The sequence below is a fragment of the Anarrhichthys ocellatus genome, unplaced genomic scaffold (genome assembly GCF_004355925.1).
Source record: "Anarrhichthys ocellatus isolate YVR2014 unplaced genomic scaffold, GSC_Weel_1.0 scaffold5, whole genome shotgun sequence".
Lineage (NCBI taxonomy): Eukaryota > Metazoa > Chordata > Actinopteri > Perciformes > Anarhichadidae > Anarrhichthys > Anarrhichthys ocellatus.
Window position 1 is genome coordinate 6985996 of NW_022280035.1, and position 66824 is coordinate 7052819.

The 66824-nt window shown below is 40.7% G+C and overlaps 5 protein-coding genes across 5 annotated transcripts; 3 read left to right on the plus strand and 2 right to left on the minus strand.

Annotated features, from left to right (window-relative positions):
- Positions 1–32281: 32281 nt before the first annotated feature.
- Positions 32282–36972, minus strand: LOC116382500 (trypsin). Its single transcript, XM_031845598.1, has 5 exons — positions 36918–36972; positions 34557–34716; positions 33801–33942; positions 33446–33712; positions 32282–32452 (listed from the first exon to the last, which is right to left on the minus strand). Exons 1-5 carry the CDS (start codon positions 36970–36972, stop codon positions 32282–32284), a joined length of 795 nt encoding a protein of 264 aa, XP_031701458.1.
- Positions 36973–39441: 2469 nt separating this feature from the next.
- On the plus strand, positions 39442–42013 carry LOC116382465 (trypsin). The gene is made up of 5 exons (XM_031845543.1): positions 39442–39511; positions 39819–39972; positions 40098–40236; positions 40372–40629; positions 41861–42013. The coding sequence occupies exons 1-5, from the start codon at positions 39442–39444 to the stop codon at positions 42011–42013; spliced, it is 774 nt and encodes a 257-aa protein (XP_031701403.1).
- Positions 42014–43300: 1287 nt separating this feature from the next.
- pink1 (PTEN induced kinase 1) lies at positions 43301–47539 on the plus strand. Its single transcript, XM_031844646.1, has 8 exons — positions 43301–43748; positions 44293–44559; positions 44682–44785; positions 44890–45072; positions 45276–45439; positions 45545–45672; positions 46005–46235; positions 46475–47539. Exons 1-8 carry the CDS (start codon positions 43398–43400, stop codon positions 46757–46759), a joined length of 1713 nt encoding a protein of 570 aa, XP_031700506.1. The 5' UTR covers positions 43301–43397; the 3' UTR covers positions 46760–47539.
- An 826-nt stretch (positions 47540–48365) lies between these two features.
- LOC116382008 (tubulin alpha chain) lies at positions 48366–51127 on the minus strand. The gene is made up of 4 exons (XM_031844647.1): positions 51025–51127; positions 49867–50089; positions 49626–49774; positions 48366–49513 (listed from the first exon to the last, which is right to left on the minus strand). The coding sequence occupies exons 1-4, from the start codon at positions 51025–51027 to the stop codon at positions 48533–48535; spliced, it is 1356 nt and encodes a 451-aa protein (XP_031700507.1). The 5' UTR covers positions 51028–51127; the 3' UTR covers positions 48366–48532.
- A 1706-nt stretch (positions 51128–52833) lies between these two features.
- agmat (agmatinase (putative)) lies at positions 52834–58526 on the plus strand. Its single transcript, XM_031844648.1, has 7 exons — positions 52834–53167; positions 54930–55132; positions 55317–55365; positions 56023–56218; positions 57260–57439; positions 57662–57746; positions 57825–58526. The coding sequence occupies exons 1-7, from the start codon at positions 52878–52880 to the stop codon at positions 57896–57898; spliced, it is 1077 nt and encodes a 358-aa protein (XP_031700508.1). The 5' UTR covers positions 52834–52877; the 3' UTR covers positions 57899–58526.
- The last annotated feature ends 8298 nt before the right edge of the window (positions 58527–66824 follow it).

Sequence of the window (66824 nt, forward strand, 5' to 3'; positions counted from 1 at the left end):
TGTGGTTTGAGAAATGTCTGCAGGCCTTGTACTGGCTTCTCAGCCTTTTTACTCTGAGGGGAGCGATTAATCAGCGAATTGAATTGTTCAGGAAATGAACATAAAGCACCTGGCTCGGCAGGACTGCTGTCAGGCTCTGACGGACGCGAGTGATCCAAATCGGGGACCAGGAAGTTGACTCACCCATCAACCATTTTACTGCAAACGTCAGCCATTTCAGTGATGACGGAGTCTTTAACATCTTTTCACAAACATCGGCGAGTGACGACAATGACACATTTAGAACCGAAGCATGTTTGAACTCTGGTGTTTTACAATTGGCATCCCTGTCTTTTAAAAACAATGTATTTGTTTAATATATTCCACCTTATGTCATCACAATATTACATTGTAATGCAATACATATAGTAATAATACCCTGTGAAATTATTGAAAATAATTATTGTTCATAAATTCAGTTTAATTATCTTACATAACAACATCGAAAGCTGTTTGATTTGACAGTGGAGAGTTCTCATTAAGAATTCTTCTTTTGAAGAGGAATAGGTGGCGTTCTGTTGATGCATCAGAAAAAAACACAATCATTTTAAATCGGTGGATTTAAAATGATTCTGATGGATTGTTCTGAAGGGATACTTTCAGCTGGATCAATATTTTTTTTTTCTGGGACTAAGCCACCTCTGAAAAACAACAGGCTGTAATGTCAGAAGATAGATAATAAAGGATTCCCGTGTCCTTGCAACAAATCATCTTGTAGCAAGGATAACTACACATTGTGTATATTAAGGGAAACCATTTTTTTATTGCCATACTTTTTATTTTCCCTCCATTTTAATCAGTTCGACAGGCTCCTGTTCTGCTTATATAAAGTCACACGCACGCACACACACACACACACACACACACACACACACACACACACACACACAAACACAGTATACAAGGTGATAAAGTCAGTCATGTATGCTCACTGACATTCATGCAGGAATGTTTTGTGTCCGATATGCTGCCAATGTTAACAAGTATTGGTTAGCAGAGGAACCATGGTGCTTTTGTGTTAACACAACTCTTGTCAGGCAAGCAGAATTGGAGGGAGCAGATGGCAGCAGCAAGGTGCACGCTGGGTTTTATCACAGCCATCTTCCAAAATAATAAGGACTCAAGCTCAGATCCAAAGCTTGTTGCTGTTTTGTCACTTCATTCAGCCTCAGGAGATGCTCTTACAGAACACAAAATCGAATCAAACGTGGCACGCACTGGCCTGTCAAATATCACATATAATCGTGCCATTTTACAGCAGGGTGTCTTCGGAGAGCCAACGCGCTGCTTGTGCCTTGCACACAGCTGTTCAAAAGCTTCCTCATCCCAATGCAGCGTCTGTGAAGCAAACATAGGGAGAGTGACAGCGCCAGGGGGCCGGCTCGTCTCCCATCACGACAGGGAGGAGCGGAGGAACACAATGTTGTGCCCGAGAGCAGCTGGCAGCAGGTGGCAGTCCGTTTTGTTCCAGTGATAATTGTAAAAAAAAAAAAAGGTGTTGAGCAGCTTCTGTGTGAGGATGGCAGAGAGGATGGACATTCTGCATTTCTGCAGACTTTGCCCAAGGAAATTACCCACAATTCATAGCAATGTGACATTAAACACAGGGTTATCAATGGAAGCATGGACATGTAAAAAAAAAATGCAAACGAACAGGACAGCACATCTGTTTTCATCTACTCAGAAACATTAAGGATTAAAGATGGAACATAAAAACACATGAAATCAGAGGAATGGAAGCAGAGAATATATTACACTGATTTATTCATCAAACATTTAATTTTGTCATTGAAGCTGTTTTGAGAAAAAATTAGTAAATATTTGAAATGACCGCTTATCTTGTGAGGAAAGAGCCTGGAAGACCATCAAATCAATCAGGGAGTAAAAAGTTAAAATAAATACCCACAATTGTACATATTGTTTGACCTTGTTATGGTAACGTGCTGCCGCAAAGTGCTGTCCCATTCATATTTACACCATTTCAAGCCCTTACAGTCTCTCACACTCAACCATTAAGGTGACATCGAGTCCCTGAGGGTTCAGGGTTTGAGGGGGACATTGGGATTGTGCCGAGCCCATTGGCCTTTTTTCACAGCAGCCATTTTGACATGTCATTGGAAGGTAAACATGTGTAATTAATAACATTAATTATGGCCCTGTTCCATGTACGTGGGCCCGGGCACTAATATTGTGCATGCTGGCTCACTGGAATGTCTGTGACACACTCAATAGAACGGGAACATAATTCATTTCATCAAATACACCCACACAAGCCACAGCCGTTCCTGTTGAGTGTAAAGAATCCCGCAGGAAGATTCTTGAGTGCTAGAGAGTATAACTATACAGCTAACTAATTCATGAGAATCAGGGATTCGTTACTGCAATAAAACCTTTATGGTTTCATACCATAAAAACATAAGCAACACCAAAATTGTCAGGGAGAAATTCTGCAATGAAAAATGATGCCTAAGGAAATGCATTTTGCTTAATAATGGTGTCCAGGAAAGTGAATGATATCTCCGTCGTCTCTTTTCTACAACAGTGTGTGTCAGTCGGCTTCCCTGCTCATCCCTGCACTCATGTTTGCTGCTGAGTTTATTGAAAATGAGCCACAGTAGATGTCCCCTTTCCACCGTGATTTCACTCTTACACCTGTTTAAATAATAATACGCAAATGAGAGCAGATTCTTTTATTAAACCTATAATGTAATAACCCTGGCACACACCACCTGATGTCTTTCTACCACAGGCTACAGAACGGGATGATTGCAGGAAGGTTGCAGATATCTTTCGTCCCCTGACACCATTAAACAGACTGATTATGAAATCATCAATAACCTGAGAGCACAGCATAGTGTGTTCTTTTATGGCACCCAATTGGAGACGGTGCAGCTTGTGTCCTCGCGGGGTCCGCTTTAATTGTTTTTGTTTGTTGTGCGTCAGCCGCATCGCTGGTTGTAATGGTGGGGTCTGGTTTCACGCTGCATCAACCTTGTGCGACACGATGACCGCTGTAACTACATACTGACATCAGCAGCGCTCACAGAAAAACACAGCTTTGGATAGAAAAAGCTAAATATAGAGACATTTTTCTGCATGTGATTTTGAAGGAATACTTTTTGAGAAAAATTAGCTAATCTACTTCCATGACTCCCCAGATGTAGACTAGACATGGGCAATCATAAAATCAATAATCACAAGCTACTCATTATTCGATTAAAAAAATCATAGAGATATGTTTATAGAAACGTGGGTGGCTGCATCACTTCCGGAACATTTTCTCTACTTTTGTACTTTTGTTTTTGCCAAAACGGCTCTGACATATTTACTTGACCCGTCACATGACTGTTGACAAACTTAGAGTGCTGGGCAGCGTCAAAAGTCCCAAAACACGCTGTGGTCAAAAGGTAGGCTGGCAGATTAATAGGCAGGGGAAACTGTTCAGCACAAAGGCTGATGAGAGAGACTGATAGGGGGGGGGGATGAGGGACAGGTGGGCAGGCAGATGAAGTGCAGGTAGTGACTTAAGAGATGGGGGTCATAAAACATGGTAGACTCAGCCTTAACGGTTTGAGTGCTGAGTATCTGCTCTGAGTTCAACCATTAAGTGACCTATGTATACCTACAAGTAGGTATTTCTGGTGTTATTTCTGTGGAGATATCAATGTTTAAAGTCAAGAAAACTGCCTTGCCCACAAATTTGAGGGCATATTAAGGAGTATAGCAAAAGAAGGCTATACGCTGTAGGTGGGTGATTTCAACATATTGACCCCAGGAAACATACATTGAACATTTGACTCAGAGATAAAACTTTGCTGAGAGCGTAAAATCCTTTGAAAGGTCTTGTTGATGTGCCATTTAAGAAGATATTAAACTTGGGAACATAGGACCCTATATGCTCCGGCAAGATTTAGCGTGAGGTTTTGTGAGCTCTAGAGGTGTGCGTAGGCTTTTTTTTGTTTTTTAACCTAAGTTTCCTGGCTGTAGCTTCATACTTAACAGACTAATATGAGAGTGGTATCAATCTTATCATCTCATTTTCAGCAAATACGGGTATTTAATGAAGTGTCAGTATCAATTCCTTCAAAAAATGTGAGACACAAGTGCAATGAAATCAGTCCCAGAATGGATCAAGTATTTCAAATATGGCACATAATAAACTATCTTAGATTAATAACATCCACTGAGTTGCAAAAAAGATGATGTACCCTTTAGATGTCTTCTTTGTCTTTCTTTCAAACTCACTGCTGCAGATGGAGAGAGGCATTATTACAGTCACGAAACACCAAGGGGCCAGGGGAGTAATTGGCTGCAATTATCACCACATTTGCCGCTATTTGCAGTAACAGTGGAGGTGTTGTCATTATACCTGTAGGTCTCTGGGCTCAGTCTGATGCAGCATTGTCAGCTCTTCCATGTCTTAGTAAAAGGCACAACTAATATCATGGTGAAAGTGTTGTGAAGTAGAAGAAAACAAGGCTCCACAAAAGAGAAAAATATTCCTATTTACCCCTCAAGCATTTTGTCGGACAGCATAGAGGCAATCATTCCAGCATCCGTTTGTCTCCAAGTTTCCTATTACCTGAGGAGCAGTGAAACAAGGTACTGGAGAGCAATCACTTAGACACACACACACACACACACACACGCACACACGCACACACACACACAAACAAACAAAAAGAAACTGGGCCAGGACACATAAACATGCACACGCAAAGCTGGGGGCATTTAATTTAGGTAGACCGTTTTCGAGAATAAGATAATGCTTTTTTCCTGCTTTTGATGAGCTGAGAGAGAGTGGCGGGTGGATAAAGTGGGCAGTGGAGTGGGTGTACTTGGCCGGCATGTGAGTGGGTTGGTACATGCCACAGAGGAGGCCGTGTGTGGACATGAGCCATGGCCACCTGAATAAACAAGGATGCACCAAAACAAACAGGATGGACCTCAGCAGCCTATTAGAGAGGATTTGAAGCTGCCGTAGCTTCATTTTCACATCACTTTATGCACTGCTGACCATCAGTGTCAGTGACTGATGGCTGATTTAAACTTCCCCTAAAGTGAATTTTTCTTTTGTTGTTTGTTATTCTCTCCTTTTATTCAATTTAAATAAAACAGTATTAAAAGACAGCAACAACAACAACAGATAAATAAATATATAAACAATTGCAGACTTTACATATGTATATTGCCAGCCTTATCATGCATTTCAATGCCAGAACAGATCATTTTGGATTCAACCCTTATTTAGGGTGTAGGGGTATATTGCGATTCAAGGATCAAGATGAATAAATTGTAGGGACACACAGAAAGATATTAAAATGTCTGTTAATGACAATATAGCAATCAAGTTGCTGGAAAGAACAAGCAGATTATATTATATGTTTTACTTGATCCACTTAACCTTCAAGTTGAAGGCACATCATATCCTTTTTAATCCACTGACTTCCTACTTTTGAGGATTACTTGTTTCTATGCTTTGCAAATATTGTCACAATATTGTGACATCGAGGACAGCTGGCAGCAGAATTGGATTTTTTCGTCCCAATATCTCGATGACTGAATGCAATCAATGGCGAGATCCCAGGTGGTGTCAGGGATAATCATATTACGGTTGTTGTTTTTCCCCGATGCAAGTTTAGTTGTTGCTGTTGTTGGAAGATTGCTGTGTTGAATAATGTCTTGTCATATACAACCTAAATGAAAAGTTAAGAGATCGTCGGACGTTATTGCAATTCATCCATATTTGTTGAGACATTTTACCCAAATCACAAATGTCATCTCATGGTGGCGCTAGAGGAAAAGCCAGGCGATCGCTAAAGTCAGTAGGCTTCATCTACTGCATGGGCATCACCAATTACTGGACAAATATTTCATAGAGATCTGTCAAACAGTCGCTGAGATATTTTAGTGTGGCCCGACGAAGATGACCACCAACTCTCGAGCAACGCTGCTAGCTCTACCAAAACGCAAATTAAGGGTTAATCATAATTTTGGATTGCCAAAGTACATTTTGCCTTTTTTTTTCCTAAATCTTTCTTAATTTAATCTAACTTGTGCAAAATAATACAAATTCATGATAGAATTTATTTAATTTTCTATTTTTCTTGGGTTATTTAATCAGTCTAATGTTTCCCTATCCGGAGGTATTGCGTTCCACTTGCCCATTTGGCGATTTACATGCATGACAAATCCTTCTCGCTCTCTCAGACAGTGTCCGCGTTCATTTGGAATCAGCGGGAAGTCCTTATGAAACATGCCAATCTCAGGGTGCATCCATGAAGCTGAGGTTATCATCCGAGGCGTGTTTTAATAAAAGATTACCTAGATTACAGATGCAACACGCTACATCACATGGAGGCTTATTTCAGGCTGAAAAAGATGTATGACATTAGTTTATTTTTAACAGCATTGCATGACGCATGCAACTGCTTGAACATTCAAGCATCTGTAATTGTCTGCATTTATTCACTGCCAAGTTCTTTTGCCCTTTTTTGTCCATTTTGTCCGTTATCTCGCCACCACTGCATGACACGCCAACTCCTAAAATGTTGACAAGAGCTCGAGGCGAATATTGATCTGGTCCCTTAAAACATAACACACACACACACACACACACACACACACACACACACACACACACACTGTAATGCTAATTAATTTTCAAACTCATCATCTCCTGTCTGAGTTAAGAAAACAAACAGCCATCATCACAGATCATTCAAATAATGTTCCCTGAATATCCTCCTGCCTCCTGCTCACGCTGCGCTTGATTTCTTTCATCAAGAGTCTTCATTACCTTTCACAGGTAGAGACTGAACGTGTGCTGTTAGCTTGATAAGTATCCAACTTAAAGTTCAACTGAAATTCAAACTCCCCTCACTTCTTGTGAACTATTGTTTTGATGACAACGAAGCATAGTTGTTGAGCATATTTTTTTTCCATTTTTGCAAAAGAGGCTTTAATTTTTTTGGGGCACAATTTTGTGTTCAGACAGAACGCTGCACACAGAGTCAATGGAAAGAGGCGATTAGATGTGAATTGGCCCAGGGCGGCGCGAATCGCTGTGAAGACGCATCCTTGCAAGTTCACAATGTTTTAACTTTTTCAAAATGTGTCCCGGGGCTTAATGGATCTATAAATGTACAAAGATGAGTAGAAGAAGGAGAGAGCCTGGATGGAAATAACTGAACTGAAGAACTTTATTTTCGGAGTTCAGTCAGTGAGTTTGAGCTTACACAAATACGCACAGTCGGTATATGTCCACTGCTAACTAGCTTACAGCTAACACCAATATGCGGTATTTGCCTCTGATTGGCTTTACCTGATATCTTACTCTAACCCTACCCAATCTCCCTCCTCATGCCTAAATATAACCAATGACAACAGTGAGTACTAGCCAATCAGAGGCAGAGTATGGCAGGTTATGACTCCTAGGAAAAGGAATTGGCCAACTATACAGTGGGTATATTGGCTGGCTATATAATAGATGGCAGTGAGGGACACGTGGATGTAATTTAAGAGACTTGGAATGAAGTACATATCTGAACACACCTTGAGATTCAAGTCTCTGAGCATGTTAGCCTGCAGCCTACGAACGTGACACGAGACACCTTTTCCATGTTTTTTAACAGTTTCACATTTGTGTACAAATACAGAGGCAGATACTCCCTGTATTTGCGGATTTTGTGTGAAACAGCACCATAAAATAGTCTATATATATATATAAAAGTTGTAAATTAGAGGCGCAGATTTAGATAAAGATTTACAGATACAACTCACTCTGTATTTATTGTTTTTGTGCATTCTGTCATATGAGTTATGTAACTTGACATTTGTCTATGAATACTTATGAGACAGTTTCAACAGCATAGGACACGCTCAAAGACTGAAAAAAAGCTGTTATCCCTGCTGTGGTGAAGTCCCTGAGATGTATGAATGGAGAAATGTAGCTGTCATTTTGTGAGAAGACTGCATAAGTGGAGCCTCCAAATGACCTCGGTGAAGTCGTTTCATCTTCTTATTAATGGGTAAAGTAGGATGCATAGAAATAACAACTCAAAAGGCCGGGCTCAAGGTTTGCTTTGAAAAATGATAAATGTAGGGAATGAAAATGTCTTCTTGACAACTCAGATCTGCTTCTCACATTTTAAACACAGTTAGGGGTCAAATTAATATCTTGGTTATTTCGCCAGGTGGGAAAAATACTATTCTTCTACAATTAACGTCATGAAATAGCAATGTTCTTTTGGGGTTCCCCTGCACAATAGCAGCCTACAGTCTTCTTGTTTACCACAGCTCTGACTCACATTGTTTGTCCCATGAATTTTTGCGGTTTTCTCAAGGTAAATATCCTGTTGATGTGGCTTTTGCAGAATTTATCATCAACTGACAAACAGTAAAAGTAAATCATGGTTTGCAATTTATAGTTTGTCATCTTCCAAGCTTCTCAATTTTACTTTGGGCTTCTTAGTTCTTCTGTGCTTGGTCAGGCGGCAGCTTATTCATTTGAGCACACATTCATTTTCGTAACTCATTTAAATTACATTTCTGTTTAATTCAATGCCCACTCGGTTCTCCCCAGACGTCAGAGTCGGTCCTCAGGCTATGCTTTCTCTCTAGCACACTGGTTCTGGCCTTTGATCCACGAATACTAAGCTACTGTACATGCACACTGTCACATGGCTCTGCCCTGCTGTATACCAGCTCTGTCCCCGCACCCTGGCTGTATGGTGAATAGATTGATGAAGGGGATTTTATGATGATTTCACAGCTAATCATATCAAAAGAAATAGCCAGGTCACTTACGTAACATTCATCAGTAGCAAGAGTTAAGATGCTGCTCATGTGGAGTGTGTGAATGTCTGTGTTATGCACAAGAACTACACTTAAATGCAGCTGAACAAGAAGAGCATCTTGTATGGAATTGTATTTGTGTTATATATACTACATTTGAGTGAGAAAAAAAATCAGTTCCGCACTCAAGAAATAACATACTTTTTTTTGCAGCTCAACTCCCCTTTTTTGGTTTTCCATTTGCAAAAGTTTTGGACAGTACCTGGTACTTTTATAGTCATTTCTGCCTACTTCTCTCTGATATTTCAGAACTATTATTTCAGAAGTTTGCCATAATTTCCTTTGGAATGTCTATCACTGATACTGTTGAAAACGCCATGTTGACATGTCATGTGCAAAGCTTGACCGGTACAGCAACAGTACAAGTGGATGGTTTGAACAAACCTTCAACCAGGAGACCGTTGTTCATGTCGAGTTGTTAATGAGAATGTGTTGCCAGCAGTTAGAGAGCAACATTAACATTCAGTGAATGTAAATATCTACTCTCCGTTTAGCTCTGTTGTGGTGTCCATAACTCCTCAAGGTAGTTTCAATAATAATTTAAGGTGCATGAAGTCAATGATCAAAATATTGATGACGTGCTCTATCTTGATAGAGACTGCCACAGTCCTACTTGCAGCTTCCCAGTGGATACAGATGAGATGGATAGATGGGTAGATGAATGGATGGATGGATGGATGGATGGATGGATGGATGGATGGATGGATGGATGGATGGATGCTTTCTTTATCCCAAAGGAAATTTGGCATCAAGTGGCTTATAACCCACATACAAAACACCAATACACACAGGAATTAAATATTTTTTAAAACAGTGGTGAAGTGATAATTTAGCCACCAGAACTACTACAGAGAGCTGCCTGTCACTATGTTCTAATTGAGCTAAATGCAGTTGTAAGGTGATTAAGAATAGTAAATAGTAAGAACAGTGAAATAATAATGACTTAAATACAAATTGAAGATATGAACAGGTACAAATGCAGATTGTGCAATACGCTAACATAGCCAGTAACTTACAGATGGAATACCATCTGTAGATTTGACGCCAGCAGGAAACCTTGTCGGCCAGGCAGATTTGTGAGGATGTTTAGCACGGCCAAGGATCATCTCCGTTTAGCCATGAACCTCGCTTTGCTCTGCATGATCCTTTTTAGCTTCCCAGGGACTCCTCAGACCGTGACAGCTGCCGCTCTGCACTCAGCGGCCAAAGAGCTGTGACCCTGAGCACCACAACAGAGCCCACCACCTCACGGCCTGAAAGACAGAAATATCATTATTTTGAAGGACAGGACACATTGAGAGTCTCACTTGAAGGGAAAGTTAGATTTACATTACTCAACCATGAAGAACAGATAGACTACAGCCATGCTGGGAGCTCTGTGAGACTTAGAACAGTGGTGCATATTCACAATGCTAACATGCTGATATTTAGCAGGTGTAAGAGTGAAAAAAAGTGGTTTCGAAAGTGCTGACTGACTTCCATCCTCGTTATCAGTGGAAGTAAGATGTGGTGAGATTTGGGTATCAATTCAGATTTTCCTCCAGGCAGAACTCTGCTGAATATGGCATGAACAGATTCTACTACGAACCGTTTTCTTGCAAATGAGAACTTTAGGTTTTTGCAGATTGAGGTCACTGGGGGGTTCCAAGAAAACTGTTTGCATAACAACTCTATTTTCTACATATTCAGAGTCAGACTAGATTTAAATCTATGTTAAATAGTACTAAAAATGGATGTCTATGCGGTCAAGCAGGACCTTCTGTCAGAAGTAGGAAGTTTTCCAAAACAACCCTACTAATTGTCTGGAATAACAAATGTGACAGAGAGAGATAGGCTGAGACGCCGTTTCCTCCACTGTCGTGCTGCTGGGGTTTTCTGGCAGTCCTTTGCTTTTTGGGACTATTTCAATGATGCATACCGAAGACAATTACCTCCAATCATGCATGGGAGAGAGAGAGAGAGAGAGAGAGAGAGAGAGAGAGAGTAATAGGATGGGCTGCTAACAAGGTATTTAACAGCAAAAAATGAATGCTGCAGTGCGCACAGCAAGCCACCTCGAGTCTTCAGATTAATTCGATGTCAGTGAAGCAGCTGTAGGATTTGAGTTTTTGTTGTATCACCGAGGCAGGCAACTTTTCATGTTCAAAAACCACAAATCCTTACCCGCAGGAAAAGTCCAAAATCCACATAAACAACAATCAGAAACACAATACACTGTAAATTACACTGTATTCTTTTCACAAGCTTCAGTTGGATTTGACTTTAAATTGTTCTGCTTTCAATATTTTGCTTTTGTCCCTACTAATGAAAACATTAAGGCTTACTCATCAGGCAGACGACGTGGCTCTGAGCCTCCATGCCATATGCTGAGCTCTCTAAACATATGCTGTGACATTTTGGGGACTCCTGTAGTTAAAGTTTGTGCAATTAGTTTCTAATCTCAGTCAGAGGAATCGGCAGCTAAGGCAGTCCTGATCGGTTTTAAAATATGTAAAGAGAAGCCAGAGGGAGCCGCACATATCAAATCAAGAAACTGCCTCAGCTATTTTCATTAGTCTCAACACTAATGTTAGTTCAGGGAATAGACATAGAAACATAGAGAGGGCCACACACTATAATACTACACATGGAAACTTACAAACTAAAACTGATCATTTAAACTGAGACACATGCTATACAAAAGACTAAAGTACAAATGTGATGTACTTTTTGGTATCACCATTTTTGGTACTTTATATTTCTACTCCACTACATTTCAGCAGTGAAATACAACACAAATATTAATGCAGCAGCAATAATTAATTAATCCAAAAACCCCATATATAATAGTTAAACACTCAGGATTTTTCTGCACAATAAGTGCTTTCACTTTTTTGCTGATAATACTTTGACCTAAGTAAGGTTTTGAATGCAGGACTTTTTACCTCGTGAAACGTAGTGAAATCTTTGACAATGTGAAGTTAATACTTCTACTTAAGTAAAGGATCAGAATACTTCTTCCAATACAGTTTTAAAACACACTAGAAGATGTGATCTGGTGCTCCAGTGAAGATGTGATAAATTAATGAACTCTCCAAATAATGAACATGATGATCAGTTTACATTATATAATTTGATCAGCAATACTTTTCCCTTGTCAGTTCATGTAGTCAGTGGATTGTGTGTTCTAGTCTGAGGTTGTACGTCCTGGAAAGCTGTGTTAGTTGGTATGGAGGCTCGGTGTCAGCCCACTCCAAAATAAATTGGATCCGAAGGATTTACGGCATACCTGATCGCAGCAACTTGAGAACCTTTTAAAATGAGATTGCTTTTGGGTGGGGGCATCGCTGAAAGGCCTTGACCTCTGCCCCCGTCCCCCCACACAGCTCTAACAACACTGCAGACATTTTACTGCTCCTGCTCTTCAGCTGGAATAAGCACACCTGTCTGTCAGGGCCACTCAGAGAGCCAGACCCAGACCCGACTTCCATTCAGCAAGCCTGCTGTAAATTCGGCAGCAGTCATATCAGCGGCTGGCAGCGGCTGTGGCTCAGCTAATCTCTTGAAGCTTTAAACAATGTGGCTGTCAGAGGCAGGGCCCGCCAAGCCCCTCAGCTAAGCTGAGTCTCAGAGTGGCAAATGATCCCCGGCAATACTCGTCTCTCTGCTCTGCTGTGCTGCAGCCAGATGTGGAGTGCAGAAGTGTGCATCGGAGTGCTTGAAGCAAGTCCACTGCTGCAAAGGAACCTCATTCTTTCATCTTTTAGCCACGCTAGCTGTGTGGCTCGAGGAACGGCCGTCGGACGGTTCATTGCTTTGGTCCAGATTGATTTGGTCCTGACTTATTTCAACAACTATTGATGAATTGCAATTGAAGTTTCTTCAGATGGTTCCCAGGGGATGTGTCCTTATGACTTTGTTGATCCCCTGATTTTTTCTTTTGCACCACTATGAACTTGACATTTATGGTTTTGAGTGAAATGTTTCCATACATATTGAGTAGCCATGACATTTAGTACAGTTATTTATGTTCCCCTGTGGAGGAATCCTGAATAACTCCATTGGCTTTTAATCTAATATTATCATCAGGTCAAAGTTGTCACTTATGTAGTGATATATACAAACAGTTGCCAGAAAGATTGGCACAACATTTAGTGGAAACATTCATGGTTCCAAGATGATGTATTCTAAAGATTTTAATAATGTTGTTCTCTGGTGTTACGAGCAGGTTGATATTTGGGTTTTGAGAGAAACATCTTAACATCTATTGGATGTATCGCCATGAAATTTGGTTCAGACATTCATGTTTTTCTCAGGGTGAATTGCAAAAACTTTGGTGATCCTTTTCGTGTAGTGCCATCAATGTGCCAAAATTTCCAATATTTTGGTTTATGATCACAAGAATAATGTCATTCAGCCTCTGCTGTACTGTGGATTTTGTGCTAAATAGCAAATGTAATGCTGACACTAAACTAAGATGGTGCCATGCATCAGCATGTTAGCATCATCATTGTGAGCTTGTGATGTTAGCATTTAGCTCAAAGCATTGGTGTGCTTAAGAGCAGCCTCACAGAGCTGCTAGTACGGCTGTAAACTCTTGTTTCAATACACTTATTTATCAGGCCACATTGTAATTCATGTAATTTGTCTCCTTGACTATGAAGCATATGTTTGTTTCCCCCCTCCTTCTTCCTCTATTTTCTATTAACAAAGTGAAGGGCATCAAGGAGGCAGGCTGCAGATGAGATACCAAAGCCATTAGATAAATCACATGGGCAGGATCAGTAGAGAGGAAGGGTACGGTGTAAATGTCCCAGTGTGTGAAAGCATTGCCTCCCACACTTGACACAGTTAATCAGGAAGCTCTCAGTGACGTCCATAAATAGCCCTACATTAGTCAGCTCACACCGCCCCAGTGTTCTGCGGGAGACGCGTGGATGATACTGCTGTGACTCCATAATAAAGCGTAGGAGTGGTAACGTCCGCACACTGAGTCCATGCACTGGTAAATTCTATTTCACTGAAGCAATCAGACTTGTGCTATTTACGAATGCTGTTGTAGAGGGCCGCCTACATCCTCTGTGAAGGAAATGAAAACTGGCTCATGTGATGAAAGTTAGGCTCTGAATAGTGTTGGGGAGACTAGCGGTGGAAAATATTTGGAGCTGATTGAGATCTTGACTCTGTTTTTTTTTGTTCAACAATATCTGTCTTCCACTCACAGTGAGGTGTGGACCAGTGTGTGAGTTATCTTGTCCTCATAACAGTGGTGTCAGAGGTTATTTCTGGTTTCCTTATATGCATTGGTTGGCCATGTGACACACAATAAATAGCCAACATAACGTTATAATCATCTTTTTATGATATTACTAAAAAAACAGCAACAAAATACCATATTTACTCCTACTGGATACAGACATTCACAGATTAATTTGAATGAGCAGAAATACAAAACACAATATTAAAACAAACTTTAAAAAGAAATCTTGAGCTAAATGTTACACCCATCAATCAGTAAAGGTTGAACGTATGAACCCTTTGAAAACAGCACCATTCGCTGCAGCGAAACCTTCATATTTCATCCTTTATCTGTTTGGAAAACGTGCTGTATCACTGTTGAATAATCTGTCTGAAATATTATAATGTCAGCGAGTTTACACAGGGCATTAAAGGTGATTCACATCTTGGTGCTGAGGTACAGTATGCATCGGAGATAGGACGGACGGCGGCTGTGCAAATGTCAATTAGATGTTGCCTGTCAGAGCTGAGAATGAAAATTCTCCTTACAGACGAGTTCTCATGGGGCAGTCTAGAAAATAATAAGTAAGCAAAGCTCTAATTGTTTCATACAAAGTCAGGTTTTATGAACCTTTCCTACCTCCGAGACACTCAAACCCCAAAATGCGCTGTTCATTAAAAATCAGCCTTTACAAAATGCATCTTCTGTCTGAGTCGAGAGCAGACACACCACTTCAGTCCAGGCAAGGATGCGATGTTTCACGTCCACCGAGAACACCAAGGCTTTGAATAATATATGGCAGAATGTTTCTTGACTTGATGTACTTTCATAAAGCTTAGTACACTTGACAACTTCAACCTTAATATACAGCATCTGCAGTACTTTAATACATTTTCTGTATTGGTTTTGTCTAATTTCCCTGATTTGAGGGTGTTACACTTATATAACACTTTAATCCATTTTAAATGTAGATAATGTTACGGCTAGCTGGCTTGCTTAGACCCCCTGTGCTCACTTTGACTTACTTGTTCTCTGTTTCGTCCTCATTGGCCAATGCTGGAAATACGGAAACTCGCAAGTGGGAACTACGCGGAACATTTTTTGTGATTGCTGTGATTGAAACGTTGTGTCCTTATTCACTGGACCATCACTGAGGCTGCAAAACTTGACATACTCAAGAACAGAATACTGAAACACACTGGATGTTTCATGAAACGAAACACGTTCACACTAAAACTGATTTACGCAAACAAACTCTAATTCTTCTCTGTGTGAAACTCACTTTACTTCTCAGAGTCTTGGCAGCAAATCTGGTAGAGAAAGAGCCTTACAGTCTGAAGGTTGTGTGTTCAAACCCTTCTGGTTTTGTTTGTCTTTTTCCTGTTACACCTCAGAGGGCTGTTTGATGTCTCTTACTGTGAAAAGATGAAGTGACTCATATCTCAGCTGAAATGTATCGGAGCTGCAGAGCAGTTTTTAACCTGTCAGCAACTGCTGATGGAGCTCACACTGATGACATTAACTTGTTGGACAAGTTGGACAAAAAGCTAATATAATTTATTCATTCTTAAACTTAGCTTTGTGGTGACATCCTCAAGACACAGGTTACCTCACAGCCCTGATGGCTCAGAAAGAGATTTGAGGTTGTGAGTTAAAATCCCTTGTGGACTGTTTATGTTTTATTTCTATAAAACGCGAAAGGACTATTTCTTAAAGGTCCCTTTAAGGTATTTGTATTCCTTAAAAACCTTTTAAACATGCAGATAATCCATTAAAATACAGTTGATAAGAAATGTAGGATCGGCTCAAATTAAAAGCCAGAAAACAAAAGTTAATGAGGGTTTAAAAAAACCTTCAATGGAAGAGATAACTAATTAAAACCCTTTAATATTTTGTTTTTATTCATCGTGTGATGGCCCAAAAACAGCTGCTCTTCTGGGTCATCAGAGCAACTGGCTGCATCTGAGAGGAGGGAGTGGCTTGAGGTACAAAAAGGACTGCTCTCCCAGGCTGTGCTCTCTATTGCTGGGCAGCAACTATCAACCAAATGTGGTGTGCCGTACTGTTCCTATCCCCGATATCATGACTGTGGGTTTCATGACTATTAAAAAGCCTGAAGTCTTTCATTACATTTTCATTTTAGGGGAAATGTTTAATTTTTGCCGTGTAGTAACCGTCTGGCTCATGGTGAAAGTCTCCCTGAAAATGACAGAATGAACTGAGTTAACTCAGTACATCTCTCTGCGGAAAAAACTCAGCTGACTTGACTTTTTCTTTAATAAAGAATGGCAATTTAAACCAGCAAATATTTACACAACTACCGAGATGCATGAATCACAGATCTCTGCAGAGAGGCTCCCCTGATGGAAAAGCAAATAATGAAAGACTGGAAAAGCATTTGGATAAGCTTTCTTTCCCTCTATATTTTTTTGACTGAATGGGGTCTAAATCTTACTGATGGTATAAAGGAAACAATAATAGCACACATCTGCAGAATAATGGCAGCAAAGGAAAGGACACGAGGAGACAGACAAAGCAAGAGCAGATTAGGAAAAGGGGCTTTAACAGCCACAGTGTGACAGAGAAAGCAAACAGGTCGGGAAAAGCAGAATGAGTATTGGGAGTCCCTCCTCTGAGCATGCATACAGAAATATCAAAAAGAAGATACCCAGAGCAGAATTATGAATTTATGAACCTCGTGGTTGTTTTGAGGAAACAGAGCAGTGCAAGTGACTGAAATATATTCTGCATATAACTTACACCACATTCACAGGTACTAACTGTGAGTGAGAACACAGCCAGAAGCAGAGAGCACACCTTTAATTGCATTAAATATTCAAATGTAGTTTTCAGCTTTCTTCAGCCAAACGACGACAGAAAGTATTTGGTACTTGATTTTTTTTACTGGGCGTTCTGCAGCCCCAAAAATGTACCCGTCTTATTGGCGATAAATTCAGTAATCTTGTTATATTGCTATGATTTAAAGTATTGCTTTGCATCCTGCATCCTATGTGGATGTGCTGTGAATGTAAAATGACACCCTTGAAGTTGGTTTGAGAAAGTGCCCCCCTTTCTTTTGTGCTTGCACTGCAAACTGTTGAAGTGCTCTCCGTCAGTGGGAAGAAGAAAGAGCAAATTTACATTTCAATTTAGCAGCTGGTAATTAAGCTACACAGGAAAGCTCCCCCGTAAAGTCTGACTCATGTTAATTGTATAGTCGGAATGAAAGCGGTAATGGACCCCAATACTCCCCTCATTTGAGTCCTTATGCCAAAAAACGGAAAAGTTGATGATCAAATATTGATGCCAGCAGTGATTTTGCATTCAGAAAGCATCATCCTCTGCTTTTGTTTTCACAGTTCAGCTGCTGCGACCCTGAAGTCAAGAAACAACATGATGAGGGCAAGTTTGAGAAAGTGAATACTGGCAGTTCGTTACTGTGATGAACCCTGTAGATCCAATCATTTCTCTTGATGAATACTGCGCTTCATGCTGCTTGATGATTTATTTATTTATATGGCTCATAATGGGAAAGTGATGGCTTATTATACTAATGTTCTTAATCATTTGTCCTCTAAACACAGTGTGACATGCAGTGGTGTACTCAGGCTGTCTGAAGGGCAGGGGTGAAAGAAAGGAACGGCACCAGCGCGTAGAAAGTTTTCTAGAAAGTAGGGCAGCTTATATGGCATCGTTTTTCTCCAGTGGAAGGGCACACTAGGGCACTTTATCATGTCTTAAATCATAAGTGCATCCAGGGGGGCACTTTTGCTGTCGCCAGCAAATCTCCTTCATCGGTCAGTGTTCTTCACCACTGAACCATCTCTGACACCGATCAACACGAAGAACCAGAAATTCCATCTTCATCCACCTGCAGAGAAAAGTTTATTGGTGGGAACATGTTTCAGTGTGAAGTCCGTAATCTTTGTTCTTCATTCTCTCTCTGGTCTTTGTGTTGATCGGCACAGGACAATGGCCCTGTGGATGTCTCCTCCGTTTAAGTTTTCTTTCATTAAACCCTTAAAAAAGGGTTGTTTGTGGGGCTTTTAACTTGAGCCAAATCCTCCCTTTCTTATAAAAGGTATTTTCATTGATCACCTGCATGGTTTAAGGGTTTTATGAGGGTTAAAAATCACTTAAAGGAACCTTTACGAAAAAGTGCTCTGATGGTTTACAGAGTGAAAACATAAACTGACACCTAGTGTCCTGCACCGTTTTCAGACTACCAACCCTGCCTTTAAACAATTTTATTTGATATAAACTTTATATGATATAGATGGTTTAATAACACAACAGTGTGTACAAAAAGTACTTTATGTACGTCACACTCTTTCACTTTCATGATGTACAAGCCCAAATGGAGTACTGATACTGTTGTTAAATGACCCTCTCTTGGATATCCACCAATTGTCCAGTTTCACAGGATAGATTTCCCATTAAAAAGCAGGAGCTGGAAAATGAGCAATCTGAGGGAGGGAGCCCAAGTGAGACATTAATGTGGAGGGTGGAGAAGAGAAATGGCTCGCAATTTACTTCTCCCACCGAAGACATGCACACATGCACACACACTAGCAAACACACACACACACACACACACACACACACACACACACACACTACACTCTCTCCGTAGATAAGCCCATAACTGGTGTTTCACTCTACAGCAGTTGAACCATAGAGATGCCACATAAATACAACAACTATTACGAAGATATTCAGCTTCCAGCGGGGGCAAGAGAAAGCTACTTCACAAACTTCCGGCCATGTTGGTTTTATTTGTTATATCGCAGAACATAAGTCAGACATATCAACACTGTTGAAGAGGAAGAAGAAGAACATGTATCAGAACATAGAGCTTCAAAACAGCTGTTATCTGGAATGGATAAGGTACAATGTTTGTATTAGCTAATGCTGACTCATCACGGGCAAAATTATAATTTTATCATTCCTGTCACTCCAGGAACATTCTCTATTCCACAGGCCCCTTCATTGCCATTTCCCATCCATCTGCCAGGTACCCTCAGACTTTACTTCCCTTCCCCATCACCTGACTGCCCCACCCATCTACACACCTGTTCCTACCTTCCTCCTCAGGCCTGCAGTTACATAACCTTCTGTCCACCTGCATCTCATTCCCTCATCAGCCTTCATCTACCGGCCCGCTTCCATTAATTCCCTGCCATCAACAATAAAGCACTGAAGTCATCCTGCTGCCTCGACTGTCTGTGGGGTTCTTCCCTTGTTGCCACTTTCCCTCACACTCGGGACAGTTCTCTTAACATAAATTGCAAGAATATACACCCTATATACAATGCAAAGGTTAATAACAAACAGTGGATGCTCTAAAGCAACTGCATGAACACCTTAGACAACTAAAAATAACTTTAACTATTGAAGTCACAGTTTGATTGACATCTGACAATGCAAGTATTTTATCATTTTACAATTTTACAAAACAGTTACGTATGTTGATTTATTGTATGCTAACTATAAAATAGTATACTACAAAGATGACAATATAGTTCAGTATAATGTCAGTATACACAGTATACAGTCAGTATTGGGACACAGCTCGTATTTATTCTTAGAAGAAAGGGACACATTTGTCATCCTGACAATGATCTAATCAACAACAGTGTAAGTGCGCAACAAAGTTAAAAAGAAAGAAACCAGTTTAACATTGTGCCTTTGTAATAGCCTTAAGGTTACCCTGGTGATATATCTTCTCTCTGACCCAAATAATGAAGGATAATTATAATGGAGAATGGGAACATGGCCAGGCGAGACTACTGGCTCATTCTTTCTTTGGGTAATATTTCTGTGGATTTGTCTGAAGAGCGAGGAAGGTCGTGCAGACAAAAATAAAAACTTTGAAAAGAATGAAGGAGAGAGAGAGAGAGAGAGAGAGAGAGAGAGAGAGAGAGAGAGAGAGGAGGTTAGTGGGAAACTAACCATCTTCGGTGCTGAGGACATGGACTGCTGTTACAGCCAAAAAAACATCCATTTGATGAAATGAAACACATCGATCTGGGAGGTTTGGACAGCAGGTTCAAGCTCATTTTGAGGCTCAACAGACCTTATTTTCATGAATGGAAATCAGTGTAAATGTCCAGGTAGTGTGTACTCTGTGTAGAAACCAAGTGTCTGTGGGAGATCTGCTGCCAAAAGGAATCACAGTCTATCTCACTAAAGACGATACATTCTGAAACAGCAAGCGTTTTATTTAATTTACACTCGATCCATACCCTTTGTTCTGTTTCAGCACATTTATCCCACAGCAGATTAAGAGAGTATCAAGGCTTTCAAGCTTATTCAGGGGGGACTTTAAGCTGAACCAGCAATATTCCACCAACATCATATATCAGCACCGTGTGCGACATTTAAAAAGCCCACTCTGGCCTATCGGACAGCATTTCAAAATAAAAAGACTGAGATCAGCGTGAGTTGGTTTGCTTGGGGCTTGGATAAATTAAGTTGTCACTGGCCACCGCGTGTGATTCATAGGTTTACAGGCCGTTTGTTTGTAGTAACAGATGCTGCTTCTCTCTCAGGGCTCTCACGACACACATGACATGAGAAGAAAGGCCTTATAGTAAACACAGCATCTTCACATGTGCTACCACGGGGCATGGTGAAAGGATATGATGGATTCGTGGATGCTTCCCGAGGGGGCCACAGTTTTCCACTTAATGATGGTATTATAGCAGCTGGTGGTAGAGCCTTGGCATGAATTACAGCATATAGACAGCAGATAAAACCAAGCCCACGTTGTACCCAGAGTCGCACTGAGTCCATGTTGCACTGACATGTTATCATGTTTTTGGGGAATTTAATTTATTTGCTCATAGAAATCCTATTAAATAACATTTAAATTATAATAATACAATTGAATAAAAAAAAAAAGTCAAGGCAATACTTCCAACATGTAACTCCTCGTTAAACCACAATTCTTTGTGTATACATTTCATTAAACAAATGAGCTGTAATATGTTAATTAGTTCGCTTTAGAGTTGGTGGATTTTTTTTAACCTTTGGACAGAGCCAGACGAGCTGTTTCCTCGTGTTTCTAGTCTTAATGCTAAGCTAAGCTAATTGGGTGCTTTATATTTATTTATTCATTCACATATTTCCCCCCAAAAAAAAAACAACATACCTTTGAATGAATAAACTGACTAACCTTCCTTAAACGTTTTTTTAAGAAATTTTTAAGATCTAACAGATCTTACTTTAACCAAATCGGACTATAAATAGATCAGAATCCACTCCAGTCAAATGCACCAGCACTCGCCAGGAAGGCAACCATTTGTCGTCTACTTCAAAGAATGAATAGAGTGAACATACCTGAAGTTGGCACAGATGGAGGTTCTAGTTCAGGGATGTCGGCTTGTTGCGGTAAAGGCTCGTTAATCCTAATTAGCGCCCTTCGCTAATGAAGCCATTAGCCCTGTTGTATAGCCAAAGGGCCATGCTCCTCCTGCTGCTGCTGCTGCTACAGATGCACTTGTTTTCCTCTTGTTTTGTTTTACCTTCACAAGTGGCCTCTAATAGACAGTAAATCACAATACCATGCACTTTGTAAGGCTTGTTTATTAACAACTGTTACAGATTATATTTGCATTCAGTTTTATATTAGTCACACAGGCTGAACCTCATTCCCCTACAACACTTCAACTGATCGAATTTCACATATATAGGTTATGGTACAGTACTTTTACCACTGCGTACCAAAGCCACAAATTATTTCTTGAATTAGGTGACACCTCTTAATAGCAACTTTCCTGCGGTTTGCAAGGACGTTTGTTTGTACTTGTGAGGACGGGGGCGACAGTTGGCCTGAAGGCTGAATACTTGTTATTCTATGGGGAGCTGAAAATGCTGATGAATGAAAGACTATCTTGGCAGTGAATCTGCCCATACTGCATGTAGCCACAAAGTCACTGCATTAATTATTTGTTAATCAAACATCATTATGAAGAGTCAGAGGGCTGCTGAATCAAACCAACGCCACAGGACAACAACAAAGTCAAATAGTCCATCAGTAAATGATTAAAGAGTCTTTATATGACCTTCATTTATGATGTTCCCACTGCTCTACAATGAAGCATTTCAATATAGTTGTTTGTAGCAAAAGAAGGATCCCTGTTATCAATTACAGCAACTGCACTGGGGAAGAAAGTACTGCTGAAAATACTGAGAAAAAAATGACAGACGTGCTGCAAATACAGAAAACTTGCACAGAACTTCACAGAATAGAGTTACCAAACAAAAGAAGTTTCCTGGAGACTCCATTTTTTGAAGGTGGTGAAGGTAACGCTCCTTTTCCAACACCACCGATGGGTTGTCGACTTTAGTAACTCAATGAGCCACAAACCACGGCGACAACTCATGTATCCTGGCAAGGTCGTCAAATTTCTCTGGTTTTGTTCCTCAATTCCATTTTGTTCTGTGCAAATTGCAGCCTTTTTGTTGGGGAGTTTGATATGACCATATGAGACCATGAACAATTAAACTGTCTCTATGATCTGTCTTTACAGAGAGACTGTTAGTATCGTACTACAGTACACATTCTATCAGTTGCAGTTCTCTCGCTCCAGTGTCTCCCCTGCATAGCGGTGCAGTGCTGCTGCTAAATCATTCGCACCACTGCTAAGTAAAAATCTCTCCAAACGCAATAAAGTCAGGAAGCAATATGGCCTTGTGTGCTCTGATTCATTTGGCATGCAGTTAACACACCATTAATCTTTTTGTTTGAATCAAAACTCAAGTCCTGGCATTTGCTCCTGGTGTCCTTCAACACTGTTTTGGTAGAAGGAAATAATCGTAATGATATTGGGGATCATTATCCTGCCTAGAAAAAATTATGATATACTTTTTGTATTTGTTTGGTGTGTTTTCGGTATTTGCAGCAGGTTTTATTATGTCTTATCATAATGATGACATGGTTTTCTTCATTTGCCTGTTTTTTGTTTATTAGACAAACCGGATCACCCCTAAATCCAGCTTGACAACTCCTCTCAACTGTTGTGATGCTCAGGTCTCACAAGGAGTATCATGACTTCAGTTGTTGTCTTGCACAGAGATTGCTCTCTTCCTGCCCCGCCGCTCAAAGACATTCCATCAAATAAAAGCTTATTCATCGCCCGGGGGCCTCTGCAGTCTCACAGCACCTGTCTCTGTTTGGAATTGGCCCGGCAGTAAAGTAGATCTCTTTAGACCAGGCTGGTGTACTCCGGTATCCCATCAGTCTCTCTTTCTCCATATTGATCGCCGCCCCTCCTTCCTCTTTGCGAGTAATCTCTGGCTGGCAGCGAGGGGGGGGGGGGATGACAGCACTTCTTGTATTCTGCATACGGATGAGACGTAATCTGTCTGCCATCTCCAGATGGAAGTGCTATCTTGCGGCCGCGGGGCACAGGAGTGGAAATGACTCTGTTCTGTTCAATCATTGTTCTCCTTTGAACGGGGGTGTCTTGGACATAGCTGAGAGATAAAAGATTTAGCTTTCACACACACACACACACACACACACACACATGGAGGGGGCTGTCCCTTTGATGAGCATGTATCCACTTAGAGCAGATAGTTTCAAGGCAACAGTTTCCGCAACCGCTGACCTCTTGGTGTCCATCTCTGGTCCTGCTCTTTTCTCTTTTCTCAAGTGACAGAGATCATTTTCCAAGTTTCAAGTCGCTGGATCACCCCTGACATTGCAGTTCTGCAGAGAGCACGCTCGACATCCTCTCCCAGATTGGTAATCTGCAGAAAGTCGCATGATGAAAGCAGCCCAGACTCTTACGTGACACCGTGTGTGTGCTCTCTGACACGGGAGTTCTCCAGTGAGCCTAAGGAAGCTTGTTAAAGTAGTTTTTCCATGGGGGGGATCCATTGAAGATTCAGACTGTTTGCCAAGTACATTTAGGATTCTGTCTGAATGGTTCAACTTCAAAAAGAAATTCAGAGCCAATCCGCAGCACACCCACCAATCACTGTCAAAGCCTCCCTTGCTTCTCTTTGCGCGACAGCTTTGGAGATCTCTTCTCGGTCTCCCCTGCTAGATTTGGATGGAAGTGTGATTACACTCTCTTCTTGAGAGGCAGCATCATTTTTACACAGCAGAGCTTCAGAGCACATGAAGATTAATTGCTCCACTTTGTCCTCTTGCTACCTTTTGCATTACGCAATTTCAACTTTGTCTATTTCACATGTCAAAACAAAAGTCTCTCGGCATTGATAGCACGGGACTTTTTTCTCCCTCTTCTTTCTCCACAGTTGGTTGGTTTCATCACGGCTGTCTCATCAAAACATTTCAGGAGCTGTCAGTGCATTTAACGGCGGTGCATTATTCAGTGTGGACGGGTCTTCTGTGCAATGTGGCATGTATACACTGGAGGCATGCAAAGTACACGCCGAGAGCAAGATGTACAATGATGTAGCCTCTGTAGTTTGTTGTTACATATGTACTACAAGATTAAACAGGAGGCAGTGGATGTGTATTGTAAAAGTAAAGTGAGTGAGTTATTCACATCAATACACAACACGCCTCATGGCTAGTTTGAAACATTCTGTCAACTCTGATGGGATCACATATTTAGTTTAATCCCCTCACGTCGTCCCCTCTGTCACTAACTCGCTTATTCTTCCTCACAAATCCTCCGTTGGCACCCCAAATGTTCTCTTTCCCACCATCTGCCAGTGACACATAATACAAGCAAGACATCGAGTGTCACTTCTGCTTTGTCAAGTTTTAAATTAGCACAGCTTGCTTACTTATAATTGTCGTCCACTCTCTGGACCAACAATCAGATTAACTGCACATTAGTTTCAACACAGTTATGCAAGAAGTAAGTAGTCAGACCCTTTACTAAAGAAAAAGGATCAATACCACGGTGCAAATGTGCTCTGTAAAGGTGCTGCATCCAGGATTTTACTTATAAGATACATGTGCAGCTTTCGGGTGATCTATTAGCAGAAATGGAACATGATATATGTGTATAATTAACTGAAACTAAGAATTATTGTGTTTTGTTAGTTTAGTATGAGCCCTTCATTTCGACTTTTTTATTTTTTTTAAATTAGAGCTAAAGTTAATGCAAATGAACAATGGAAGGCGTAGATCAGCAATGTCCACAGTGAAAACAGCTTGTATAGTTTCAGATGAGCTAAATCAGCTGATGACATAGTCATGTCAGCTAATTGACTACTGAGGTTGGCCAGGACAGCCTGCAAGACACTGCGAGGGGTATCAGACCACTCACTAGTGGTAGATTAGTAAAGCTAATAATGCTAGATGTGCAGCAACTATGTGCAATCAAAATGTTAAAATAAACTTACATTATCTGCTCATTTTTCAACACCATTTATGGTATGCGACAAATCTCTGTTTTTAGTGAAAACTAATACAGCTTTGTTGTTTTTTCTTATTATTTTGTTCTGTTTGGCTTTTTTGTATTTCTTTGTATTTATCTGGTTTTGGTTCTGGTTTTTTTTGTATTCACAGCACATTTTTGTGTTTCATTGTACATTGTATTTTCTGTGTGTGTTTTTTGTATTTGGTTGGTTTTTTCCTGTACTTGTTTTTGGGCTTTTGTGCTTTTTGTGCTGTCTGTATTTGGCTGTATTTACAGCAAGTTTTGTATTTGGTTTCTTTTCTGTAGTTGTCACGCTTTTTTCTGGTTGTGTTTTCTATGTAGGTCATATTTGTCTTCGGTTGCATGTCTACAGTAGTAGTTACATAAAATGTAAGTACTCAAGTCAAGAACAAGTACCTGAAAACTGCACTCAATTACAGTACTTGAGCATATTTACTTCATGATTTTCCTCCTGTAGGTACTTTAGAAAACATTTACAATTGAAACAGCCATGACAACACACACGTTTCGATGTTTTCACAAGTGAGTCTTGTCATTAGCTGGTAAAGAGGTGGGGGAATAATGACAGCGGGCTCTGATCTGAGGCTTCGAGGGGGTTATAGGCAATATCTTTGCAACAGAACAAAGCACTGCCTCCCTTTGATGGCAGCCCTAAATTAGGAAACATGATTAAAGTGCTCTACTTTCTGCTAATCCTCTGAGGGGAAACTTGATAAATCTAGTGAGCAGGAAAAAGGAAGCAAGCAAAGAAAAAAAAAGGGGTGGAGGCTGAGGTTGGAAGCAGCATTCCTGCCATGTAGTCTTTACATGTTAAAGACCAAAAGCAAAGATACCTTGCCTGCATCTAGCAATTAATGAACAAATAAGTTCATTGAAATGTTTTCAACTTTGCATTAAAGAATTCCCTTCCAGCCTGTCTCACTTATGTGTGAGGGGATGGAAAGAGAGATGGCACACTTCAAATCTCTCTCATCCTCTGTACTAAATGTCTTTCATGAAAACTGAAGTGCTGTTATTTGCAATTTGCATCCCCCATCCTGCTTCTCAAGAGTAATCACTCTCTGTTTTTCTGCGCCTCAAACCATTTCACTCTGACATTTTACATTGTACCGAAGCCTCAAACCCTTATTGTGATTGTTTACCACTTTTTCCAAGTAAACTAGCTAATTATTTGTGTTGTTGAGTATAATGTAGTAAGTCATCATATCTACCCTATAGTCTGCTGTGCATTATGTTATTGCTCTGCACTCTGCTGGTATGGTAATATCCCCTTCAGACTACTATGTGTGCTGCAGTGCAGGCAATAGAGAAAAGGGACCGGGTTTAGACAGGATAGGAAGCCGGGCGATGAACAGCTGCTCACACCAGAAGCACATTTCTCCATGCCAGTCAACATGCTTCTCTCTCTCTCTCTCTCTCTCTCTCTGTCTGTCTGTCTGTTCACTCCAAAGACAATGCAAACAATTTTGCTCAAATATTGGTAGGGACAATTCTGGCCCCCCCAAAATATTGGTATAGGGACATGTACCCTACCGTCCAAACGCTCTTGAGAGAATGTATTTCCTGCTGCTGTCATCCAGCGCAATATTAATGACTCCATAAACGTCAGTGGTTTTTAACATTCAGCTGTGCTCTCCCAGGTGTGTTCTGCCAAAACTGTCAGGGCGTAACACTTGAACCATTCATCTCCATTTTGCCACAAACACTTCTCAATGAACAGGGGAAACAAATGGCCCTATTTCAGACATTAATGTATTTCAGCGCTGACTGGTTTTAAAACCTCACAGAGCGTCGGCCGAATGATGAGATAAGATAACTATTAAATTAAGGATCCCGTCTCCAACAAACTGCGATCGATGTCTTGTTTTCTGTACTAGCTAATGGTTCGAGTTATCTTAGGTTTGAGGCTCACCATGACAACTAACTCTTTCTGTGATTGTCTGAACTCGAGTGGCTGATTCAGTCACTCATGCCTACTCATTATCCCATGGATCTGACCTCCCGTTCGAAACCAGCATCTATTTTAGGGGTGTCTAATACAGCCACCAAAATCGCTTTTAAAGCAAAAATAAAGCTTGACTGCACAGTAACAATTCCACATCAGTCTTTCCTGTCATCCCATCTGTCCATTTCCCATTAAAAAGGGGCACAATGTAGTAGTGATTATTTGTTCTAATTCTAATTCTAAAAAAATCATGTTTCAGCCTTTGCCTTTGAGCCAATTATTCTATCTTCTGCATATTCAACACATGCCTGTTGTCCCAGATTCATGAAAAAGCCTTCTGGCTGTAGCCATGTCAAAGAATTAAGGGGAGAAAATGTAAAAAAAAAAAAAAAAAAAAAAAAAAGATTAAGTGCATCTTCAGGGCCAGAAGAGAGAGAATGGAAGGAGGAAGGAAAAAAGCTAGAAGTGTCTGTTTGTGAAGTTGAATGGCTCTTTGGTTTTGAAGAGAGGACGGCACAACAATCCGGTCACGTTTTCATCTCAGCTTCTGTCGTGCCTCGGAGCTTCCTGGTATCCCACTGAACTCGAACAGTTGTCTGGCATCCAAAACTCTGCACCTCGGCTATAGCAAGTGTAGATGGCCCAGGCACATTAAGGCTTCTCCCCCTCTCACTTTGCCTCTAACAAAGCCTCTCCAGCAGATTCAATTTCTGCACATTCATAATCATTGTAATTCACAAAGCATAATGTTACGTGTTCATGTGCAGACACAACACTTCAGTGGAAGGGCTTATTATAATCACAGAGGAGGCAAAGAGGAGGAAGCGCCAGCAGGGCTGCACCTCATCTGCTGTTTTTCTGATCCTCATGCTTTAATGATCAAATGCCCCCTGGTGGCTCAAATAAGTTATGTGCATGTTCATCCTCTTTAAACAGTTGCTTCCTTTTGTTGTGACATTCTTGGAACTGTTATTGTGTTTCAATTTATCTATTAAGTAAGCTGTCATCTTCAAAAATGTGCGTGCTTGAAAAATCTTCAAAGCACTTTTCTTTTTGCTTTACTGTATTCTACTAACCTTCTACTGCACTGCATTTACAGAAGGGATCATTTATATCCATTTTTCTCTACATTTATCTCACAGCTGTAGCTACTTTGCATCGTATATAAAACCACACATGATACGCTTATAAAATACAATCCATTGTTAAATATTTAATCAGTGGTTCTCAGCTTTTTTAGCTGATGTGTGTAGAAATCTGAATGCCTCAGTGATGGTTAATGGTCCTTCCTTGCACGTGTCTGTGTGATTTGGGGAGGGGGCTGTGCCTGAAATCTATAATGTTTTCTTGTTTTTTAGATGTCCTGAGCTTGAGGTGGTTATCAAGAAACCTGCTCAAACTATATCGGTCTTCCTTATTGTTGGTTATGAGTCCAACTGTGTTTGTGTTGTCTGCATATTTAAAAATGATAACTGAGCTGTGGTGGGATGTGAAGTGGTTTGTGTGTAGAGGGAGAAGAGCCAGGGTGAGAACATGAGTTTAGGCAACAAAACCTCTTCGTTAGATGTGGGTAAAAACATAATGGTTGTGCTTTAATTACCTACGTCAACTAATACGTACGTGAACAACGTAACATAAGAAAAAACGTCACCAATGTAGCTTGAAAAACAAACAAATAAGAGACTTTACGGGACATTGGCCTCAAAGGACTCTGACCCATATACTGTACCTCTCCAACCACCGAAAGGTGTCTATCTCGCATTTCATACTACGTCACTTTTTGAGAGCATATCATAGTGACGCAGACACGTTTACATTGCACTCAGCACAGACTACATGGCATACAAATGACACGCAAAAAGCAAGAAAGGGTGTTCTTACTGTACGCTGATTGACCTGCAAATTGTCGAGTCATTAATAGGCCATTTGGTGAGAGCAGGCTGGAGGGGGAGATGAAAGGCTATTCATCTTAACCCTCTGTTGCCTTCTCCACAGGAAGCTCCTAATCCTGTGGCATATGCAGGGGTCGATGTTTATGTCCAACAGTTTATTGAAGAGACTGCGGGCGTAGGAGTGTGGTGACTCTAAGCGTTGTAGTGTGTGGTGGAGGGCTATGTTAACGGCATCCTCAACAGACATTTTGGCTCAGCAAACAAACTGACAAATATCTATCAGAGGGAGGGTGATGGATTTCATATAAGAGAGGATGATGCGCTCTAACACCTTCATGACCACAGATGCTATAGAGCAATTTGGTCTGAAGTCACTGACGCTGGGGGGTTTTAGTTAATTTTGGCACAGGGATTATGGTCGAGTCCGTGAAACACTGCGGAACATTGTTAGGGGGAGTTGTTGAAGATGTTAGTGAACATTGGAGCCAGCTGAGCTGCACAGTGGTTAAGTACAGCTGGACCGATCCTGTCTGGCTGCTGCTTTGTTTTCCTGAACGTGACCCTCACCTCACATGAATGTAAAGTGTTGTATTGGTACTTTTAATTAAGTACGTAAAGGAGTACTTCTTCCACCACCATCTAAATGTCTATTAATGTCTATATACCATGCCACGCCTGATACTCTAAACCTCTGCCCGGAGACATTAGAGGAAACTTTTTTTCTTTGAATGAATAACACATATTGGAAAATAATGGATGCTGGTGGCCTAGTTTGGGGAAAAGAATCTGTTATCATTGTAAAACATGTTTTGTCTTCCCAGCTGCTACAAAGCAGAGTCCAGAGGGAGAAGCTGTTAGGGGATCGGTCACAGTCTGTATGCCTCAAATCAATACGTTGCCACATGAAACACGTAAACCCAGAGAGAGACATTTCCCTTTGTGAGCCAGTGGGCATATAGGGAACTCCGGATCAACCACGTCAGGCAATTTACCATAACACTCCCCAGAGAGACCTTCTCATGTCAGAACAAAAGGAATCTGCCTTTATGTAACCAAGCCTGTAAAATCAGAAGCATAAAAGTCCCTGAAAACCTTTAATCACATGGGGTACTGACACACCCGCCATCACAGAAGCAAACAGGGGCAAGCAGTGAAACCAGAGATACCTCTAAAGTAGGCCATCAACTATTCATTCTGATGTGATACGCCGACACATATCAGGTGTGATGCGGTCTTTAGCCTCCGCTCGTCTTTACAGGAATCACTGCTGGCTGAGGCAGCAACGCCTCAGAGCCGTGACACAGATTGTTCAGAGGGAAGACATGGCTCCATGCATATTTCATGACGGTAGTCCACTTGTGGGATAGCTCATCGGCTGTTTTAGAGATTCTGGTGACAGGCGACCAAGACGCACACTCTATACCAAAAGGGATTGATGTTTTTTTTTAATGAATTAGTGAAGTGACTTATTAAGTGTCCTCCTGTAGGCTTTACTGACACGCCGTATAAGTAGCACAGCATGAAGAGGACTTTAGTTATCTATCCAGACAAGCTAGTATAATCCTTTATTTAAAGTCTCTCCACTAAAGAAGCAAACAGTGGCGATGAGCTTCTGAGCTGCGATATCAGCATTGTAATTACAAATAAAGAAGTCTGCCAGAGAGTGGGATGATCAGTCATTTATTAAAGTGTATAACACAAGAAAACGCTACCATTCATGCCATTGCTCACACTTTCAATCTTTCTCTTTTTCACCTACGTCCATGCATTTACTCAACTTTCACACTTAAAGGTGCTTTATGCATAATGCCAAGTTTATTACACAGCTACTCTGTGAATAAACCACATGAAATTGGCAGTAATCATTGACTCCCATATTAAATGAAAGGACATGTTTAGAAAAGGCAGTTGCTTTGTCTTCCACCCACCTACACATGCACACACACACACACACACACACACACACACACAAAACACACATGCAGTATATAGATTCTTACTCACTGTAACAGAGTTAGTTCACATTCAGATTGACAGAAATTGTGTATGCATTAATTGTCATATGTTGATTAAATGTGCTTGGAGGAATAAACCAAGTCATTTGTGCATTATTTCTGCCTTCATTCAACAGAGTAGATCAGAAGCATTCATTTTTCCATTTGATGTTTGTTTTTTCAATCCAGTACAACAAACCCACAAACAACATGGGTGTGAAAATTGAGCTGATCCCAAAACGTTTTCAAATTGCTTTGAAGTGAATTCCTGCTTTGTAATGGAAGACAAGGAAAATCACCCAATCCTCATAGTTGAGAAGCTGTAATCATCACAAGTTTTCGCTTGAAATTGTTCTTTTCTAATCGTTTGAGTTCCAGTCTTAACAAAACATTGCTTCACAAATGTCCTGTTGTTTTATTGGGCTCCTGTATTGGATTGTATTATATTGTAAAGCTGTTATTGTGTGAATCACCTCTGAACGAGCATTAAATGCTCATATGGTCTTTGATGTTGCAGTTGTAGCACCGGTTGACCTGGTTAAATTGTTTAAGCTCTTGCCTCGAGAATTTAATATAGTGTAGTTCTCCAGGAGCGCTGATTTTGAGCAATTTAAGCAGTGAAATTGGCACCTCATTCTTGATGTTGTGAAAATATGGTCAATGTGTTTTTCTTTACCTGAGGGGTTATCGTGGATCATCCATCACTTTTTTGTTTTGTAAATGCTTTAAACAGATAAACAACAGACATGATGCAAATTCAAGCTTGAACTTAAGGGAATAGTTTCATATTTTGTGAAATGCACTTTTCTCGCTTTCTTGCAGCGAGTTAGATCGATATATGCATATATGTGTTCAATATGAAGCTGGAAATGTGGAAAAATGGTAAAAACATAACATCAAGAACTGCATTTGAAATGAAGAACTTGAAGTCTCCACTTGTGTTTCTCTTATCTCAGTAACATTGGGTTTTAATCCTTGTTACACCTGCTGTAGTAGCTAAATATGGTGTTGTCTATCCAATTGCGGAACTTGGATACAGCAGTGTAAACTCCAGGAAACTGGGCGTCAGCACATCCTCTCCCCCAGGACACCAAGCCATAGATCCGGCCCTCACATACAAGCGGACCCCCAGAGTCCCCCTGAAACAGCAGCAAATAAGGGGACTTCAGCGATGACTGATATTTTACTGAACAAGAAACTTAAAGAATAGATTTGGTGATATTCTATATTTTTCTTATTGTCAAAAGATGTGTGGAGAGACAAAAACCAACACTGAGTTGATCCTACTAGCAAGCGTAGCAGCAAGTAGAAATGGCTTATTCCATGTACCATAGAGCTCCATTGTTGTCCAATTGATGCAGTATTTTTTTATTTCCATGAACGAGTAATGTAGTTTATTTTGACTCAACACACCATCCTGCTGCAGTAAATATTTAACATATTTCTAATATTTTATCAAATGTGTATTAATCCACAGCTGAAAATAATCCCCAACATATGCACAATTTTCTCCTGTTGAGTTTCGCCTGCCAAAAACAAATGCAATACATATGTGAGACCAGTGGGGAAATAATTATACAGACCATTTAGGCTATTTCAGTAAAATGTAAAATACTCCAATATAAGTAGAAGTTGTGCATTCAAAATGTTAAAAGTACATAGGTATCAGTAAAACTTAATGTTGACCTATATTAACTTATATTAACTTACGTTAAACGTTGCGGCAAACGTTATGTACGTAGGTGACGTAATTATGGTATTTCAAGCATGATCTTTTCCTAAAGTTTTGTTTCATTATTGGTTTGTTTTGTTTGAATTCACAATGTTGACCACATATTTAAAACCGTGAACGTAATTCTGGAGAAAATATGTTTCCCTCAAAACGTAATTGAGAATGCTGTTAAGTTTTGTGGGAACTTAATTTCTTAGTTAACAGGGTTTGTCAATGTTGTGCTAGATTATTGGATTATTATTAGCAAAGCATTAATGTAAAGCAGCATTTTATGTTGCAGCTGGTTGAAGTGGGAATAACTTCTTCACTAACTATATGTTGAAGGGTAGATGTAGTGTAGTAAACCGCAATCTCCAACTGGTGACCGATCCGCACACTGAGTACAACTAGGTCCTCTTACCTGACAGGCATCCTTTCCACCAGTACTGAAACCAGCACAGAGCATGTTTTCTGTGATGCTGCCGTCGAAGGACCCGCTGCTGTTGCACTGTTGTGTGGAGACGATGGGCAGCATGACAGTGCGGAGGGTGGAGGGGATCTGACCTCCATTGGGGCTGGTGTATCCCCATCCTGACACTCGACACAATCTGCCCACTGCTATGGAGGCGCCCTGCCGGGGCAGCAGAGCGATGGAAACGTAGCTGTTCAGATAGACCGGGGCCCTCAGCTGGAGAGATGGTGAACAGTTTGATCAGTAAACAGACCTCCCGAGAGCCACAGATGGAGTAACACACTCAAGAATCGGCCGATAGCACCTTTATAAGCATGATGTCATTGTTGGTGGTGATGGAGTTGTACTCCGGGTGGGGAAACAAAAGTTGAGGAAGAATTTCTTGCTCTGTGCCCTCATAGATGGTTAAAGAGTAGTCTCCCGCTACTATCATCATTTTGTTTACTCTGCAGAAACAAAAACGCTGTATCGGTTAAATGCTTCTTCAGGAATAGTTCAACATTCTGAGATCTATCTGTCTGTTAAACCTGACGCTACAGCCAGTAGTACAGCACACATTTGTACCTACGTTAATAACTGAAAATACAGAGCCTTTCACGACAGTATGTTGTCTGCAGTATGTCCCACTTCATACGTTTAGGGTGTCCCTATTTTGTTTTTAAAATATCCCATGATGTTGTTTATTCAACATTTATGTTTCAGTAGAAGGGCCGTGAGGCCGTCATATGCTTGCATCAGATTCCCGTACCACAGAGCTCCATTGTTACTGGTGCGCTTGTATCACTTTCAGGAACATTCTCTCAGTGTCGATAACCTCCTGAATTGCCTATTTGATATGGCTTGAAAGTACTGGATCTTCTCATGAAGCCCTGTATACACAGATTTACACACAGAGAAGTCAACACGAGGTCATCATATGTCAATAGGAATATTATTGTTGCTTGCAACTTCCTTACGAAAGGCAAAATCCGGGCACACGGTTTTACCGCTATATTATCCCAAAGGTTACACCACTTTTATATTCAGCAGACGTAAATCAAAAGAAGAAAAATTAGCTCACCCAATGTTACAGTGTGCTGCTGTGATTACCCAGTACTTATTTATCAAGGAGCCCCCACATAAGTGCTGACGCTGTGTTGTCTGTATCGACACAATGTACTTGATTGAATGTGGAACTGGTGCGTATCCTCCCACTATACGTTCCTGGACCTCCTTTTGACCTGTGACACACACCCAGAGGGAAACAAATACCATCTTAGATGGGATTTAGAGAGAGAAACACACATAACAGTCTAGAGGGAGCTAACACATTTGAAACATGATTACTGCAGCTGCAGCATCAGCAAGAACAATAAAGAAAACAACAGCTGACTTCAGTGCACAGATGCTCCCGGCTGAGCAGATCAATGAAAAACAATCTCACCTCTGAGGTACATTGATTCACAGTAAAGGATTAGTCTGACCATCATTATCTATCTGATGCTAACACAGGAGGGGTTTGAATCCTGCAGTAAAAAGCAGTGTTGTAAAGCAACTAAGTACATTTACTCAAGTCAAGTGCTGCACTTAAGTACAAATTTGAGGTACGGATGATTTACTGTCGTATTTCTTGTCACATTATACTTACATTTTGAGGATATTGCGGTACTTTTAACCCCAGATTACAGATTAAGATTGTACATACAAATGATACGATGATCTTGTAAAACGTGATGTACTATTACGGAATAAAAAAAGATAATCTTCACTTTTGCTAATAATACTTACATACTTTCACTTGAGTGGCGTTTTCAATGAAGGAATTTTACTTGGAAAGAGGTAGTTTTATATCACAGTGTTGCAACTCAATGGTTACATTTGACTCCTTTTAGGCCAAGGATTAAGTATTATTACGCCATCAGAGTTTGAAGCCTGGCATTACAGAGCAGGCTTTGACACAGCAGACCTTAACTGAATAAATGAAACAAGAACAGTCCAATCTTTTGAGACGTGGGGAGGATTTTGGGGCACTTGGACTCAGGACCATGGTATTTCTAGAATCCTGGCCATGAGAGTATCTACACTGTAAACATTTGAACATTTCTGTCAAAAATGTAAAGTGTACATCACAGCGACTGAGAGCCATCTCAGACACAGAAATGCCATCAGCAATGAAACAATTCCCTCTCATTACTGATCGAGATATTGACTCCAAGCCATAATTAGCAGCAGTGGTGCGTGTCAAGAACAAAATGGTAACTCTATCTATTCAGTATACATGGCATGGATTGGGTGTGCGTGAGACACACATACATACATGAGCATTAGAAAGCGTTATGTAATGAAGAACGATGTGTCTCCTAATGTGTGTAATAATGTGAGCTGAATCAAATATAAGATGTAATAACGTGTTATTTTTGGCTGCTGCACAAACTGCTAAACTGTGTTGTAGCAAGTCAATTGTATGTAATTCACTGCTTATGTAGTTAGCTGCCATTAATCCAGACAAATCTTCTTTTTCACATCCTCAGTCTGCAGTATTGTCTGCTGTGAAATTGCACTGTTCTGCTCGGTCCCAGATCCTAAAGACCCATTCAAGATGCCTATCGGTGTCTCCTTTCATGTTTTACCTTTGTGACATAATTGCCACAAAAGGAGGTGGTGGCCACAATAACTTATTGTTGTTGTGTTGTTCACCTTCATCTGTTGTTCCTGAGGTTTCAAATTATTTTGGTGACTAAGCATACTTTTACTGACCATTTCAAAAGCTCTTTATCTAAAAAGGTATCCTTTGATGCACCAAGTAAGATTGTGCATGTTACAGGAATTTATTTATTTTGAAAAGATTTCATGGCATATCTGCTCTTTATTAGATTGTGTGGAGCTTGGAGAAAATGACATGAACTAAGAGACTGGGCCGCTGATACCTACCTTGATACATGAGCAGCCACGGCGCCCCACAATGTGTATCACAAGAGTGTCATTACAAAAGACTTTACAAGGTGAGCCTAGCTGGATGTTAAAATATCACAACCCATGTGTCCATTTTAGAACTGAAATATTTTCAAGTTAAAAGTACAATATATGCCAATTCTGCCCTCCTCTTGTTCCTCTGTTGATGTGATTTATGATTTAAAGCTGTGAGACGCTCAGTCATGCCCAGATTAAAATGGCTCTGAGTCAAACTTTTTTGTCAAAAGACCGTCTCAAGGGAGGATCAGTACTGCCAATGCCACAGCTAAAAGGCAACCATCAAAACATTGATACAAGGGATGGCAATAACATATTAGATACACATTCAGCTCATTTAAATGCAGATTCAATTTATGAACCCCCCCCCCTCTAAAAAAGATGTCAACAGTATCCCAACATTCCTGTCATTGTAACCAAGAGGCTTCATGCACGAATAAACTCTAAAATTGAGATAAAGAAGCGTACTTACAGTTTACAGCCAGGACTTCAAACAGTACACAAAGCACTAAAGATGACAGGTCCATGGTGAGACAATGGGGAGAGCAGTCAGCACGCAGAGTGAGGAATCACCTGTGTACTGCGTGTCTGATCTTAACGTGAGGCCACACACCTGCACGCTCAGGTTTCTTATAGTTCCTTAGTTCCTATTTCTGTTTCCATGGTCACCTCCCTTGTCCTGGACAGATATATAATTGAAGATTCCACAGCACGCCCCATGTCTCAACTCTTCCATGACTTACTCAAGCTGCCCTAAACTTCATCATTGTTTATTTAATCACCCAGTTGACTGCAGGCCCATTTAAGGTCCCACAAAAGGTTAAGCATAGACTATGTTTCTTGTGTTGCCAGTTGTATCCTGCAGTACAGTTACTGTAATATTGTAGCCCTGTCAGCTATGTCCAATATTTGACATTTTGCAGCTTGTGATTGAAGCTCAGGATATGGATCAAACGGGCCGCTATCCCCCTGAATGAAAGGAGATGCAGTAAGAGTCTCTGCAGCTCTTCATCGCTCTACCTTCTCCTCTCACTTATTTCCTCAGGAAGGATTAATGAGGGTTTTGACTAATGGAAAGCAGCAACGGCTTTTGTCTTTGACTACATTGAGCCAGCGCTGCTGCTCCACATCTATTTTAGGAGTGGGTGTCATTAAAAATGGAGCACAGCTCAGACAGGTCTTGTCACTGCTACAATCCCTCTGTGGAGGTCCTGACCTCAGCTGGCTAATAGCCCTCTTTGTCGCCCTCTGTGCTACTGATAGCTGTGCTCTCACATCCCCAGAGTGCTGACCATTGCCTTTTGTCCCGCAATATCCCCTCTTCAGTCCAAGTTCTGTCATCATAGCACGTGGCTGCCAGCGGTCTCACATTCGTCCACCTGGCCGTAGCTTAAATTGTATTACATCTGTTACACTTGACAAAGGTTATAAACAAAACTCATCCTGAATGATTTTAGATGAGCTTGAGGATGGAAGTTAGTCTGTGTTGTTTTTAATTACTGACATTAGAAAAGACAACAACTAGAAAAATCCCTTAAAAAATAACTAATTTATGACACTGTGACAAAATGTTCACTGGCAAGGAGACATAGAGATACTCGTGGTTTACAGTATTGAATGGGGTGACGCTGACGTGTTTTCAGTGTGTCACTGTCATTACTTCTCATAAAGCACCAATTACTGTGCTGGCTTCCTGATGCATTTTGTCCTTGGAGAAAGGGTCTTCAGTTACAAATCTATTTGGCTAGTCAAAGGGGAATTCCTATGAGGTTATATATATATACACAAGTATTAGTATTATTAGTTGGTATTATATTAAGCCTATTTGTAAATCACTAATCCAGTCCTATGTTAAATGTAGCATTTTGAAGCCATGGTCATACAGTATCTGTAGCTAACAGTTTGATAAATCAGAACTAACGTGTTTAACAAACATGGGTGTAGTATAGCGGTACAGCGTGTGAATTGTTTGCCTATTGTAATGGAGAGAACTGAATGTACTACCAGAGAGTAATCTGAGTGCCGAGGTGAAATATTCTTTGAATTTTCTAAATGTAATTCATACAGATGTTTTTTACCTTGTTTTTGGTCAGTTGCAACGTGGTGTTGTATGTAGACACTATCCTTAACCCAGCCAAATGACAACATGTATCAATGTCTGTGTGTTGATTTGTAAATGAGACACGTTTGTTTATGAATATAAAATTAACTACAAAACCCAGAGTGTACTGCTATTCAGGTTTCTAAGTTCATTGATGCATTTTAATTGTGTCACTGTGATTCTTTATTAAAAATAATTATATCCACTACAGACACATAAGAATCAAGCTAATTAATACAAGCAAATCTAATCACGTCAACATGGTTATAACATTTACTGTATTCTGTCCATAATATGGTGATGGTGATGACCACCTAAAGGCGTTCCCATCCCAAATATCTTCATATCCCAAGGTGCAAGCAGATAACTAGAGCTTAGAAACAGTCATAATACACAAGAACACTTTAGCTTTGTCATGTTGTAGGTCATTTTCATTGTTGCAGCGTGAGATGGCACAAAACAAGACGAAAAGATCATTTTAACAAAAGATTTGAACATGGATACAATTACACTATAAAAGGCAACTAGAGAGCACTGATCTCACCAGTTGGACATACTCTGAAGGTTGCTGTGTCTGGGCTCACAGGTACGTAGAAGGTGATTCTAATCTTTAATAATTCAGGGCCGTACCCTCTATCACCAGTTTATTTTGTGGAATAAATGTTTAAATTGCATTATCATTCATTTAGTCATACATAGTCTAATGAGGGATCAACTGAGAGGAAATAAGGCAACAAAGTTGTACGTGTATAGCCTAACCATAATTAGCGACAATTCTTTTTCTTTTATTTCACACAAACACAATTAGATTAGATCAGGATTGTCAAAGTAATTAATTTAGTTGGCACTTATACACTGTGTATAATGTGCTTCTAAAAATGTTTCTGCATTACAGATGATAAATAAAAACATGGCTCTGCTGCAAAGCTCAACTGTGCTGTTGTTTTTGGCAGTCTCTGTGTCAGGTAAGTTCCTCAATCCCAAAATGTTTATACCTGAGTGCGTAATAAAAGGTATGAAATCCTGCTCAACATGTAGAACCACGTTGAAAGGGGCATTTACAGAACACTGGCTGACGTCAGGGTGAAAAAAGGAATTGTATTTATCCTATATCAAGAGTAATGGATATACCAAAACTCGGCCAACGGGGCCTTGAGACTCTCCAACCTCTCTTTAAGATTATAAAGAGCACAGAGCATTAAATATGAAATCAATTTGACATTTTTTGTAAAGAAAAATAAGTTACAGGGCACCTGTTCTCACTGTCTTCAGAGACCTTTGCACAGAGAATTATTGGGGGACAGGAGGTCACGCCCTACTCTATCAAATACCAGGCATCCTTGCAGTCCCGCGTTGGACAACACTACTGTGGAGGAACCTTAGTGCACCCTCAGTGGGTGGTCTCTGCTGCCCACTGCTGGAGACCGTAAGTACTGACACCATAAAATGAGGGAAGCATTGCTACAGTGAAGAAGTTAAATTGGCATTTTACTGTATTTTACAGTTAAAGGGTCGACACTGAATCACCTTTTGTCTGTTTTTCGCCATTAGGACAAGTCAGATGAAGGTGGTGCTGAGTGAACACAACCTGAATAAACCTGAGGGATTTGAACAGGTTTTTGAAGTCTTACAGATATTTTTCAGCAACTATAAATACAGGACATTCGACAACGACATCATGCTCATCAAGGCAAGTATAGGAGAGCCAGCCTGAAATATTGGGGCTCTTGACACATGCATACACTCTTCACTCGTGTTCGTAATTGATGAATAATGCCATTGCTTGGTGTGCATATGTAAGCCTGAACTTTAATTTGTGTTACAGCTGGATAGACCAGCACGGCTGAATGCCAATGTCCAGCCAGCTGTTTTGCCAGTTGTTAATAGCCGTCCTCTACGTTACAATGACGTCTGCACGGTCAGCGGCTGGGGTGTGACACAGATTTACAGTAGCTACCTCTCTCCTGCGCTACGTTCTGTGGACGTGAGACCTATATCTTTATGCCATTATTATTACTGGGGGATGATCACTACAAACATGTTGTGTGCTGGATCTCGATGGGGTGGCAAAGATTCCTGCCAGGTACAAAAACATTTCCTGTTGCATGGTCGGTGGATTGGGCGCTTGTGTTAAATGCTTTCACTGTTGCTTAATAACAATGCTGCATAATGTTTTCTTGCATATTACATATTATTTTATTATAATAATTAATATTTCCCTTTTTATTGCCCCTGCATGCTGTGTATTGTATGTTTCTGCGTTGCATGGTTTAATTAGTGCAGTACAATGTAGCATAATGATGCCCTGTGCAGCCGTGGTACATTTACCGTACTGTACTTAAGCACAGTTTTGATGCTATTAGTCAGAATCCAATAATACTATTTACACCAAAGAGGAATAGACAATGTGGCTTTTACACCCAAGTGCTATAGCAGGACAAAGACAAGCAACCAGGTGTCCATCGTTAATGCTATTTACACTTGACCTGGGCACACATTAATAATGTATGTATATGTAGCCTACTGTAGGCTATGTATATTTTTCCTAAACATAACCAAGTAGTTTTATTTCCTAAACATAAGCAAACTGTGACTGAACACTTAAAGGATGAATAATTAAAATCAGTGTAAAGTGTAAAAATACACTGAACAAACCCCAGTTTCCTGAATGAAAGTCCTGAGTTTGACCCATTAATCGTCACCCAACCTACTCTCTATATACGCTCTTTATGCCACTATTACTATGACTACTAAAGTTTTCTGCAGAAAGCCTTTCTGTTAGCTGACTATTGCTAAATGAAGTAGCATATTCAACTTGGCCCGGTGTAAATAGCAGAATTGCTGCGGTGTCACCAGCCCGGATGCAAAAACACACCCAATTACATTTTTATGTTACTTTATACCTTCTACTTCAGTGTAACTCTTTGAGGCACATACTTTTTATTTCACTACATTTATCTGACAACTTTAATTACTTTGCAGATTCACATTACTAACACACAATATAATTGACAAATATGATATGCTACATAAACAAAGCTCATATTACAACACATACAGATGGCGTGTGACTTCATTCTCTGCTGAGTACGCTATTACTCCACTATATCTTTACATTGCCAATAGTTGTTTGCTGCTATATGAATGCTCTGATTGTAGTATAAAGAACCTTTCAGTAACATGATATCACCACAGCTGTGTAGTGCATGTTGTCACTACTATGATCCCTTTTTTCATTATTACTTGTATCCTATTTCAGTAACTATTTTAGTTTATTTTGTTTGTCATCGCTAATGTGTCTTTGTGATCCACAGGGTGACTCTGGTGGTCCCCTTATTTGCAATGGCAAATTCGAGGGCATTGTCTCCTGGGGTATCAGCTGCGCAAACCCATACTACCCTGGAGTCTACACCAAAGTGAGGAATTACATCAACTGGATCAAAAGGATAATCAAATATAAAACATAATGAACAGTTGCCACAATCAAACAGCTGATTCACAACATTATGTTTAATGGCTTATTTTGTCACAAATGACTCTCTCTGTGTTTCGTACTAATTGTCAATATTACACATTGTTTAATTGCAATTCATGTTAGGATATGTTATATAGAGCCATGGTTATAAGTCATTTTTAGATATTTCCAGGTTTCCAAGAAATGTGTTGATATGCTTGCAATTCATTGATTTTTCGTCCATTGTTCTGATAGAGAAATAAGATAGAGAAATAAAGCCATTGTTATTATTTTATCATCATTATTATTATTATTATTATTATCATTATTGTAGTAGTTGTAGCACATATGTTAAAGCAGCTTAATCAGTAGAGTTGGGCAATGTGGTTAAAATTATTGATAATATTGAATTAACACCTAATTCATTGAATTTTTTTCAATACATACCAAAGTCCTGGGTCCTTTTCTAAAGTTACTACAAGCACTGAATCAATGAGTAAAGCATCCACAGTGACAATAAAGATGAGTTCTTATGAGGATATGATGAATCTCTTGCATGGCATCACAAGAATCAAAACAGTTAATGAATTACATTCTCACATACTGCATCCACAATGTTATGTCTAAACAAAAGCCATGAAGAAGACAACTGGATCAAAATACTTTATCATGAGCCCTAAAAGGCCAAAAGAGTTCAATGAGCTTAGAACAGAGTTCAGAGTAGGAGCATCCCTCATGGCAAAGAATAAGGAACGGTCATTACCAGTAAGTCATTATTTCTGCCGATTGAATTTCATAAAGCTGTCCATGCATTTATGACGTAGACAATACTTCAACATTGCTGATAGACTCTTCCGATGATTTATTTTGGAAACAAGTAAAAGAAAAACTGGTATGTTGTCCAAAACAATGGCTCAGCTGCTTATGTAGATTAGTTGTTCTAAATCAGAGCTCAGACTTGCACACTTCTGGCCATTAACACTGATCACAGCTTAGCTATTCAATTGACTATACCAATATGTACTAATGTCTAAGTGTACCTTACCTCTTTTACTCCAAGTTATGCATACATGTTTGACCATTTTTGATAGATACAGCACACATAAGTGTTTACATAATCTAGCCATTGCAAATTATGTCTGTTTGGTATAAAAATCAATTAGCAGACAGCAAACTCGATTTAAATTGCGACTTGAATGACCTCTCAATTGCAGTTTTCCGTGTTGGATATTGTTTCTTTCGGATTGGCCTACAAAAATACGTCATCTTCGTCGCCTGACATTCTCGCGCATGCTCAGTAACAGCTGTTTTGTTTACCATAACGCTGTCCTTGCCTGAGGTACCCGAGGACAGCCTGACACAAGCGGAGCACAGCCTTTTGGCCCTCCGGGTGAATTATGTCTGTGAAACACGCTATTAGCCGGGGGCTCGAGTTGGGCCGGTCGGTCTTTCAGCTGGGTCTCCTCAAATCGGGTGGCCGGTTCGCAGCAAAGCTCCGAGCTGACCGTGTAGGGCCGTCGGCCCGCACCGTTCAGCCTCAGGCTTTCCTGCCGTCTCGGTACCGCTATTTCCGCACCTCTCTGAAGGGCCTGGCCGCCCAGCTTCAGTCCGCCGGTTTCAGGAGAAGGTTTGGCGGCGGGTCCCCGCGGAACAGGGCCGTGTTTTTGGCTTTCGGTCTCGGCGTGGGGCTCATCGAACAACAGCTTGAAGATGACAGCAGGAGTGCGGCGACATGTGATGAGATCCAGGTATGCTGTCCCTACGTAAAGTGTTGTTCTTAGTAACACTACTGTGCTAAAGTAGTTTTGGAGTACTTGTAACGTTAATTTACTTGGGTATTTTCATGTTATGCTACTTCTAATCCACTACATTTAACTGACAACAACCATATTTACTTTATTTTCTTGCCGATTGAGATTTTATATACAAAACACAATTGTAAAAATTATACATTGTTGTTCACAAAGTTGTTCACCTGCTTTGCACTAATTGCCTACTACTGCTTCTACTACTACTACTAGAACTATTACTACTACTATTACTGCTTCTACTACTACTACTATTACTGGTACTACTATTACTACTAGTAGTGTGATGCTTTTGAAGTCATAGCCAGTTGATGTGGTTAAGTCTGTAAACGCCTTTTGATAACATCTATATTTATTATGTGTTGAGAAATATTTCTGTGTTAAAGCTCCAAAAACTTTATTGGACTTCAACTGGTCGAATGTGCACACATCTACCTTTCTGCATCTTCTTGTTTTTCTGCAAAATATTTCTCCCCATTTGCAGGCGGTGTTCAGGAAGAAAAGATTCCAGAGGCCATTCAAGCCATGCACCTCTGGGTATAAACTGGAGGATTACATTATCGGTAGTCAGATTGGGAAAGGCTCCAATGCTGCTGTGTACGAGGCTGCGGCTCAGTTTGCCCCTCAGGAGAGTAACAGCAAGTGCTCCCTGGTTCAGCTGGGAGAAGATGAAGAGGAGACGGCTCGATCTCCGACATGCTGCTCGCTTAGAAACTTCCCTATGGCTATCAAGATGATGTGGAACTTTGGGGTCGGTATTCCACAATATTCTACACTTCCCCCCCCCCCCCCCCCACAATGTTAGGTGTTAGGCAAACAGATGACCGGAACAAATCAGCGCTGACAGGTATTTTTGATGCCATTTGTTTGCAGGCAGGGTCGTCAAGTGAGGCGATATTAAAGTCCATGTCACAGGAGCTGGTGCCTGCAGGCCCCCTGGCCCTAAAGCTGGAGAAAGAAGAAATCACTCTGGATGGGTACGTGTTACACTTTCAGTGCTTTTGTCGGTCATTCCTAGTCCTGGAGACCTGAACACGGTGTAGGAAGGAATGCTGAACTGCTGTGATCTCTCTACATGCAGACATTTTGGAGTCCTGCCCAAGAGAGTGTTGGCACACCCGAATGTGATCAGAGTGCACCGGGCTTTCACAGCGGACGTCCCATTGCTACCAGGTGCTGAAGAAGAGTATCCAGCCGTGCTGCCAGCCCGGCTTAACCCTGCTGGTTTGGGCAACAATCGCACTCTTTTCCTCGTCATGAAGAAGTAAGACCTGCCATCTTTCACCCTCTCACAATGATTTCATTTATTTTTACTATTGCTAATAATATGCAGGCCATACATGGTATCAAATAGTGGCTTTGATTTCATGAAAATCTTACAGGATTACAACTTTAAGAGGTGTATACAAGAAAACCTGAGGCATGCAGTTGAGTAGGACTAATATGCTGTCTTCTTCCGTGCTGTAGCTACCCGTCCACACTGCGTCAGTACCTGGAAGTGTCCACACCAGGCCGCAGGCAGGGCTCTCTGATGGTGCTGCAGCTCCTCGAGGGGGTTGACCACCTGTGCAGACAGGGTGTTGCTCACAGGGATCTCAAATCAGACAATGTGCTGTTGGAGTTTGACTCGGGTTAGATCGACATTAAGTCATTAAGAGAACAATCCAGACATCAATTAGAGATCTGATTCCATCAGTTCTATGTAAAACAGTTAAATTGATTTTGCTTTTATGCAGACGGATGCCCTCGTTTAGTGATTACTGACTTTGGCTGCTGCCTGTCACAGAGTGACTCTAATCTACAGCTGCCATTCAACAGCATATGGGTCAACAGAGGCGGGAATGCCTCCCTCATGGCCCCCGAGGTAGGCTTAAGTAGCTCTTGATGGAACCTTTCACAGTTTGTATACAATGGCGATGCACAAAAGTGTGCGCATGCAGTTTGGCAACGGACGTACGGTGGAGAGCCATAGCTTGTCAAGCTATGCGAGGCCATTAACCACCAAAGATCATGAATGAACCTACACATTTATTATATTTTTGAAACCATACAAAAGGAACAAACATATGACAAAAGTTTCACAGACCAAGAAAAACAACCACTTGTACAATAATACAAGTCATTACAGTTGATCGTAATTTTACTTTTCTTGAATAACCACACATTAAATTCCTATCATGATGCGTCTGCCCAAAGGTGGCCACTGCAGTTCCAGGGTGTGGTGTGGTGATTGACTACAGCAAGGCGGATGCCTGGGCAGTGGGGGCCATCTCCTATGAGATATTCGGCCAGCCTAACCCATTCTATCGAGCTGTGGGACTGGAGAGCAGGAACTACCAGGAGAAGCAGCTTCCTCCTCTGCCCTCTGGCGTTTCAGCTGATGTGCAGTTAGTGATCCGATTCCTCCTCAGCAGGAGCCCAAGCAAGGTAATATATATATATATATATATATATATATATATATATATACTGTAAGTTAACAATTTAATCATAAACACATTGGTTGTATAGGTGTGAATGGTGATTACACAGCCTGCTCAGTTAAATCCCCTGCAGACTGCGTGGACACCACCCACTGAGAAGTGGTTTCAAATAAAAATGTATTCTGATTCAGATACAGCCCTGCTACAATACATTTATACTGTATGTTAATTGTCACTCTGCAGCGCCCCAGTGCCCGTGTGGCAGCTAACATGCTACATCTTAGCCTCTGGGGACGGAAGGCCTTGGCCAACCACGACAGCGTTGGCATGAGGAAGCTGGCCGATTGGCTGCTGTGTCAGTCTGCTGTGGTCCTCCTGAAGGGCTGCGGTGGACCCAGTGGCAACATGGTGGAGGCGGAGCTTCAGAGGAGCTTCCTGTCTAACCTGGACCTGGAGGACCTGCGCACCGCTGTGGGCTTCCTCCTGTATGGACGAGAGCAGCAGCAGACCTGCATTCTGTCTGCATAAATCCACTCCCACTCATTCAGACACACAGCTTAGGAGTGAATGAGAGTGAATATTTTCTTTTACAAGCTCTAATGCACTTTAGATATTTGCTGGGAAATACCCTAAGCTACGGTTATTGTTCCCTGTGTGTTTGATTAAAATTTGTCTGTGTTGAGGTTTCTGGCTGATGAAGGTGAAGGTAAAAGCAGATCATTTAAATTAGAGTAAAAAGTGCATAATTTAGGCCCTACTGTGTAGGGCAACATTAAGTTTGACATATTCACAGGTAACATGCAGCCCTTACACAACTAGTTTGTCCATCAAACTGTCAGCTAAAAACTAGTTGGGTGTCTGTGGCCCTAACAATCTATTAATTTCCTATTTAAAATGCATGAAAGAACACCCCAACATGTTACTACATAGTTATTTTAATAATAATGGTAGGTGGCATGGATAATGCAGATTATTGGCCGACTTTAAGGATGTGATTTTGTTTCATTTATGTTCCAGTGGTTTGCACTTTCTCAGAGCAATTATTATGGTTTACTGGTGTTTGTTTGTTGTATTCTAGTAAATTATATATAAAAAGAATGATGATTTGAATAATGTTTTAACCCTTCACACTTCACTATGATCTGTTAGATCTCAAAACAAGTCACAGCAAGCCTACACATTTGGCACCATGACAGGCATACAATATACAGGGTGTGTAAGTTTTCTTACTGAAGATGGTGAAAAATATTTTAGATACACGTAGATGTTTTTCTGCAGTTTCAGAATAAAAGTACCTGTCTGAAAAGACGTATGAATGGATTTGTGCAAATTATTGCTTTCTAGGTTTACATCTCTGAGAGTCAAGTGAATTTACATACATTTATCAATTTCAAAAGGTTGGTGGCTAAAACATAAGATGTTCTAGCAACAGATGGGGGGGGGGGGGGACAGTGGTCATCTGGCAAAGGGAAGCAATAGCTCAAATATGTTGACAGGTTTTTAACTCTAAATATAGCACATTTAATGTTGAGATTAAATAGTAATATCAAGAGTATCTAGTTTCCGTATCTTTAAGTATTTCAGGATAGGCAGGCGGGTTGTAACGTTGGAGAGAGTTAGGTTTGATCATACCATACTGTTGTGAGATAGCTAATGTTTTATCTTAGCTCTCTCCAGTCTCTAGCTCTGTGCCAGTAAAAGTTGCAGATTGATTGATGGATGGATGTCATATTATTTGTTGAAATCAGTTGGTACTAGCCTACATAGGCACACATACAGCTGGTCATATTGCTTTATAGGTGAAAAAGATGATTGGAATTTACTTAGCTTATAGTGTTAAATAGGTGCACGAAATGACGGGATGTGATTTAAAAGGGTTGAAAAGGCCTTCATCTTGACTAAAAGTAGAACTCAAACACTGTGTACTGCAAAACTTGACATGCAATTTACTACGGGGGGGTTTGTTTTTTCTGCACAGCTACTGCACAGTACAGTTTTCACATCGGGTGATATCCGAAGATATAGAATTAAGTATTTCAAGATTATGGACAAACCACCTGCAACTAATCGTTTCTCGTCAGTATTCACAAAAATATTAAGTAAAAAGAAGGTTTAATAAATAACACAAAACAACTTATCTTTACAGAAACTTTATTTAGGACAGAGCCAAACTGACATTTTAATGACTGACTCTGAACATATGCAAGCTGGTAATGAATAGACAATAGACACTGTTTGGAATGTGCTTAAGAACAAATTAAGACATTTGTTTCGAGTTTAACTGGTGCTTTTATGTTCCTTTTAGTATTCCTCTCCCTCTTCCTCTCCCTCACCCTCAATAGAGTCGACTCCAACCTCCTCATAATCCTTCTCCAGAGCTGCCATGTCCTCTCTGGCCTCAGAGAACTCTCCCTCCTCCATACCCTCTCCCACATACCAGTGCACAAAGGCACGCTTAGCGTACATCAGGTCAAACTTGTGGTCAAGCCGAGCCCAGGCCTCTGCAATAGCAGTGGTGTTGCTCAGCATGCACACGGCCCTCTGGACCTTGGCCAGGTCTCCACCAGGAACTACAGTGGGGGGCTGGTAGTTGATGCCAACCTTGAAACCAGTGGGGCACCAGTCCACAAACTGGATGGAGCGCTTGGTTTTGATGGTGGCAATGGCAGCATTAACATCTTTGGGCACCACATCACCACGATACAAAAGGCAACAAGCCATGTATTTGCCGTGGCGAGGGTCGCATTTTACCAATTGATTGGCTGGTTCAAAGCAGGAGTTGGTGATTTCTGACACTGAGAGCTGCTCATGGTAAGCTTTCTCAGCAGAGATGACGGGGGCATAGGTGGCCAGAGGGAAGTGGATACGGGGATATGGCACCAAGTTGGTCTGGAACTCGGTCAGATCAACATTGAGGGCGCCGTCGAAACGAAGGGAAGCAGTGATGGAGGACACAATCTGACTGATTAACCTGTTCAGGTTGGTGTAAGAGGGACGCTCGATATCGAGGTTTCTACGGCAGATATCGTAGATGGCCTCGTTATCTACCATGAAGGCACAGTCGGAATGCTCCAGGGTGGTGTGGGTGGTCAGGATGGCGTTGTACGGCTCTACCACAGCGGTGGACACCTGGGGAGCTGGGTAGATGGAGAACTCCAGCTTGGACTTCTTGCCGTAGTCGACAGACAGACGCTCCATCAGCAGAGAGGTGAAACCAGAGCCGGTGCCACCTCCGAAGCTGTGGAAAACCAGGAAGCCCTGAAGGCCGGTGCACTGGTCCGACTGAGGACAGAGAGGGAGAGACAGTGATTTGACTCGAGATACAGCTATATCATTTCATTTGATATTTTAACAAAAAATAAAATCTGGAATTAATCCCTCCTATGTTACCCACCAGTTTGCGGACCCTGTCCAGCACTATGTCGATGATCTCTTTGCCGATGGTGTAGTGTCCACGGGCGTAATTGTTGGCAGCATCCTCCTTACCAGTGATCAGCTGCTCAGGGTGGAACAGCTGGCGGTAGGTACCAGTGCGCACCTCATCTAAGGAGACAGATCCAATCAGAAATGAATTGAGGGATTGGCTAAATTAACTCATGACACAACTGTGTTTTCTATATTTCGTGAGTGTTTACCGATGACGGTGGGCTCCAGATCCACAAAAACAGCCCTGGGGACGTGCTTTCCAGCTCCGGTCTCACTGAAGAAGGTGTTGAAGGAGTCGTCTCCTCCTCCGATAGCTTTGTCACTGGGCATTTGTCCGTCTGGCTGGATCCCATGTTCCAGGCAGTAAAGCTCCCAGCAGGCATTGCCAATCTGGACACCAGCCTGACCGACGTGGATGGAGATACACTCACGCTGGAGTGGGGAGAAAGAAGATTTGGATTAATAAATAAATTATAATAATAAATAATATTGAATCTTGCAGTGCTTACAAAGGAAACCACAACCAGTGCTGCTAATTAAAATGGAGGATTGTCTCTGAGAGATTTAAATGGACCTTTAAATGGACGCTATATACAGATCAGCACAAACTGCTTTGAATAATTCTTACCTCATTGCATGAAAGGCTTTCATTGTTACACCAGAGTCTATTATCTATGATATCTTGTCTGACTGGGGTTCAGTCTGTTATGTTTTACACGAGCCCATTCATTTTCTGCTGCGACACGAGACGGCCTGGGATTACTGTGCGGAGAGGATTATCTAGGTCAGACACGATGCAGAGCTGTCTCCTCAAAAAGCCACATTCCCACTAACATTTACGTGTCATTTTTCATTTCTATTTTATTTTATTGTAGAATATTTACAAAATAGAGATCAGATTTTAAAGGTGGCTTCATTTGATGTGACGCACAAAGACAGCCAACGGGATTTATCGGTGCACAGGAAATAATCTTCAGAAACAGGACAGGTGAATTGATGGAACATATATTAATATAAAAGCTCTGATATAAAAACTGCACAAACTGGTACGTTAGTGTGAAACCAAAGCTATCTGAGAAGATTCAGACGGGTTATTTGTATTGGGCGTTTTGTCGTGCAGGAATGCACACGTGAAACCCTCGTTTTTTGTTTTTGTTTTGTCATATAGCAGGATTATGGACAATGAAACGATTTATAGTCATTGTGGGCTGCAGAATATGTCGGGACATCAAAAGGTACATTTGGATAAATCTCGTATAGACGAACTATTCTTCTCCCCATCCATTTTGATGTAGTTTAGACTACAATCGATAAACAATACATCTGGGAATAAAAATGTTAGAAATGATATTTAAAATCGCACTTACCATGATGGCTTGTCGCTATTATGCAATGTAATGAGACAAGTCTGAGGAGTGTTTGCGTCTGAGCTGCGCGGTGTCTGAAGCGGATCTGCTGATGCTGACGCACACTCTGCCTCTGGAGGACGACAGGTGAAGTGCGCATGTGAACCTTCTCCTTCTGCCGCAGTAACACGTCCACGTTTCACGTCCACAACCACACTTTGGTTGAGATACGGCTTTGTGGTGATGATTTGGTCCAGCGGGCTACACGTCCAATAGATTCAAAAATAGGAGAACTAGAATATTTCATGTATATGTTATCTAATAGGATACACTTAACGACTGTCTACATTTTGCTGAACGTTTTTAATAAAAGGCCATGATGTTGAATACACTCAGCTAATGCGTCACATTGTCTTGAATGTGGAGCCAATAAAAATAGCCCTACACAATTCTTGAGCATCAATATTGTGCTTTTTTTAAATTGAGGTTGTGACTTAATAGCAGCTATTTATGTCACAGTACTGGCTACTGACCAGTAATTTACTGTAAATGTACAGTCAAATATTTTACATTGTACAGTTTACACATGAATTCTACAGCAGCATCCAGAAAAATCACTGCAACCTGCACATAAAGTGAAGTTACAGTTAAGTACAGCAATTCTACAGTAGCATACCGATTTATTTACAGTAATCTGGTAGACATTTATTGTGAAGTTACAGTTAATTACAGTAATTCTATAGCAACATACTTCTAAATCACTGTAATATACTGGCATTGTTACTGTGAAGTCAAAGTAAACAGCTGTCATTAACAATAATTGACTGTGAAAATGATAAAATACCTTGCTGTGAAAATATAGCAACTATAGCCAGTAATTTGCTGTGAATTCACAGTCAAATTCTAATATTTACATATAAACACAAGGCAACGTTATTACCAAAATAACAAACATGTAAAACTAACATGTTAAACAGTAGTGTATATATAAACTATGAATTTATAATCTACTAGCATTGCTTGGCCTTATGGGGTTACTGCACATTTGTCTGGGCACTGTGGACTGATGTTCACTGTTCATCAGTGATGGCCTGCAGGAAGAAACAGTTGTTACAGTGTTCTGTGGTGCCTATCAGATGGGGGAAGTGTGTGCACAAGCTGTGTCCAACTGTGAAGGGCCTGCAGTGATTTCATTATAATTTCTATATCATAATTTTGCTAACTCTGATTTGCTAACTCATAATTTTGACTTGCTATATTGTAATTGTTACTTTGAAACTCAAAACTTTCACTTACTATATCCTAATGTTGACTTACCAAGAGTGTTCATTATGCATAAATTAGTCAAAAACAAAAGTCTAAATGTTGACTTCTTTCATTATTATTATTTTTTAATTATTTATCGTGTCAAAAAAAATCTCAAATTCTCAAACCTCAAAAATCTTACCATCCTTACCGTTTTTCAGTCAGTAACTCGTAGCTAAATGAGTTACTTTTACACATGCTGCCACTCCCACAGCTCCGTGACATTTCAGCCTATCGATGAACTCATGCTGCCTTCACGCACACAACCATTTCGTAATTTTGAAAACCACGAGCAGATGAATGAACGACGCGAAAAGTAGCTAAAATGTATATCTCTCCCGAGGTGATGTGACACATGTAGCATTTATGTGATGATCAAAGATGGTACAATCAACACAGCAGCGTATGGTCATTTTAAGTAGACATTTAATACCATCGGGGTGTACTTTTAGTCATCTCCTGTACGGCTAATACAGAATGTTCCGAGCTAGGAAACACTTAAGTCAGCAGCAGAAGTCCCGTCATCACACAACTCACACAGCTCCACATCACACTCATAACTCACAGCGATGCGTTCGTTTTGGAGAAACCTCAATGTAACTCGCGCTGTTGCTCACAATGGGACTGCAGCGGACTTCTACTCCCTACGGCCACGTCAGACTTTGGCTCTGTGCATAAATCCCAACAGGGAGTGCTCGGGGAAACGTTACAATGTGCCACCGAGCGCCGAGTTTGTTGCACGGGTGTCGGGGATCCCCACCATGGCCAAGTTACCGCACCAGGAGACAGCGGACGGGCTCGATGCGGCGTTTATCGGGGTCCCAATAGATACCGGGACGTCCAACCGACCCGGAGCAAGGTGGGGGAGGGTTCTTTCTCTCCAGCAGCCTGTTGCTCTTGGCTATAATTAGCCGATAAGTAGTTGGACCATTTCGTTTATTAGAAAGTTAAAAAATAACAAACATTTCACATAAAGCATATGACAGATTTAAAACAAATCAGCAAATTGCATCAATCAGAGAGCTGTGCATTCAGATGTCAAATGATTTTTTTACAATCTTGCATTCAACATGTCTCTGTAGCTCACGCCAAGATGGTGCAAACACTTTAGAAGCGCTTGGGTGTGGGTAGTAATGACTGACATAACTTGTCTGCATGATCAGAGGTTGCAGCTACTAATGTTTTTTGGCGTTAGTATAACATAGACATTATACAGTATCAGTGTTCCATTGTATGGTTGTACAGTGAGGTAAACAAAAAACGTTCTTATATAAACTGCAATGAGTTGTGCAATATCCAAATCAGAGACAAATTGCTACACATGTTGCTGTCAGATGAATGTAGTTTGGTAAGTACACAATTCCCTTGTCAAATAAAGTGCTGAAGAAGTGTCTTAAAATTGAAATAGGCCTGTTAAAAAAAAAACGAAATTACCTTGAAAACTGTACTTAAGTATTGTATTAGAGTAAATGTACTTTGTTAATAACAAACGGGGTCTAACTGACCACCCTGTTTTAATGAACGGGGTCTTCTCAGAGAGCTCGTTCTTGTCAAGCTGGTGTAGCGGAAGTCCACCGAGAGTTTAATACAACAATAATAAACTTCTTTCAGGAACTGCTCTCTCAACCCAAAGGTCACTTATTGGTAGAACACTCAAGTTACCATGTGTCTGGACATACTCAGAGCAGATAAGACTAGATAAGGACTTGGGGTCACGCTTGACACTCAGAGCTTTGGCATTAGCCAACACATACTTGAAATGGAATACAGAAGCTTTGTTGAATACATTTTATCATTAACATACCAGCTTGGTACAGCACATAAAGAGCGAAAACAAGCTCTCCAAGATTGTTAGAATGGCAGAGAAGGTGATTGGCAAGTCACAGAAACAACTTTACGATACATTGGACAGAGCAGTACACAGAAAGGTTCAACACATGACTGCAGATGTACCTCACAGCCACTACACTCAGAGTTTGAGCTGCTCCCGTCTGGCCTTTGATTTAGGCTCCCAAAGGTCACCGGGGGCAGACTGTCAGACCCTGCTGCAGTAAAATGAGAGCTTTTCCAGAGGGACTCTGGTGCTTGGAAAACTACCACTTTCGTTCACAGGGTGCACCAGAATCAACACAAAATGAAAGTTCCTTCGTAGCTTTAAGTATATTTAAGTAAATCTTAATGGTGTCTCCAAATAGTACAGTCAAGTTCATTTGGTTGTGTTTTGAGTTTTAGTAGCACTTATGATGAACCTTGTTAGTACATCAAAAATAGCACACTTTTATAGTACATGGCTAACAATGACTAATTATACTTAATTAAGACGACTTCACTTCACCTGGGTACATATTTTGAACACAGAATGACAGCAGAGGACACTTGTTATTTTGTAAGATGTGCTCTCTTTTATTATTTATACAACCTGCTGCTACCTGCCCAATTACATCATTGTATACTGTATTTGTGTGTTTTAATGGTGTTTTGTGTTGATGTGTATTGCATGTACTTTTGGTATCCACTGAGGTGGACATAACTCAAATCTATCTCGTATAATAACCGTCCTTAACAATCCAGTTTGCATCACAGCATTGACATTAAACCAGATCTTCCCTCCACCGCTGCAGGTTTGGTCCGAGGCAGATCAGAGTGGAATCTGCATTGTTGAGATCTTACAACAGTGGCACCAGGGCAGCACCTTACGAGTCGCTCATGGTGGCTGATATTGGGGACGTCAATGTGAATGTGTATGACCTTAAGGACACCTGCAAACGCATCAGGGACCACTACAGAAAGATCCTGGCTACTGGCTGTATTCCTCTGACTATGGGTGAGAGTGGCTAGAGGAACTAGAGAACCAAGAGGAACAAGAAGAACGTGTAGTGTTTTCACAGTCGAGACAGATAGTCAGTAATGGCTCAGTAAATATTTTAGATTAATTAAAGCAAGCTCTGCAATGTAGCCATTTAAATATCCCCATAAACTGCAGTTCATTCTGTTGTTGGTGTCTGCAGGTGGCGATCACACAATCGCATATCCAATCCTACAAGCTGTTGCTGAGCGGTAAGTAGGCTTTGTTTCACATGATATATTTAATCAGATTACCATTACACTGCCTGGACAAGTTTGAAGATGATGTTTTCATTGTGAACACAATGTTTTAAAAGACAGCAACTAAAAATTATTTTTATTGTCAATTAATCTGTTTAATCTTTTAGTCTATGAAAAGAAAAATAATAGTGAAAAAAGTCCTGAGAACTCAAGGTGAGATCTTGAGATGATTGACCAACAACAGTCCAAAACCCAAAGATATTCAATCTAAAATGATTAGAAAAATAATTCTAAAAAGCAGTAAATCCTCACATTTAAGAAGCTGGAACCAATAAAGATGTGGCATTTTTGGTATTGATCGATTGTTTGTAACTCCATTTCATTTTGATTTTGGTCAAATATGAATAATAATGACACGTGCAATTATCTGACCATATATAAAGACACAATACCAACTTTGACGATGCAGTGTTCAATTACTTTAAAAACACAGGTTTGTTTGTTTTCCTGTAAAGTAACAGTTTTTAACATGGAATATACCCATCAAAACATTTTGAACAAAGCTAAGACCAAATTGAAATCCGAACTCTTGACATTAACTACCTCTTGACCATTTCACACACGATGTTCTCCTGGCCTCATTGAGTCTGGTCTGTAATCATTTGTCAGGCATGGCCCAGTGGGTCTGGTCCATGTGGATGCTCATGCTGACACCAGTGATGTGGTCTTGGGGGAGAAGATTGGACACGGGACTCCGTTCAGACGTTGCGTGGAGGAAGGGCTACTGGACTGCAAGAGAGTGGTCCAGATCGGCCTGCGTGGTTCAGGCTACTCTGCAGATTCATATGAATGGAGCCGGGCACAGGTACCTTTGCTAGAATACTGGATGTCTTGCAAAAAACATAAGGCAATGCCTTAGACGAAGGCCAGCATTCATAGACAAAGTAATAGTAAGCAGTTTATCAATGCCATTATGTGTCATCACTGGTATGGTACATAATACATGAAGCACCTTGGTAAAAAAAAAAAGAATCTCATAATATACAGGTTCCGTCTGGAGAGTACTGATTAGAATAATACAGGGCTGTAACAAGTGATTGCTTTGCTGATTGTAAAAAAAAAACAAAAAAAAAACAAAAAAAAAAACAGTCCCAAACCCAAGATATTACATTTACTAAAATATTACCGATAAAAACACATCTGGGAACAAGCAACTTTTTGCCATTTTTGCTTGAAAAGTGACTGAATTGATGAATTGTTTATCAAAATAGTTGTCGATTAATTTGCTTTCGATCACGTAATTGATGAATCGACGAAGCTTGTAGCTCTAGATTAATGTGCTGCATTAGTGTGAAAATCTTGTTCTTAAATTATTATTTTTTTCTGCATCTGTTTTTCAAGTTTTTCATGTTTATTATATATGATAGGATTTTGACTTGTCTTGTACAACCAGCTGCCCTAAAGAGGCCATGTGGCCGTGTGTTGCAAACTGCCTTTTAAAAACCCCAGGTGAGACGCAGATTCTGAATGCGCTGTATACATGTCCAAACAATGCTTCTAAAACCTGAACACTATCGGCATATCTCACAAGTCTTAATCGGAAAATGCTCCATTTGGAGTAAAGCCTGTTTCGAAATATCTTAAGGGAATATTCAGTTTACAGTGTCTTCCTACATGACCCATGTCAAATTTGTAATATTGTAATTTTTGAATATAATAGTGTAATATTATGTGCATGTAAACTAGTGAGCTAGCATAAACAATACTAGGCAGCAAAATTAACCTGTGTTTTTCCTACTGTGACATGACTGAATGTCTGAATAGTTTTTGTAATAATGTTCTGTATCTATGTAAAAAAAGAACGATTGTCGTTGAACAAAAAAACCCTGATTTGCATTCTGTGCAGGGTTTCCGTGTGGTCCAAGTGGAAGAGTGTTGGTTCAAATCTCTTGCACCTCTGATGGCTGAGGTCAGGGCTCAGATGGGCAGCGGTCCAGTTTACCTCAGTTTCGACATCGATGCTCTTGACCCGGGCTTTGCCCCGGGAACAGGCACACCAGAGATAGCAGGGCTTACTCCCATACAGGTAACCATGGTGAAACAGACTTTAATCCCTCTGAACTATCTTTCATGATCTGATGACGCAACCTTGTCATATTATGATTTACTCCAGGAGTTCAAAACAAGTACTGTAACTCCCATTTACATGTAGGAAGTTCTGTTTTTAACCCAAGTGAATTTTCTGCGCCTATTTATCTTCTCGGCTGTATGAATACTGATACATTTTTGTTATCTTGGTTGGATTTAGGGAGTTGAGATTATTCGGGGCTGCCGTGGTTTAAACCTTGTTGGATGTGATCTTGTGGAGGTGTCTCCCCCCTACGACACCACAGGTACTTCTTTTTTAAATTTCTCATCAAATTGGTGTATTTTATTAGTATGACCATTAATCACAGTGGTTTTCTCAACAGGGAACACTGCACTGACTGGTGCCAACCTCCTTTTTGAAATGCTGTGCGTCCTCCCAAAAGTGAAATACTTCTGATCAGTAAAGACATCACAGAACGGAACAGGTAGCTTGTTAATAATGAATATACAGGTACCAACGCCAAATGAGCAGGTTGTCCTGCTGAATTTATCATTGTAATCATATTTTTTTTTATTGCAACTGTTGACGACCAATTAAAAGTCTTTACTGTAGCAGACATCATGTACACCAACTTGTAAAAAGCATTATATTCTCTTAATCTTTCACGTACATACTCTTTAAAAAAAAATACTCTCAGGTCCTATAAATGACATGATTATGTCATGTACAACTCACAGTACCAACACAATTATATGAATTCTATTTTTATAGATCATGTTGATAAAAGAAATTACTGAATTAAGCGCACACTAAGTTTGACTTTACTTTCAAGTGCCACGTCACATCATTTTATATCATACTATGCCATTCTGAAAACATTCACAACTTGAAATGCTTGTAATGTTTGCTACATATAAAAAGCATATATCTATCTATAGTGCAACCATTCACAAATAACACAGCAGATCTGACAGTTGTTTTGATATGTATAACTGTACCGGTGGATTGCTCGCTCCAGGTGGGGACGGAGTGCCTACCTCAAGCGAAGGAGTTCAAGTATCTCGGGGTCTTGTTCACGAGTGAGGGTAAGATGGAGCGGGAGATCGACAGACGGATCGGTGCAGCTGCAGCAGTAAAGCAGGCACTGCACCGGACCGTCTTGGTGAAGAGGGAGCTGAGCCGGAAGGCAAAGCTCTCAATTTACCACTCGGTCTACGTTCCTACCCTCACCTATGGTCACGAACTCTGGGTCGTGACCGAAAGGACAAGGTCGCGGCTACAAGCGGCCGAAATGAGCTTCCTCCGTAGGGTGGCCGGGCTCAGCCTTAGAGATAGGGTAAGGAGCTCGGTCATCAGGAGGGAGCTTGGAGTAGAGCCGCTACTCCTTCGCGTCGAAAGGAGTCAGCTGAGGTGGTTCGGGCATCTAATTAGGATGCCTCCTGGACGCCTCCCACTGGAGGTTTTCCAGGCACGTCCAACTGGGAAGAGACCCCGGGGAAGACCCAGAACACGCTGGAGAGATTACATCTCCCAGCTGGCCTGGGAACGCCTCGGGATCCCCCAGAATGAGCTGGAACATGTTGCCGGTGAGAGGGAAGTCTGGGTCAGCCTGCTTGGCCTGTTGCCTCCGGATAAGCGGAGGAAAATGGATGGATGGAACTGTACCTGTACCAGCTAAATGTGACCCTCAAAATAAATAAAAATGGTATATGTGTTGCATTAGTAATGTTTAAATATTGCTATCACAGTCAGAACCAGACTGTGCATTAGTGCGTCAACTCGCATGAACATAAATGCACATCTGTTTGAGAAATGATAGCTAAGCAAATTAAGTTGTTTGACTGTGGGGTGAAAAGTTTAACTAACCCAAGCCCAGTTTCTTTTTTTACGCATAATGACCTGACAAATGTCCAGCAGGGAATGAAACGTTCTCTACTTTTAAACAATTTTATGGGTTTGAGTTAGTGTGCAGAGCCTTACACCTGTGATGTGTGTACAACTTCCAAATGCAATGTTTTAATCATCCTTCATGTAAGATACTGCCTATACAATGTTTATCTGCATTACTACTAACAAGACGGACGGATATTTACACCCACCAAGAGGGAGAGGGTCTTCTACAAACTGCCTCTTTTGCTACAGCATCATGGAAACACTTCATTTTACCGTTAATGACTTAAAGTATGAATGGGGTGCCATCTGCAGGTGACCCATCCTTCATTTCCAAGACAAGATATTCACAAACACACACACACACACACACACACACACACACACACACACACACACTAACCTTTTCAACTAACATAAAGGGCAAGTATGAATAATTCTGGATGATTTACAGAGTCTCCATCTTCTGCACCACCTCTTCCCAGACAGGCCCAATGTGGATGAATGCAGCTGAAGTAACAGTCATTGATCTTTATCAGGTATGGTCTCTTGTAGCTGTCAGGCAGCACGTTGTTAATATACTGGCTAAAGTTCAACGTGCGCTTGCTGTCAGCAAAGGCCCTCTGCTACTTGCTGTAGAAAGGAAAGTTTAAGAAGGATTCGTAGTCAAAGCTGGCATGGAGATGACTGCAGCAACCACTGATGTATGGCTGCATGTCGTCAGCAATTGACACGTTTGTCACACATTTTTACTAGATATTTGGTTGAAGAAATAGTAGTACCCACGTAGCCACTGTGATTATTTTATTGGCTGCAAGAATTGAATGAGTAATTCAGAATGGCTTCTCAGCAAATAACAAAACATACGAAATAGGTTGCTGGGCAAAGTAGGTACAAACATATACTGTACATGTATTCACTAGTGTAGCAACAGACAAAAACTTCGATTACGTTTTCTTACTGCTAACTCTTTGTGTGAAAGAATGTGGCACACTAGGCAAGTGTCCGCGGCGCAAAGTAAACTGAATCAAACGTACCCTGATTTATTTTCGTCCGCGCGCTCTCATTCGTGGACCAATCACAGCAGACGGCGATGTAAACAAGGAAGTGGCTCGTTCAGGCGTGCACCACTTCCTTTGTTTTAAAACAAATTTCTTATATTTCTACACGAACAAGACATAGTTTTATTTTTTCACAAACGAACATTTTAGGACATGGACTGACCGACATGGTATATAGTTAATTATCTTCTGTTTGTGGGTTGAGAATGCTCAGAGCCACGCAAACTCATTTAACGTGCTGCTGTGTTACACACCTGTTGACGTGTCTCCTATCAGTGCTATGGTATGTATGAGCATTAATGTCATAGCTGTCTTTAAAGTTGGTCTTTGTATACAGTCTATAGTTAGCTTACATTAAATAAATTATATATTTTGGCATAAGGAAACCTGACCAAAATATCAAAGTATATATATATATATTTGTTATAGTAAGTAGCCTAAATAATATCACCAGGTGGCCACTTCATTGATTAAAAGTTGTATTAGCCCTCTGACACTTTAAAGCTAGAAATAGTTATTTAAATAAACTTTTTTTAGGTGTGTCTATTTTAGAATCCTATCCAAACAACTGCTGTCAGTATTTCGGCCAGCATAGGAAACCAGCATACCACACTGCAGGCAAATGCTTATAACATTTTGTTAAAAAGTACTTTTGGACCTCTTTTTATTCAACAAACTCAGACTAATGAGCACATTTGGCTTGCCCCCCTAAAAGTGCTCTCTCTCTCTTTTTAACATGAACACTGGGATTTGTTGCTCATCATTGTGATCTTTGTTTCTTAAATATACTCTCCAATGTTGATAATACATTTTGTTTCTGACTTTCCTCTACGGTAACTCAGTACTACTCGCAGTCCACGTGAACTAGGAATGCGTTTAATTCACCTTTTGGTAACGGTCACGTTCATTTTCCAAGCAATGCATTCCTGCTTTTGTCACAACACCCGAGAGGGAGTAAATAAGACCAAAGCCTCGAGGCAGAACACAACGTGAGAGTATTCAGGTAAGCACCATTTATTTTTCATGCACTTACAACTGACAGAAGGACAAGATCTGTTGTAGAAGCAGATTGCTAGATCTGTATTGCAGCACAATAATACATAGTATCTGTTAATTCTGCTTTGTTTAATTAATCCCAAATGATGTATTTCTTTTTCTGTATATCTGTTTATCCAAACTTTAAAATGGATACTTTTGTGCCTTTGTGAAGCAGTGTCCTCATCATTAAGCTGGAGTAAGCAAGCACTCACCTTTATTGTGGAAGTCAAGACCAACTTGAAACAAAGTAAGAATCATTTCTTCTGCTTCAGCGTCTGAAACCAAATCTGAAACTCTATAAGAGCCATTCACTTAGAGAAAATCAGAATGAATGCAATAAAGTGAGCCATTTGTAATAATAGCTGTTGCACCACCTGGAGCGTCATCATCTTGGCTTAAGCTTGGAGACCACAAATCTATAACAAAAAGGACGAATATTTTATTATATTATAAAGATTATTGTGTTTTTATTTTTTACCTGATGCTTAAGTTGGTCCATTGTATCCACTGTATGGAGAAGTCATTTGATTCTCCAGTGTAATGCCTCTTCTAACTCCAGTAGAGGGCACTTAATGCTGAAGTTTACTGTATTTAGTTTGAGAGAGAGAGTCCAGAAGTCTGTCGCTGGTATCAGCACTGAGCTCCTGAGAAATCTTTTAATAAAGTCTGCAACAGCACTTACCATTTCCATAAAACATGAATTGCCTATCATTTATTAAGTAATGCGTTGAGTGGAGTGGAACTATGTTTCAGGAATGCCAGAAAGGACTTTGTGTCTTCTGTGATGTGTGTATTGAGAGCATGATAAGTACAACACAGGCTTGTTTATTGCCCAATCAAAGGAAAAAGACAAATCTCAGAGGATTAGCTCTATTTTGTTAAAACTGCAGCATTGATTTGCACCATTCTTTTCATTTCTATGGTTCTCTTGTAAGTCCCCCATGCCCTTCCCTCTAAATCACTGGAGTACCCCTTTGATTAAATATTAGTTTTTGTGTGCAGGGAGGCTGCAGTAATAAAGTGTATTCCATCCACTGACGCATAATAAAACCCTCCGAGAGCTCTCTTTCTCTCTCTCTGACCTTCAAGTTGAGATCCAGATGAGTTATAAGACCTAATGTACTGGAGTCACTTCCCTGGTACTGTGGCCGATGTGGCCGAACAGCATGTCCCAGATCAGCACATCACAAAATAACTCAACTCAGCTGTGTTTATTTTGGTTAATGGCCCAGTCCCAGCTATATATAGATGTGCCTTGCTATCTAGCCTGTCTTCCCAATGCCTCTTTGACCATGTGACAAACACAGGCTACGTGTCTTGGAGTGGCACCCCTTTGGGCTCCTGATTGGTCGAGACACTGGACTGTATATGTGAGGAACTACCAATGATGTGGTCATGAAGGTGAGCCTCTCACATTATTAGCTGGGGCCCATTTAGTGCTTTTTTTACACACACGCTCTACACAGGCTGTACAAGACACCTTTAAGCTCCTCTCCAAATGTTCAAACATTCTTAGTATACCCAGCATCCAGCAGCTAAAGTGAACTGCAGTCAATAAGGCGCGGCCCGAAGCAGACAACACCCAAGCAAGCCCCGCCCCTGCTGCTGCACAGAGCGACGATCGCTTGTTTATTAAAATGTTATTAATATTGAGCACTTCGCTTGTCCAAATTGACCAACATCGACAGAGCACTCCCTTGGGTCCTGAGCAATGAACCCACCATGTGTGACTTAGATCGAATAAATGGTTTTCGAGATAGACGAAGGACACACACACACACACATACATTAGATTGTGGCTCTGCGTTTAATGACACAATCATGTCTTTCTGTGTTGTAATAATTGGCTACTTTTCTAGATTAACTTTCTTGGTGTGTGACACATAGTCCCCGTCAATTTTTAAAGAGTAGATAATCAACAAAATCTTCATGTTGTACTCTCATGCTCGGTGAATCCTTTGCTGATGCATATTTTAAGTTGCTGCACTGCTCTATTTACCAACATGGGATTTTGTTGAGTTATTTGGTGAATCCATGTAAGATATGACCCATATAAGAGTTAAATGAAAGGAAGAGAGGGAATAGTAATGCGTCTTCTTCCAATATATCTGCATCAAAGTCCAAGGGCGTAGACCGAGAGCAGAAGCATTTTATATTCCTTGGCTGATCTGCCGCTCATTGTCACAGCTGTTTCGCACAGCTGCAGCTCCAGTTGACGAGGAGCAGTGCGCTGCAGACACTCTTCATGTAAACACACGGGGCCGGTCAGCGTTGGAGTCTTCCGACATCTTCTCCATCATACCTCATGGCTGAATCTAATAATGTGTACAGACTGCAAGCACAGCAACCAAACAGGGAGTCAATCAGATTTGACTTGAGCTTGCAGACCTCTCCTGAACTTAACGACATGAAGGACTGTCCCAGATGGATCAAGTTGTCTGTGGGTAGTGACATAAAGCGGTTTGATAAGCCTGACTTTAATGTCTGTATTCGGTTGTTTGCTTCTATAGTTTACTCGGCTCCCTTCCCCAGCATGGATCCCAGATCAGTTGTTTTATCACTAAAGCTTATCTGAAAGCCACATAAAAATAAACTTTTGTATTAATTATGTTGTTTTTACCATTAATTTAGATTCTAGGGCAATGTACTGCTACTTTAATAGACTCTAACCTCCAAACAAACACAAAACACTGAAAGATGGTGTTAGTGAGTCACAGAGGACTGGGCCTGCACTCGAAGAAGCTGAAGTATCCTTAACATTTCGCTGAATGGTACATTGGTTTTGGGACCTATAATAATGGGTTGAAACAGTTTTGACTAAATGCGTTTCACACAATTTTTCCAGCGCTTTTCTGCTGACGGGAGGCAAGGGAGGAGTCCCTAAATCAAACCGCTGTGGTCAGGGAGATGCTTCGAGTGTGCATTCACAGTCGGAGACCAGCAATGATCTCTGTTGTGTATTCATGAAGAGTCTACAGGGCACAGGAACACATGTTTGCTCTGAGGACTCCTGTTTACTTTGGGATTTGTTTGAGATGAAGCGTGTTGTTTCTATATGTCGGTCTTAAATGTTGTTTCAACAAAGACGCTCCAAATTAAAATTAAATATTGCATATGGCTTCAACTCTTCATGTCTTGGCCGAGTCTGCATTTTGCACATGCCTTCCTCATTTATCCCTCATGTTACAGTTTCTGTCCACCTAGCTAATAACATTTTGTTTGTTTACTTTTAATTACACAGTTATTACAGTTATTACACAGTGTGCAGCTGAATTTAAAGTCCCCCTCCGTTCAAAACTACGTTGCTTGTTGCTACTATACTTGGACTTTTGAGCTTCACTGTGCAGAATGATGTTTGTTTGATGTTAGGCTGTTTTCACATTCATCTCCTGAATGGGCTCACCTTAAATTTGAGTTTTAAAACGTGTGTGACATCACTAGTTTGGATAGCAATCATGGCACAAATGCGACCTAAACAAGTGTTATGTGAAAAGCTTCAGTTTACATCACAGACGGTATATAAGTGGAAGTAGTCACCGCGGCGTCACCCGTTGGTTTGTGGACTACGGTTCTGAAGCCTCGAGTTCAGCATTTTGGCCGTCTGGTTTTTGGCTTTCGCCAACTTTGCTTTTTGGACCCAGAAAGGACACGAGAGGGTGGAGCGAAGTACAACCGAATGCTGAATAATACATTTTTAGGTGACCAAAATGTTCCAATTTAGATTCTGGATTTCTCAGTAAGGCAGAAGGAGTAGCGGTCATTTTAAGAATTTGAACTATTTTTCTGTGGAAAAAAAACACATCAGACACAAATTTTCATTCAAAGCATGATGTTTTTATATATCATTCAAACAAGTCTGGAAGAAACTTAATCTAATTAGATTGTAAAAATAGAATCTCACAAGTGGTACGTTCATAACATACGAACGAGCTTGATAAGCCCATTCTGTTCATCTCCCTTTTAGCCTATTTTGGTGCGCATTTGAGAACAGCTCCTGGCCAATTCCATTCAGGGTTCAGCTTTTAATTGGCAACAGCTGTCTCTGAGTGTTAATGTGTGCTCTTTACACCAGTGACATTAATGCACACAAACACACAGTCCTCCACACGGCTCCTGACTTCGGTCCTGACGAGTACTTTACCGTGTATTTCTGTGTGTGACTTATACTTATGTGTGACATGTCTCTGATGGGACAGCAACAAAGGACAGTTCATTTCTATTTTGACTTGATGCTTGAGTTGGTCCTTTGTATCCACTGCGTGGAGAAGTCTTTGGTGTAATGCTCCTTCTGACACCAGTAGAGGGCACTTAATGCTCAAGTTTACTGTGTAAAGCTCTTTTAATGAAGTCTGCAACAGCAGTTCTATTTTCTACCAAAATAAAGGAATCTCAGTCTTTTAATGACCACAAGCTTTCCATAAACACATTTATTTACCTTTTTAATTATTAAGAAAAACGTTGAGCGGAGGGAACTCTGTTTCAGGAATGCCATGAAGGACTTTCAAAATATGTGTCTTGAGGGCATGACAAGTCCACTACAGGCGTAGAGCAGGTTTACTGCAATAATTATATTTAACCGATACTGAATACTTTAATTGAAGGCATGGCTAGCTTGTAATGATGTATTTTTACTTTATATTATTATACATATGCAACCAGAGGTGGAAGAAGCATCCAGTGCCACAAAGTAGCCACAGATAAAGTACATTTACTGGAGTACTGTATTTAAGTACAATTCGGAGTTACTTGTACTTTTATGTGAGTGTTTTAAATCTATGCTGCTTTATTCTTCATCTCCACAACAATTCAAAGCGATATATTGCACTTCACCACATTTATTTGGCACCCGTAGTTAGCATATAATACATTGTTATACAGTGAATTAAATCACCCAACATTATAAAAAAATAAAAGTAGCTGTAGCCAGCCATTAACTGCATCTTATGTTACTGCAGCAAAGCTAATAATCTACATGCATAATGAACGTTAACAACCACCGAGGCCATTGCGGCTGCGCACTGTGTATTTACTGTGAGTACATGTTCCTACTAATACCTACTTTTATTGAGTAAGATTTTTTGAATGCCGACTTTTACTTCTCCATCACCACTGTCGCAAACTCAATATTTAGTGCATATGCAGACTTTAAATCCGCGTGCAGATATATATGATATGATATGATATGAATAAGTAGCATTTTCTCCGGATCCGACACACGTGAGGACTGTGTACGGTCATGTGGAGAGCTAACATGGCTCTACTAGGTGGCGTCTCCCCACACTGGGATTAGATATCTTCTCTTTCAGCACTCCCCGAATTCCATTCCGCCTCTTACTTTTTCGGCAGCTCTCTCTCTCTCTCTCTCTCTCTCTCTCTCTCTCTCTCTCTCTCTC

Bases quoted from the DNA above. Each gene is read 5' to 3' on its own strand.
- agmat (XM_031844648.1), top strand. From the start codon at position 52,878: ATGCGTTCGTTTTGGAGAAACCTCAATGTAACTCGCGCTGTTGCTCAC. The intron at 55,366-56,022 runs GTAAGTAGGCTT...ATCATTTGTCAG, and splicing joins CTACAAGCTGTTGCTGAGCG to GCATGGCCCAGTGGGTCTGG. The intron at 56,219-57,259 runs GTACCTTTGCTA...CATTCTGTGCAG, and splicing joins ATGAATGGAGCCGGGCACAG to GGTTTCCGTGTGGTCCAAGT.
- LOC116382500 (XM_031845598.1), bottom strand. From the start codon at position 36,972: ATGGACCTGTCATCTTTAGTGCTTTGTGTACTGTTTGAAGTCCTGGCT. The intron at 33,943-34,556 runs GTGAGCTAATTT...TTGTTTCTGCAG, and splicing joins GCAGCACACTGTAACATTGG to AGTAAACAAAATGATGATAG. The intron at 32,453-33,445 runs GTAAGAGGACCT...CTGCTGTTTCAG, and splicing joins GTGGAAAGGATGCCTGTCAG to GGGGACTCTGGGGGTCCGCT.
- pink1 (XM_031844646.1), top strand. From the start codon at position 43,398: ATGTCTGTGAAACACGCTATTAGCCGGGGGCTCGAGTTGGGCCGGTCG. The intron at 45,073-45,275 runs GTAAGACCTGCC...TCCGTGCTGTAG, and splicing joins CTTTTCCTCGTCATGAAGAA to CTACCCGTCCACACTGCGTC. The intron at 46,236-46,474 runs GTAATATATATA...GTCACTCTGCAG, and splicing joins TCAGCAGGAGCCCAAGCAAG to CGCCCCAGTGCCCGTGTGGC.
- LOC116382008 (XM_031844647.1), bottom strand. The intron at 49,775-49,866 runs GTAAACACTCAC...CTGTCTCCTTAG, and splicing joins TCTGGAGCCCACCGTCATCG to ATGAGGTGCGCACTGGTACC. The intron at 49,514-49,625 runs GTGGGTAACATA...CTCTGTCCTCAG, and splicing joins TGGACAGGGTCCGCAAACTG to TCGGACCAGTGCACCGGCCT.
- LOC116382465 (XM_031845543.1), top strand. From the start codon at position 39,442: ATGATAAATAAAAACATGGCTCTGCTGCAAAGCTCAACTGTGCTGTTG. The intron at 40,237-40,371 runs GCAAGTATAGGA...TTTGTGTTACAG, and splicing joins ACGACATCATGCTCATCAAG to CTGGATAGACCAGCACGGCT. The intron at 40,630-41,860 runs GTACAAAAACAT...TGTGATCCACAG, and splicing joins GTGGCAAAGATTCCTGCCAG to GGTGACTCTGGTGGTCCCCT.